General features: G+C 42.8%; 2 long non-coding RNA genes across 2 annotated transcripts; one reads left to right on the forward strand and one right to left on the reverse strand.

Moving 5' to 3' along the window:
• Positions 1-8,678: 8,678 nt before the first annotated feature.
• Positions 8,679-15,159, reverse strand: LOC121674488. Its single transcript, XR_006019634.1, has 3 exons — positions 14,995-15,159; positions 13,116-13,364; positions 8,679-8,731 (listed from the first exon to the last, which is right to left on the reverse strand). It is a non-coding gene; the product is annotated as an uncharacterized LOC121674488 (long non-coding RNA).
• Positions 15,160-22,944: 7,785 nt separating this feature from the next.
• LOC121674487 lies at positions 22,945-34,256 on the forward strand. Its single transcript, XR_006019633.1, has 3 exons — positions 22,945-22,957; positions 32,495-32,497; positions 33,688-34,256. It is a non-coding gene; the product is annotated as an uncharacterized LOC121674487 (long non-coding RNA).
• Positions 34,257-72,089: the final 37,833 nt, after the last annotated feature.

The raw sequence follows: 72,089 nt of genomic DNA on the forward strand, positions 1-72,089 counted from the left end.
AGAGAATCTCTGCAGCAAACTTCCAAGATATTCCTCAGAATGTGTTTCTGTAAATAAAATGAGAATTACTTATAAGTGTGAATTACCAAGACCTGAGTCCTGAGGTGGTCTTAAAAAAAAAAATAAAAAGAAAAGGAAATTTTATTACTAAAGAATTTATTAGACACAGTTTCAGCTTTCAGCTGACTTTAGTTAATATCCTTTATTATCCTTGAACCTCTAGATTTCAGTGGCCCCTGTTTATCTAAATTTCTAATTGCTACAGGAATGGAGCCTAGATCAAATGTGAGAACATGCTAACTCAGTGATATTCTTTTTTGCTGGCTTAAGCCTGACCTGGGACATCGCTATATCATAGTTTGCCTTTCCTATCTTGTGAGCTTTCTCCATGCTGAAGTTTTCTGGGGCACATTCCTTAGAAATAGAGAGATTGAGAGACAAAGAGCTCTCTGCTGGGCATATCTGAAACTGCTAGGCCAAGAAATAAAGTAAGTGGGACTTCTTATGCATTGGGTTTTTTGGCAACTGCGTGCTAGAAGTTGTCATGTTGTTTAAACAAAAAGACACAACTTGTCCCAGGCCTGGAAGACTGGGTTTCTGCTGAGGTCTACATATTTTGGTTGTTTAAGTAGGATCCCAAATATCTGATTTTGATAAATTAGAAAATATTAAATCTCAACTATGGGAAGCTGTGTCTCTAATATCTGGTGTTTTAAGCACCTAAAATTACATGCTAGCAGGTCCCATGCTCTTGGTAACACTCTTGCTTGTTACTCTTCTGATGTGTCTAAACTCCAAGATAAAATTATAAATTCAGCAACTGGCATTTGGAAAAGCCTAAATTTCTTAACTCATTATGCAGGGAAGATTATCTCAGAATGGCATGTAATCTCAAAACTGGATTTTTATATAGCTTGAAAATTAAAACTGTATTAGACTTGATTATATCACATTTGGCCAGCACATTGTCACAGAATCTATTTTAAACATTCAAAAGTGTCATTATCACTATTATTAGTGCTCATTACCTAGATTGATAGGAGCCCCAAGCTCCTGCCAAGGTTCTAGAGCCAGTACAAAAGGAATTTTCTGGTTAACGTTTTCCTATACAGTTCAAAACCTGCAAAACCTTTTCAAAACCATCTTTAAAAGAAGACAGACCACCTTTTTCAAATTCTGCTCAGAGGGATTTTTGCTTTGTCTGAAAAGAAGTAAGAACCATATTTTAGATTTGCAATCAGACCGAGACTGAAAACAAATGCAGCCATATAACCTGCTGCGAGACAGAAAGTATAAGAAATTATTTTCTGAACAGTGTTGCAGCAGAAAGCAATTTTCAATCAGATAAAGAGGAACCTTATCATTAAATAACAGGACTAGAGCAAAGTCTGAACCACCAGGGCTTGACTGCCTTTCTTAAATTTTATACACTTTGTCTCATCATTAGTCTTGGCAAAACACCTATATCAGTGTGGAGTTGTTATCTTTCAGGCAGCCAATAGCTACAAGACTTGGGAATGTGGGCATAGGTGTGACAAAATTAAATATGACACACTTCTGGGTGTTATAGACTGCTAGGCAAACGGACCCAGCATCAGTGAGTAAATGTTGGATGAATGCACCCCCCCTGAGCTGCAGATTTGATTGGCTGTGAAGTGACTCTCAAATAGATGGCAATGTCTAAAGGGAAAATGTAATAACCGGCTTGGTGCTGGCAAAACACATCCACCTCCTCCGCTGCCATGACCTACAGGAGGGTGCACATCTGCCTGTCAGGTGCAGTGTTACCAGGAGCAGTCCCCTGGGGGCTTCACAACCCTCCTGTGAAGCCATCAGTCTAGCTAAGACTGGGACACGAGCTTCAGTCACACACTTCCCATGTCTGAGGAGACTGCTTAACAGTTCTGTGTGCTGAATTTAAGAGCCCTCTGCTATCGGCCTTCTCCTCAAATAATTGTCGAGGGAACATGTTCAAAACCTGCTTTTGGATAACTGAAATCTTGGAGGGGGATGTCTTTTACATTCATATTGTCCTCTTTTTTGGTTTGTTTTTAAAATTTCTTCGCATCTTTTTGTTGTTCTTTCAACATCAAAGGCACTGGAACTAGAAACAATTGCCAGGAGCGTCTTTTAGTGTTTTCGTGTTCTCTGTTTGCCATTAGCTTTTGAGGACCTTCCTTTCCCTTGGCCGTCCTCCACAACATCTCATACATTTCAAGTGGGAGTGCCTAAAGAATGGGCAGTTTTCAAGCCTAACTGATGGCTGAATGTGAGGCAACATGGCAAATATTAATTGGGACTCTATTCTTGATGCTACAAGACAGCAGGGAATAAAGAACAAAGTCATAATGAGCAAATTGCCTGGAAGAAAAAGATGCTGCCACTGACAACAGCAAGTCACCTACTGTGTTAACAAGCTGGACCTTCATTAGTTTTTTAGGGTTTAGCATGAATTTCCTCCACATATAAAAATATTTTTAGTCATGTAAGGAAGAAGAGGCCAACTTCATCCACTTTTTTTCAGGGCAACACAGATGCCCACCTAATGTGGATAGAGCCCAGCTCACTAAACAACAACAGAGCAGAGACTGGGCAGTATGACTGGGCACAGTCACTGCAATCCCTTTATCAGGGTCCTGAAATGCTCAGCTTCCTCTTTCAAGTAATGATGAAATTTAAACAATGTGAGATGAAACATCTGTGAGCATGGAAAGGTTTAGCTGGGGACATGAACTACTTCTGTCAGAGCAAGATGCACAACCTGAGTTACGCAGAAATATGGCAAGGAAGGCACGAGGCTCCTGGAGCAGCAGGGTCATAGTGGTTACGCAGAAAAATCCCAACAGTGTACAAATTAAATGGTGAGGGGTTCTTTCCCTTTTTTTTTTTTTTTAATTAACCACCTTGTTTCCAACTACACCATCTGTGGTATCATGTTTGTTCTTCATAAGATACTCTTAAAAGAAGGATAATTATGAATTTAGTAACAAGATAGTACTTTTAATATTTCCTGTAATATGTTTCTAAAGTCTTATCCATATGTTTTCAGAAGACCGTATCATAGACAATCAGTGGGAAGCCAGGAACATGGTAATAAATGCCTGTGGTAGAAAAGCTAAGAAAGAAAATAATGGTGTTCTCTCCCAGACCTATTTCCTGCACTCTCTCTAAGACAATAGGTGGTAACATGTTTTCATGTCCAAGCATCTGGTCACTGGAGCAAAAAAGGCAGTCTCCACCATGAGGAAAATGGGCAAAATAGAAGCATATGAGCATGAAACAACATCAAAGAAGAGAATAAACAATTTTCCTTCTTAAAATCATCGTTTTAGGGTAGCAGCAGCTTCAAATGAGAAATAGGTTGTGTGAGCTGCCTGACACACTACATTACATTACATTACTCTGAGCACAACATGATGACCCACTCTAAAAGCTGCAGAGTTGAGTTTGAGAACTGGTACCACAATGACAGGAAAGAAATCTGCCCTAAATCTGGTAAGAGTTTTTGACAATTATCAATTCAGAAATACTCCAAGCACAACAAGTACAGCATCCAAATCACAGCTTGTAAACTGCCATTATTTATTAAAGTGAGAGCATTTTGAGACCTGGGAGGTATAAAACTGAGCCTGTGGGAAAAAGAAACTACCAAGAAATGAAAGAGTCAGAGAGCACTGCTGTAAAAGGTAAACTGTTTCAAAAAAGTTAAAGATGGAAAAGTCCTGCTAGGTCATGTGAGTCAGTGCCCTTACAAGCGCATGAGAGAGAGACAGCAACAAAAGTGCTCTGGGCTTAAACGTCACACACTGGCTGAGGTTGCAGTGACAAATTACAGAAAAAATGGCCAGCCACCTCCAGGGAGGGTCTCTGCTGTGACCTCAGGGGAACCAGAAACACAGGGCTTGCTTAATTTTGGCACCTGCCTATTACATCTCTGTTGGGAAAAGAGAAGTATCTTGGAAAGACAGTCACAAATATCCCCCTAAAGCTATTCGTTTTCCATTGCTGATAAATAAAAGACAGTGAAAAAGTCCAGGTATGAGAGGACACCAGGTCAGTGAGGGAGAAATGGGAGAGAATTTGGTAATGGATTGGATCCTTCTGGCCCAGCTATGTTTCCAATTATTTGTTGGAATAGGTCAGTGACAGCAGTGCAAGCTGCTTTGCTCAGAGGAAACAGAATCCAGAAATGAGAAACAGCAAATAGAAAAGAAATTGGAGAAAAAGGAGGAAAGAGAAATGACAAGGACAGGATGAAACCTAGCTGAATTTATGCTAACCCAAGCAGTACTGGGGAATAAGAATGGCTTTCAAAAATGTCCTGTAGGGGAAAGGAAAGCCAGCCAGAAAGTAGTTTCATTAATAAGTGAGAGGAAGATGAAAAAAACAGTATTTCTTCCAAGGCCAAATCACCCCCTATTTTTTCCCAAATAAAATTAAAAAAAAGGGTGTAACAATTGGCAAATAATGAAAATCCTATCCAAATAGCCATTATTGTAGTGCAGGTTACAGGAAGAGCTGGAAAATTTGAATATCCACCATACAGATCAGCTGGTCTGGTTGCACTCATCCTCAGGTGATGAGGGAATTAGCCCGTTAATTTACTGAACCATTGGCAATTATTTTTGAAAGTCATAGAGAACTATGGAGGTCCCAAAGGCTGGAAATAAAGCAAATATAGTATTGATTTACACAGAAGGAAGAATGATCTTGGCAATTACTGCCCAGCACTTTTATCTTCAATCTCCAGTAAAATAATCGACCCAGCAGTACAAAAAGAGCTATTAGAAAACTTCAAGAGGGCATTGGAAACATGAGCAACAAGTGACGTGGGATAAAGAAAGAATCCATTCTAGAAGGAGTTATTGATGTTTTATACATAGAAGACTAGAATCAAAAGGTAAGGGATAAAGGTAATTAAATCAGAACAGAAGCCTCCCTTCAACAACACTTAAGCGCATGCTTAAATCTTTCCAAGTCAGGTTTGAGCAACCACTGCATGAAAGGACAGGCTTGTTTGCATTCACGAAGTTCACCAACAAGCATAAACAATTTGCTTAATAAAGACCTACAGGAAGAGCAACAGCAGAAGGGAGAGTGATAAGGAGCCCTGCACAAAACCGCAGCAGAGAGACTGATGAGGTAGCAGGAGCAAGATGTTCACAGGGTTCCTTTCAGTTTTGACTCTGAGTCATACCTTCATTAGAAATGCAAAAGATGTTGCAAAGTGCACACTCAGGAACAGAAGAGAAAGGGCAGAAATACAGCAATACATATGTATCTAGAGAATTAAAGTGAGAAGTAACAAAAGGAAATTCAATGTAAAACAAAACCTGCACTAACCCCTACTAACACAATCCAAAGCAAAGTGTTTCAAGAAAGAGAAACCCCAAATAAACAATGTCAGGCACTCAGGAAGAACAAAACTGGACAGCAAATTGTTCACTGCTTGTAAATTATGGATAAAGCCAGTAGATCATAGTGAAGAGGGGTGATGGACTTTCTCACTTGCTCCATGCTGAAGCAGGGGAACTCACACTGAGAACCCTCATTAGGTACCAGACAACCCAATTAAAAATACTGGAGAGGGTCCAAAGAAAGAAAGGCAAAAATGATTAAGGTATCAAGGTATGGCATTTGAGGAGAGACTATGGCATTAAAGTTTCATTTTACAGCTTTGCTGTGTTATAAGACTTCAATCATGCCATCCACTCCATGTCCTCCATGGAGAAAATTGCAGAATGGTGTCTGGGAGCTGGTCATATGCAATCACTTTTCCTGATGCCTGTAGCTCCATTTCTGGCATGGAGACAAAAATTATGAGTTTACTACAGCCCAAATACCTCCACACAAAATGGAAAGGGCAAGAGTAAGGTTTTGTTGCGCTCCTTGCCAAAGCAAAGATCAGACTTCACAGCTTAGAGAAAAGAGGAGTGACACAGATAGAAGCCATGCATTCCTGCTTCTAAACCTGAATGACTCCAACATTTTATATACATAAGACAAAGCTACCTTTGAGATTGCCCTATGGATGATATAATCTCCACAGCCTTACTCGAGATAGATGTTAACTGCACGTCAGACATATCCCTGGTATCAGGGTTCAGGGTTGGGGTCCCTCAAGAATACTAAGTTCAGCTTCTGCAATTATTTTCTCACTTTACTTTTTCTTACTGATGGTAATAGAATTTTTCCCTTTAAATGATTTCCTTTATTTCTTGCCATCTCTCACTCAGGTCATTACAATTATTTATCATTGTTCCTTGCTATTTTTAATGCTTAGCATCTGTGTGAAGAATGCATACTCAAGGCTTGAAAAAGAACGACATAGTAATTTTGCCAGTTTATTGAAGAAAATTATACGTAGACAATGATGAGAAAATAGTGTCAGGTTAATATTGGGATCCCTCCCCCTGCCACGTATCCCTGGGAGAGGGGCCCTGGGGGGAGGCACAGGGTTTCCCTGCCCCTGGTCAGCCTCGTTCCCCTTTGGTTGTTTTGTGTTCCCCTGTGTGGGCAAGGACCCTCGGGTCCTGTGATTGAGCAGTTCCTCGGCAGATCCCGACCATGTGGCTGGAGAAATAAACATCTCTGAAACAGCTATCAAGAATCAGTCCATAGATATTTCTTTTCCACGGGCCTCGTTGTCTGATACACGTGTTACAGTATCCCCACTGTAACAGAATAACACAGAAATGAGGGAACACATATGGCTGGAAAAATCTGACATATTAAATACTGATATAACTGCTTGGCAGAAGGTCATGTAGGTGCTCAGCTATCATTTCTAAACCCCTGATTTAAATCAGACACAGGCCAGAGTTGACAAAAAACTTAATAACCATTAATGACCTTGTGCTGTCAGCTCAGGTCTGATTATTAGCAGGTAACTGCCCGACAGAGGTGTGGGCTCACATACACATGCACAGAGCAGCAGGCTGTCTGATTACCTACAGCTAAACAGGTCAAGACAGGTATAAAATATCCTTCTGATGGCTAAACATCAGCTTAGAATTCAGGACTGAGAGCTGTGCCTGAATGATGTCGAGAAAGAGCACTCTAGCTGCATTCACTCTCTGACATTTCCCTTTGGAAGAGGATTTACCAGGGATGCTACAAAAGACACATAAGCACCTCCTTTTGCTTGCCTGCTGCTGCATGGCTGTATCCTGACATAGAGGTGAAAAAGCAGCTGTGCTTCTTCAGGGTCCCCTGTCCTTATCACAACTACCAGCCCCACTTCAGTCTTCCAGTAATAATAGCAATCCCCCAGCTTTTCTAGATATAATTAAAACCACCATAGCCATGGCCAGTTATGGCTGCTGTAGGATTTTGTTTCTGAGATCCTATTTTCATTTTCACAGAAGTATCTGTATCTTGAGCCAAAATTTCCTAAGACTGCTCTATGCCTGAGGGAAAATTTTGTTTTGTCTTTTTGAAGGCTTGATCAAATGCTGTACAGCCAAGGCTTTAGAACAAGGAGACAAAAGGAAAAGGATGTGGCTTTTTTAATAGCAAAAATAGTTGCGACTTTATTTGAGCTTTCTTTATGGTTTCAGCCACAGAGAGATCAACTGCAAAAATGTTTGACAGGATGGTAGCTTTTACAGAAGATATTATGAGGTCTTGAAAGTCATATTTAGTGACGCAGGGAATTTTGTGCACAGGCTCTCCTCTCTCAGCTCCAGCACCTCTAATAATACCACTTCCAAACAGCATTCCCTGAGAGGGCTGCTTGCTGTTCTCAGTCTTTCTGACTTTGCCTTTTTTAAATTTTGAAATGCTTCACTTTAGATTCAGAAAGCTTTTGTGAGTTAAAACAATGCTCATATAACCTCTCTGCATTCAAAACAAAGCAAAGAGAATGGGAAGAAATAAAAAAAAATGCCATCTCACAAAATATATTCAAATCCTTCAACAGTATTAAGGTAATATTATCCCTGTGGGTTACTTATTTACTTTTGACACTTTTTTGGCTTAATCTCTGTGTAGATGAAACACTAGCTTGTGACCAGTTATAGTTCTGGCCTCTTAGGGAAAAAATAATCAGGCAATGGTTAATAAAAGCAAGCAATAGGTTACTTTCCATCAACTCAGCTGCAGAATTTCTTCAACCAAAATACCTGACACAGCAGCCATCACATTTCTGAGGACTCTCCAAAGATTTACAGCAATTTATTCTCAAAAAAATTAAAATGAAATCTGATTTTAGGAGCAAAGAGATGGGGGAATTATTGCCTGGAGGATTAAAAGAAAAAAAACTCGCTGAAAATCTGGGTAATAAAGTCAGAGTCTTTCAGCTTTGGCCATTCACCAGTGGCGTTTTTCAAATACATTAATATTTCTACTGGTCTGTGAGGTATTACTGACTGCCACAGTCTGTCATTCCTAAGGAAGCAGTCTCAGGTGCCAGTGACAGGCTTCAGCAGCTACACAAAGAAGACTTCCAACTCACCAAGGTGAATTAGCAGCCTAGCAGCACTGTGTTTAATATCCCCCTCGGAAAGGTACAATTCTGTTAGCAATATAGCACTCAGGAACACCTTCAGAGTCCCAGTCTGGAAATCCCTAGGCCATCCTATTTCTTCATGCCTTTCTGAACTGGCTGCTCCCTTCCCTCAGATGTCCTGAGGCAAGAATGCCTGCTCCCCAAAATAGCTCAGAGCTGACATCTTTACCTGTGATGCTTGCTCAGCCCCATGGTCTCTGATGCACAAATGAACCAGCAGTGCTGAAATGAAAGATAAGAATTTTTTAATTGCAGTCGATGAACTACTATGGTTTTGAATCCTTTTTACATCTTCAGCAATTTTTTATTAGCATTGCTTTGAGGAACATTTAAAAAAAAAAAAAGTAGTTCATGGATTCTTTTGGGCTTCACTCTGATTTTAGGGTTGAGCTAAATGTTAAATCACAAAGGACTAAAAATATTTCCTACTAGATTCTCTTTAAATTTAGAATGGTGAATAACAGTTCAGTTTCATTCCCCTTTATTTGGCACTGGTCAGGCTACATGGCAATTATTCTGTCCAGTTTTGTGTTCCCAGATACAGGGATGTTGACCAACAGAGTGAACTAAGCAGGGGACCACCACAATGTTTCTTGCTATGTGAGATAAGGCTGAGGAAACAAGGCTCGTTCACCCCAAAGGAAAAAGCAACCTACCAGCAGCCTGCCAAAGAGGTCATTGAGAAGATGGAAGCAGGCTCTTCACTGAGATGTGTGATCATAGAACAGGACAGTGGCCAAAAAAGGAATAAGGGCATCTCCAGACAGGATATAAGGAGAAACCTTTCCGCTACAGAGACAGGCGGACTTTGATGCAGATTATCCAAAAAGGTTGTGCAGGCTCCATCCTTGAAGGTTTCCAGTGCCTGACTGGATAAGGCCCAGAGAAGCCAGGTCTGACTTCAGCAGGCTCTGCTCGGAGGTAAGCTCTCCCTAAAGCCCTTCCCTCTGGACTGTGTGATTCTGCAGCTCCCCCAGACACTGTACACTACTAATTGATCAACATTGTGGCCACAGCCTGTGGTGACTATATACAGTGATTGTCTTGGTGGAGCTCAAGGACTTGGGGGAGGCATTGAAGGCCTCCTCTTTAGCTGCACACCTGCAGGTTTCAAGAAACACTGCCTTCAAGCTCTAGAACCTTCCTATAGCCCACAGAGTTAATTCCCTAGTGCTCTAACACTGCATTCAAGGCCATCCTTCAGATATCTTGGATGAGTCTGAATTACTTTGATTCTCACCTTCTGTTTTGTAAAGCAGAAACATCCACAGAAAGAAACAGGAAACTTGCAAAAAATTAAGTTTTTAATCCAGTGCCTCACTACAGAAGGCTGCTTTGTCCTGATTTCCATTTGCACAGCTCCTGGAGGCACAGTGGCCACGGGGATATGCAGCTGGGGCATTAGCTGGGGCTCATAAATACGGCTGTTTCCCTAAGTATTTGTTGATGTGCTTTATTGCTCTGTTTGGAATCACTGGCCATTTAAAAATACTGTTATCAGCTGCTTATGCAGTTGCAGTGATCCAGTTCTGCAAAAGGGGCTTCTCCAGCCATAACAACTCTGTATTGAAATGTCTAATCATTTGCAGAAAACCATTTTTGTGGTTACGAAGCAGACACATGCAGCCCCACACCTGTCAGAAACAACATGCTGAGAAGCCAGAGATTTCCCCTCAGTTGACTTGTTCCTCTTGCGCCTACTTTCTGAGAGTAAGGGGACACACCAGAGACTTCTCTGTCTAAATTGGGAAAGTTATTTTCAGCATGACTACTCTCTGCCGTACTAGGCAGTGGAGGTGGAGGTGTTCAGGGCTTAGGGACTGAGCTCTTCCATATTCCCACTGCTGGATGGGACTCAAATGTTTTATCATCCTGGCCTCCTTTCCCATCCAAGTTTCTCCACATAGCAACACACAGCCCTCTGCTAGAAAATGAATGTAAGTCCCAGAGCTGTGGAGACAGTTCTGAGGACTTCAAAAATTGCCCCAGATTGTAAGCAGACCCATGCATATACCAGCATGTTTTAAACGAGTGCTCTCCCCATCCAAGCTCATGCTCCTAATTTATCTGTGCATGCAGTCACAGGCTGCCTGCCCAGACAGCCCAGGACAGCGAGCTGGGAAGTACACCATACTCCTCCAACCAAACCCATCCACAGGAAATGGGGCAAGAGCAAGGGAGGCTCCAGTGCCAGCTCTGGCACAAATTCATGGCATTTTCTGTGGTAGCTGTCTCCCTGCCAGAACCTGGTAGAGTGCTTGGTTTGGACTGCCTTACTGCAAAGTTTCAGAGCAAAAGGAACCATGACATTGTTTAATGGAACCTCTCATATCAAAATTACACCTTTTGTACAAAATACAGAGTAGACCTGGATTTGATTAAAGACACCTGCTAGACAGGCATTTGTGGCACAGAAACCTCTGTCTGGAGCACAGACTTTGGCATCAGGAGCTGCACTGCTGTTTGCCTGGGACAGAAAACCATCTGCAGTATCTGAAGGAGGAGAGAATAATAGCAGCCTTTTCTTTCCCTCTGCTGGCAGAAAGGAGAGGAGCACTGTAGCTTTGTGCTCATCCCAAGCCTGCAGAGCTGGGTGTCTCACACTACCTTCAGTAAAGGACATGTAACTAAAAACAGCCGTATGGATTTTTCTCTTCCTTTTGTTTCTTTCCCTTTCTTAAATCTTACCTTCTTTATCAGACTCTTTTTGCGCAATTTTTTTAGATTAGAACAAGTGTTTACAGCCTGGTAATATACTCTTGACAAAAGTATTTTATAATGAATAGATTTCACAGCCCTCTAACTATTGACTCTCACACTAAAAAAATTGATTGAGATTTCCAGCAGAATAATTATAGACATGTAAAATCAGTGATTAATGAGCTTTTTAAGGAGAGCTAAAACCATTGAATCATAACATGCAACTTTCATATCAAGGGCAACAATCACAGCGTCAGGAATTTGTAGTCTTGTGTAAAAACAAAAGCCCAAAATCTGTAGTCTTTTTACAATCCATGCAAGCCAGAAATTTCTCTGAAGTGGCATGGGATGTATGTCAAGGGAAATTTATCCTGCACAGTTTCACATTAGTTTTTATCCTGATATCAACTCTGCATTGTGAGGCTTCCAGCTGATCTGCTGGCCCCCATAAAAATCAGCCTGCTCACATGAAATAATTATTCACCTCTGCATACTTCCTCTCCCAACCTCCAAAAACATTCTTGTAAAGCTTAAAAAGGGCACTTTGGTTGGCTGGGCATTTTGTTGTTAGCAGGCTGGGCCCTTAAGCCTGTTGATGACAAAGGACAGAGGACAGGGAAACAGGGAGCCTGCCCCCACACACCAAAACCCATTGTGTGCTTCTGCCAGTTCTCATTTGCTGTGGACAGGAAGACAAAATATGGAAACAGTGCAGGAAAGGTCACTCTCAAGTTACTTCAAAACCAGCTGAAGCTCTGATCTGCCAGATGTCTTACAAGAAAGTTGAGGTTTTTCATGAAATTCTGTATCAATTTCCACACCAAAGAGGTTCAGATAAGCTTACACCTCTGTCTGAACCTCCAAACCTTTTGAAGTTTGCCATCACTTCCATTTTTCTCCCATACTGCTATTTTCCCTCACTCTGACTGAGCTCTTACAGAACTACCCAGCCCTGATAACCGTGGAGAAAATGATAGGAAAGGGGACTTTAAAATAGAAGCAAAAGTAGTGTTTTCAGAAATTACAGGCTGGCACATAGAGAATTATGGCCAGTGATCCAGGGAAATCCTAACACAGGATATCTGGTAAGTATGACTTTGAGCAAACATCAGTATACCTAACACAGACATTTGCTTGTGTTGTTTTATACCTCTGCTCACGCTGGCCTGTCGTGCTCAACCATTTAATCTGAGAAGACAGAACAAAGTGCAGAAAGCTGTGGACCTGGAGGTCAGGAGGTGGCTTTCAATTTCTGGCCCTGATGCCCCCTGCCCTGAGCAGACCACCTCACCTCTTGCTGTCCTGACTGTATACAGAGGAGTAAGAGGATCTCTCTCCTTCCTAGGTCATGGTGAGGCTTCACTCATCTTGCACTGAAGATGATCTTTGTGTAAACAGTTAGCATGTTTGACTAACATGAAGGTGGGCTAAATTTTGGTGCTCTTATTCATGTAGAAACATGTGAAGTCTCATTGTACCCCCTGAAAAGCTGGGATCCTTAAATAAGTAGGATCAATCCCTTCTTCTTTGGGACTGTAGATGGCAGAGAAAACTGACTGGGCATGGGTGAAATTTTGAATATTGAAAATAAATTAGGAAATTGAACTATTGCCTGCAAACCAGAGGCATAATTCCCTACAGTGCCTTTTCCTGGGGCCAGGAGCACAATGGCTATTTGTTATCAGCAGAGGTGTAGTGTTGCCACAGTAATTGAAACAGACTGCTCCCTCTGGCATACACCAAGCAGCAGTGGTTTACTGTGAGGGAGGGCTAGACAAGTAGGGGAACAGAGGAAAAAACATGTAAAATATGGATAAAATTGCCCATTAATAGCTAAAAAGCCTCATTGTGTTCGGCATGACACCAAGCCCAGCAATGCCACAGGTGGCAGCTCAGCAATGTTTACCTGCAAGTGAGCTGCAGCTTTCCTTCCAGGAGAGTAGTTCTTGCCTTTCACTCACAGAGCTCTCCCTCACGCTGACAAGTGGGCAATCACTGCTTGATCACTGGAATATTTTATGCAGTAGGAATCTCCTGCAGGGATTTGGCAATGCAGTCCTGGTGTCTCACTTGGCTTCTCCAGATGTTCCTTGCCCAGCCGTATCTTCGAGCATTGCAAAGTGTTAGCTGTGGATCATGATCAAAACATCTATGGCTGGAAGAAAAGAGACAGATTTGCTTTACTTCTCTATGGTTAGGACAAGGATGGACAGTATTTTGTTGGTAGTAGGGTATTGTTCTGTTTTATGCTCTTTTTATGTACTCCCCAGACTTATTCTCTGTAATTTCCCACTTTGTATAAAAAGAGCTGTGGGTTTCCTTTGGCTCTCTACAAATACCTACATTAAAACTCTGGATACACAAAAGATGTGGACAGGGCACCAAAATAAGCACTCTTGGCCCTTTCGTTTGTTGTTAGCAATTGGGAGCATTGTTACTGCTCAGAATCACAAAGGCATTCAAAATGCGCTGGATGCTGGCGGGCGAGACTCAAGAGCACAGCTCGAGCCCTGGGTGAGCATGGTCTGGGACACTGCAACAGCCAGTGAAGAGACTCAGGTCTGGGCTTTGATGAATGGTGTCTCTGGGTCCTACTCACTGAAGCCTAGAGTCAGATTTAGACCTCATGTCTCAAATTGTCCCTCTTAAAATAATATTCCTAGTGATGTTTGGACCAAAGAAACAGCAGTGAATAGCTACAGTTCTGCAATCCTTTTTCTTAATGCCCACAATATTTCATGAGATCTCAGAAGGGAACTTGGATGCTAAATTCCTGTTTCCTTTACAAAGGCTCTTGCAGGAGCTCATTGGTGGAGTGATGATGAAAGCCAGCAGTTCATTTTGCCATTTGGACTTCCAGAGTGGCAGTAACAAATATCTGGGCTTCTGTTTCATGGTGTTTCCAAGTGAACAGCACTTCTTTTGCAGCCACTAAGCTGGGGATTTGCTGCTTCATGCTGTTCTGGAAGCTCACCATGAGACTGAGAACCACTCTATATGTTTTCCTCCCCTCACATCTTTACTAGCAATATAAGTTTTACAGGCCAGATTCTGGAATAGAAACTTTCTTGCCAGCATTCCACCCGTTAGTCATGAGCAAGTCCACTTCTTCCATAACAGAATCATGGGATCTGTGATGTTAAGATGAACAGGAAGCAGCAAAAGCTGTTTTAATTACCAAAGATAGGACATGTTTGGAGGACAGATCTAAAATCTACTGATCTCAGTGGAAGCCTTTTTCCACTGAACTAAGCAGGCTTTTGATCAGATCCCCAGTTAAGGAAAATGGTGTTGCTGCTGCTTAGCTGTTTTTCACTGTAGGTTGATCAACCTTGGCCTTTCTTGCTCAGAGCAGGCCCTCTGACTGGCCTGGAGAAAAGCCCTGTCTCCTTGTCTTGACAGGTCATTCTGCCTTTTACTTCACCTCTCCATTTTCCCTGCTGCTCTTCCTGGTTGCTCTATGCTCTTTTTGCTGACTCCCAGGAGAAGAGACAAAGTTTTACAGAGGAGCAGTGAAGCTGAATGGCTGCTACTGAAAAAGCAATCCCTGGGTCTTCACAGCCCTGCAGAGCCACTGAAAAGTACAATAAAGATGAGAGTGGTGAGGAATGTGTAAGAATGGAAATTGCTTTAAAGGGCCCACGAGATTGATATTGCTCATGAACCATGAGACACCACCTCTCTGAGTGGTATGGACAGTTTCTCCTCTCTCTAAGAGATTCTTATCCTCCTCAGGACATCTGCAGGAGACCATTTCTGTAAATTGTGATTTGAAAGCCTCTCACCTGATGTGACTCCCGGGGGTAAAAGCAGCATCACTTCAGTGCAATCCCAGCATGAAAAAGTTAATAAGGTATATGTCACTGAGAAACCAATTGTACCTGCAGGGTAAGAAAAGGTCATGCATGAGTGCATGAAAACTGGACATGCTGCATAAACTGTTGATTGAAATCTCCTTTTCACTCATATATGAACACATTGAGTGCAAACAGGATCAGGACACAAAGAGAAATAAGACTGACAATATTTCACATTGATGAACTTTGGCTGGATTTTCTTTCATTTTCTTTTTCCCACGGTACACTGGCTACTTAGATGTTAGGTGAGCTGGACATACTTTCTCCTTCCTCTGGTAATTAAAACACTCAGACCAATCTCATGTACAGAAGAAAGAAAATAATGGGGGCAACTGGCTTCTTTAATGATGGGAAATTCTGGAAGAATTTGATGGCCCCTCTGAATTTCAAAACAGATGTTACTCGGTGCCAGCAGTTGGATCAGTCTGTGGTGTAAATGATCATGAGCACAGTGACAGAGCCGTTGATTTCATTAGGGCAGCTCCTATAACACTGTGTCATGTGCTTTATGGTCTTAAAAATAACAATTGCATAAGCACAGCCTGCAGTGCCAGCAGTTATATTATCTCCAGGACAAAGAGAGATGCATATGGACTTAATGAAGAGAAAGTGAAGCGTTTGTTAAGACTGTAAATGAAATAGGAAATTGTGTCATCTAGAGGAGCATATTGGGTGCCATTGCTTTGTTATCTGATTTCCTGTAGCACTGGTAGAGACAGCGTGTTTTAATTAAGGTTTTAGAAGGACTTCGTTGAGAAAAGATTTATGGAACCAGATTCTGTTCATGTGGTTCTATCAAAACCAAAGGGTTGTGTGGAATTGCCTAAAATTTGCCAGAATTTCCTTTTAAAAGCAAGCTGGGGAAAAGCTATGATGAAGATATGCAGACATAGCCTTTCCATATAGTCATATGACACTTCCGTCATTCTGTCATCCTGTTTTGAAATAATTTTTTGTCTTAACTTTTTAACGAATTTCATGTTGTATAATATAGAAGATTGCACATAGTCAGAATCATATTCATAGCACTCCAATTTGCCCTTTGTATATTTTGCACATTATACAGTGCAATGTAATGCAAAATGAGAAGTCAAATCCGTAAGGAAACAGATCTAAGAGCTTTAAAAGCACTTGTTTCTGTGGATAATTGAAACATCTTTAAACATAGATCTTATTCACAGGAGTGATGCTCTCCAGCAAGTAGATGTTCATCTTCCTTCATAGCTTAGATTCAAATCAGATGAAAAACAAAGAACGGGAAGTCAGGAAAGCCATTTAAGAAGACAGGGAAGATAGAAAAGCATTTTTACCTTGACACTAACAAAGCTAGAAAGGGACAGAAAAGGTTACTAGAGAGACAGTGTGCACATGAATACATGCACACACACACAAACCTGCGCAGTACAGTACAATCCTTGCTTGGTCTCCATATATTTGGTCCCTGGGTCCATTTTGGAAATTGATGAAATGACACATGCTGAGAGAAAGTGCCTTTTGTCCAAAGATTACAATTGCAGTACACAGGATATGAAATAAACTTCATCACCTGGTGGAAACCAGACCCAGAAAGACAAAGCCCACAAAGTCAGTGAAGTCCTTTTTAATCCCATGAGAGCTGTATGCCTAAATGTCTTTGAAGATTCGCCCCTAAACAACACCTCCAAGGACCCACAAAAAGCATATAGCTGAGGGACATACCTAAGCCAGATATTTTTAATGTCCTAATTGAATGCTTTCCCCACAAAAATCACTGTTTTCTCCCTGCCTGCATGAGACTGCTGCTCATGTGGCATTCACTGCCTTATGTTCTCCTGTGATAACGGGTTGTAACTGTATGCACAGTAGTCTAAGCTTCTCTCGAATAACAAAATTATTGAAAACCAGATAATGTTCACTACCACAGCTTGCTTCAACAGTCATAATTGTAGGAACAAAAGAAATCCTCTTTCATTTCTTATTAAATGCTTTGATGGTGTTAGAAGGAATGTCCTGGTTTTCTTTATTTCTTATGTTACATTAACAACCAAAAGAATTCTAGGGAACTGAAAAGCTTTGGAGAAATGCCTTTCAATCCCAAACTGGAAAAGATTATCAGGAGTAAGCCTAAACTCTTTACAAAAAAAATGTAATTTAAAATGACCAGAGTAGACTCAATGTCCACTGTTATGGGTTTCATCATTCATACAGCACAAGACAACTGCTGAATAACCCAGAGCTGTTAAGGGCCAGATTTTGCTCAGAGTAAGGTCCTTATCAGAACAGGCAGTAGAGAAATGTGCAAATGCCTGAAAAGCACATAGAGATGGTGCCATGATACCAATAGGCCCTGGAATATTTCTCCTTCTAAAGTACCTGCCATTTTATTTGAAGGTCAGACCACTTTCAGCTAACAGCAAAAGCTGCAGCTCCTGTAACAGAAGAATTAATTAAGATCCAAATGAGAGGTGAGTTTTTATTAATCACTCTGAAACTGCTAATTTTTCCTGAACCATCCTACTGGTATGTGAAAAGCCATTTCTTAAGTCAAAATTGCTTAAATTGCCTTCACATTGGCATTGACAACACCATCCTAAAGTCTCTTTTTACTAAAGCACACTGCTCTTTCTCACTGAATTAGTGCCAAGAGTGCATGGAGTCCTGCCTAGGAAAATTAAACAGGGAAAGAGGAGAAGCCTTGGCCCCTTCAAAATCAATTGAAGCACCTGCACAGGCATCAGTGTGTTCAGGATGGTCTTTTGCTCAAGAAAGCTACAGCTGGAAGCTATATTTATCGTCTCTCAAACATGATGGAAAAAAGAGAGCCTTTCCCAAGGCAAATATTTTGCCCTTAAAGGCATTATTAATACATAGCTGAGTTTCCCCAGGGCTTGAGCTCTGTGGGTCAGATGCAAAGCTGCTTCTTAGGCACAGTGTCATGAAGTTTTATTTTATGTTTGAAAATCTCAGCATTCCCGAGGAAGAAATGGTATTGCCGCAGCAGTTGCACAGGTGAGCACCTCATGCTTTGTAGTTAGGACGCTCTGTGAAGGCTTGTTCCTGGCCTTATGCTGGCTCTGGCCCTTGTCCCTGACCTGCCTGAGAGGAAGAGTCTTCTCTGGACACAATCCCATCACTGTTGTGGTTAAATTTTGACTGCAAGCTGAACAAGTTGTCTTAGTAGAGAAAACATTTTTGTTTCAGAGAGTGGAGTCAAGCTGCAACAGAGGGAGGATACCAAGCAATACAAAAGTATTCTAGGCATAGGAGGAGTGCAGTGACCCTCAGGGAGGACATTGCAGATTATCCCTGTTCACCAGTGAGTCATGCTACCATTTTCAGCTGTGTGGGAATAGGGTACAGCATTATACAGAGGAGTTTCTACTCAAATCAGTGAGGGAAAGATGGGGAAAGATGGGAGAAAAATTATTTTAGCTTCTAGAAAAGTTTCAATTAAAATTAGATTTTAAAGTAATGCTGGGTTATTAATTAATAAAAAATCTGTGTAGACAATAAAAATACAGTCTTGTTTCATGCAACCAAATGGAAGCAAGGAAGCACGATAAAACCTGAGAAACCTTCATGTTCGTCAGGTGCTGATGACCACCATGCAGAAAGCACATTCCTCACTGCTGCTGCCTTCACTGTCACCCTCCCACTGCCTGCTAACCCCCCACAAGCCCCAGCAAGCCAAGTGCCACACCACCAATTCACCACTGAAGCACAGAGGAAGCAAGTTTTCTTTCTTCTTCCTGCCTATATATATATATATATATATATATATATGTTTTAATTTACCATGCACCTCCCACCTCAGTGGAATATATCCCAGTAGTGCTGGGGGAACTGGAGAATGAAGACTGGGAATGTTCCTTACCATCATGGCTCATGGCACAGCCAGGCTCCCACTGCTGTGGGTGACTTCTCCACTGCTGTGAGGGACAAGTTTGAAGGAGGTTTTCCAGTGCAATGAAGGAAGTGAGTGGGGACATCTGTCCAAAGAACCACCCCATGCTTCAAAGCAAAACAGAGAGCCTAGTGACAGATGTGCAGGGACTGGCTTGGGTAAAGTCAGTTTAAACATTGAAAAATACTACTGTCTGTCTTCCCAGAAAAAATATCCTTGACTCATTTAGCAATTACGACTAGAAAAATGAAATAGGAAATCTTTCCAGACCTGAGATGTTAAAAAAAACCCCACCCTTTCTCCATCCATATTTACTGACAGCAAAAACACCTGTGAGTGGCTTTAGGGCAGAAACCTTCCTTGAAACATTGTAAGATGTTCTTGGACACTGGGATTTAAAATGTAATTTAGTAGTCACATAAGAAAATAGTCTGGAAGGTTGAGATCATCCAATCAGAGAATAAACAGGGGCTATGTATCTTATAAATGCAAATTCAAAAAAATTTGAATATCAAATGCATCCCATGACTTGTTTTTGAACACCCACCGACAGCTTGAGACTCTCTTACATATTATTTTTCTTATACATAAAAATAGAAATGAAACCAGGAAATGTCAAAATAGAAATTATTTCAAGCACCTGTGGGTTTCAGATAATATTCTCCTTTTTGCAATAAGCAGTCCAAGAATATCTACATCCTATGGTACTATAAAATTCCCTTTCAAATTCTCTATTTATAATAACACATTCTGTTAAGTTTAATATTTTTTTTTCCTGATCAGATAATTTAAAGAAATTATTGGTAAAATATTTCAAAGAACAACTAAATTAGCTACAATGTATTAATAGACAAACAGGTAAAGAGAAAACAGAAGAGAAATTAATTGAATAAATTATTCATTACAATTTATTCAGTCAGCTTTGATTTAAATGCTTGTTAATCTTTTGAGGGTTAATGTAGTACAGTGTTACAGTAGCTCTGGTCAGGAATTCCAATAGATGAAGTGTGATATTTTTCTTTTCAAAAGCTGCACTCTCAGATTTTCCATGCAATGGCAAAACTGAATAAAAAATTATTTTGGAGCTCTCAGAACATTTTGTTTCGCTAGTTGTTTTCTCCAGCAAGAAAATAATAATTTGCTTTAATAATGTCAAAACATTAAAGTATAAAGCACAAATATAAAACAATAATATAATGCAGTATCATAAACCCCAGAAGTGTAATAAATGTGCCATAGATTTCAAAAAACAGATTTTTCCCAATTTAAAAAATTATCAAAAGTGATAGCTGTTCTGTGAAAGATTTGGACAGACTGAACTCTCTCCTAACCTTTCTGAACTGTTCCAAAAGTTCATGCTCTCTTTCCATGTCCATGCTCTATGGCAAGAAACCCCTACTCAATGTGAATCATAATTCACAAGTTATAATTTCTAAATTTAATTATGAAGCTTTATCAAGAAACCTCCTCACAGGCACAGTGTTCAACACCCTAGAATATGGTGTTGTCTTGGCTGGATAGGCATAGGAACAGTCAAATGTCTTGTTTCTGTAAGGGCTACCTGACATCTAGACATGGAGCTCTTAGTTGCGGGTCCATTACCATGACACTATCTTATAGCGACAAATCAAGTGTTCAAGTAGAAATAAGGAAAGATTCACATTACACAGATTTAAATACTGATCACACATTTTAAAGACCAAAATCAGGTGTCAGAAAGAGCACAGACCCAAGTTTACAAATCCACCTGGGCTTTTAATGAGCCACAAAAGGGCTCACACTCTCTGTGTTTCCTGCTGTTAACAAGCTGCCTGAACACCTGTAAAGCCTCACTGCAAGGATTCAGCTCCTAAGCACAGTGACCTTTCCTGAGGATGCTCCTGATGTGGAAATATATGGTGGCTGTGCACATAAACGTTTCCTCGGCTGCAGTCAATCAAACCTCCTGTCTCTGACTTTCTCCAGCCTATAACTTGAGCAAGACATAAGCTTTAAGTCTCCTTCCAGAGGCTTATTGACTGCCCTCACCTAAAAATGAGCAATGTCCTCTCCTCTGGGGTCTGTGCATGTGGAATCACCTCCTGTCAAAATGATGAAGGGCTGAACTAACTGCAGGCACACCAGTGGCTTGCCAGGAGGTTAAACACTGCCCCTGACCCGTGGAGGCCCAGCTCAGCTCCTTCAAAGCAGCACATCATGTAGACATGGAGAAATGAGGTTTGCAGGAGCCCCTAAAGGGCAGTAATGGGTGATGCCCACAACCAGACTCTGGATGCTGAACACAGTGTGGGCAAACACCTGAAGTGGATGTGTGACACAGCTCCAGGTGGGAGGTTGAGGGGACTCCAGCAGAAAATTGTCCCATTCTCTCCAGAAGAAGAACAAGGTCTCTCAGCAACTTGAACCGTATAGAGAGGGCTAGCAGACAAACCTCAGGGGTGGACAGGATTTCTCTACAAATCTGTACAGGCTGGAAAATAACACTGCTTTGAATGAAAATGACATTTCCCTCTCCTTCTCCTCCCCTCCTGGTCCTGCCCATGGGGTCCTGTGAGGATGGTGCAGAATGGCAATAAAAGACAGATAGCGTGTGCAAGCTCTCACGTGCGTGCATAACCTGGCACCAGCTGGGATTGGGGCACAAAGTGCTGCCTGCTGGGCTGAAATCAGGGTGGAAGCAGTGCCCAGTCCCCAGCACAGACGGGCAGAGGTGCTTAAGGCCTGGTGTGTGTGCAGTGTATAATTAGGGCATAACAAAGTCTGGTGTTTGAAAGCTTGCTCATGCTGTTCAGTTAATTATAATACGTAATTTATATATTTTATTGTTCTGTGAACTTGAAACTTCTATTTCAGTAAGACCCCAGTGACAGCTGATGTAAAATGTGCTCTTGTAAATAAACATGGGTTGCAGCAACTGGAGGGAGGACGTTCTACAGCAACAGTCATTCTCAGTTAGAATATCGGGGGGAAAATTGCAGCGCATTAAGAAAGCAATAACACTCAACAGGGTGTGCATTCATCAGGCAATGTATATGCACAGGGAGCATGCAGGAGCACGGAGAGCAGCCAGCCATACAGGCTTAGGTAACAATTACTCTGGTGAGGTGAGTCGGGCTCTGGTGATCGATGCACAAACTGGCGCCGAGAAGAAACAAACACCAGCTCAGCTTTCGCAGGCTCCAAGTGCCACTAAGGATTTGCCGCACCAACCTGGGCAAATCACACTCCGCCTCTGGAGTCCCATTTTCCTTAAGGATGAAATTGATTAGACTGACTGACTTTCCCAGGGGAGTCACTTGTTCTGTACCAGGAAAGAGTGGCAGTACTGCTGCTGCTGCTGCTGACCGTAAAATGAGGATAATGTGTCTCGGCAGAGGATGGTGGGGAAACTCCTTGCTAGCACAAGTGAGTGACTCACTGTGCAGGGTTGGTAAGAAGGGGGAGCAAGAGTGGTGTTAATTCCCAGAAGGGTCTTTGCAAAGACTGGAAGACAGAGCAAGTCATCAATATCTACTCAAGACTTCTGCTGGGTCTGACCTCTCCTGTAGTTGCCCAGGACCATGCCTCTCCTGGTCATGTACAGAGGTTGGCTCCACAACCACATGGCACCCTGGGATGAGCTATTCTGCAGCTGTAAGGAAGACCTTTGAGACACAGACAGTCCTCTCCACATTCAAAAACAGTATCAGAATTGGAAACAATTAATTTTGAGGTTCGTTCCCCCTCCTCCCCGCATTACATTTGCATCTGTGCTTTTTTAGAAAAAATGCATTTCCTATGTGCTGGGTTTTCTTTTTTTTTTTTGAGCAACTAAAACAAATAAAAAAAGAAAATTATTCTTTTTAAAAGAAGAACAGAATTAGCAAGGCACACCTCTGGGAATTGGACAGGCAACCCACAAAACAGCCTTCAAATGCTCCAGCTGATTGTTTCTCACACTCATGATGTATGTGCACATGATATACATAAATCCACTTGCCTCACACAGAGCAAACAGAAAGGGAGAGAGTTCATGGACTGCTTTTCATTCAGTCACCATACACATGTTTCATTGCTGAGCATATGTATGCATGGCACATACACAAAGAGCAGCAACAGTTACATATGGTGCCTACTGCTGTTAAGAGCCTGTCACAATGCACTTCCCAGTGTCTGAACCAGGGTAGGCTCATTTGAAAGGATTTTGCAAACCACTCAGACTTACATTTTGGAGGAGATGGATAGGAGAGGGTTATAGGACAGCTTTAATATTATTTTTATGCACAATCATGAAGCTAAATTCCCTTCCTTTCTCTCTCTCCCCTCTAGCTGACATCTCAGCATCTACTTGAGAGCACAAATTGACCAGGAATCTGCATCTGCCAAATAAATCTCCTTCTTAAGCTGTATTAGCCATCCATCTCTTTTCCTTCTCTACCTCTGCCCTTCAGGAATTAATTCAGTGTATTCCTTACAATATATTCCTTTCCACAAACCACATTTCTTTAATCTAAAAGTAAGCCAATATCTTGAACCAGGGAAAAGAAATTCCTCCTTCAACTGTCCTACCAACATCCAGGCACAAGTAGCCCGAATACACAGTGCTGTGTGTGAATAGAGATCCAAGTACCCTAACTAGTGGAGTGCCAGGTCAGAATTTTAGAGTGCAGTCTTCTCTATTCCTTCTTCTTCCAACATAGCTTGTCAGTCCATTTTGACCCTTTTTTTTTCCACTGGCCAATTTTCCATCTCTTGTTTTGTGGTGTTGGACATGACCCGAGCTCATGACAAGGTGAATTTACCTGTGATACAGCAAGGTTCTACACGCATTACTAAAGGGCTAACCCAATAGAGAGTGAGCTGGTTGCTCCTCAACCCTTGTGTATCCCCACAGAAAGAGCACCAATGCACGACAGCAGGCATCAGGATTGGCCCTGAATTTCCTGTCTGATTCTCAATTCCAAATGACACACAGGCAAATTCCCACCAATGCTATTTGTGCATCAGAAATATGACACAAAATTGGAGGGATGGAATACCTCTTTTATGAAGAAAGTCTGAGAGGGTTGGGTTTATCCAGTCCGGAGAAGCGAAGGCTCTGGGGAGACCACAGAGCAGCCTCCCAGAATCAAAAGGGGGCCTGCAAGAAAGATGGGACCAAACTTATGATAGGACAAGGAGTAATGGTTTTAAACTAAAAGAGGGTTGATTTAGATTACAGAAGTGAGGGTTGTGAGACACTGGTACAGGTACCTCAGAGAGATGGTAGATGCCCCATCCTTGGAAACATTCAAGGTCAGGTTGGATGGGGCTCTGAGCAACCAGTTCTAGTTGAAGATTTCGCTGCTCATTGCAGGGAGGTTGTACTAGATGACTTTTAAAAGCCCCTTCCAACACAAAAGATTCTATGACTACAACAAATTTTTATTAATTTGTAAACAGATGTAGCTTCTGCCTTTTATTAAAATAAATAAATGCAAGTAGTGACTCTGCAGAGTCAGCACATATGGAAGGAATCTAATATCACCACAGTTATGTATAAAATATCCTGTCATTATAAGCCTAATCTTGTCTCCCTTTCACTATTTAGCTTTCCAGAAGTTAAACCTGTCTTCTTGAATTTTCACAGGCTAGCTTTGATGTGCAATATTGGTGGAAAGTTTGGAGGTAAAGGGGATAAGATATTTATGTGAGGCAGCACTTGCACTACTTCCTCTCTTTTCCTTGTCCATCTTCAGATGCATTAGCATGCTGTGAAAAACCACCATTTCCCTTTTTCCTGGAACACCTAGTACCTGTCCCAAGGAAACAAAAAGAAGCTGGTCCCATGCTCTGCAAAGAGCTTATTACTTGGCCCATCCTTAGCAGCTTCTGTTTGGGACAAGCACCAGATGAAACAGAAACATTATTTTGATGCAGGGACAGGCATTCATTAATCAAGAGGTCAGCAGCCTCTCCAAATCTCAACAACCCAAATCCACACACAGCTTCAGAGGATGAGGTTGGTGTGGGTTGAACAGGAGAGGGACAGCCACATGCAGAGGGGAAGCAGACCCATGGAGGGGTGCTACTCAGTTCCCTCTCCTGTGTGTACAGAGCAACAGGATCTCTTTCAGCTTTGGATAAGCCTGAGCTCAGATTTCTATTGCTGCAGGTCTTGTCCTTGTTTTCTGCTTCTGAATGCAATAAAGCACAATGTTCTATGACTCTCTAAGCATTTTAAATTACTTCACATATGGTTTTGAATGTTTGACAGATTTATATTAAATATAAATGATTTTTATGAAATAACTGTATGAAAGTGTTTCTTTGCAAATCACTGTGTCGGCTGTGAGCAGAACTTAAACCCAGGGCTTAAATGTACCAATCATAGCTTCAATTTTGTGTTAGGCTGTCTGAAAAGCCTCTGGGAAATAAAAAACAAACTCGCAAACCTTTCAGCTTATGGTCCACCAAGGGGTTAAGCTGAAGGACAAGAACAGAAATATAATTTTAATTGTGCATATTTTTCCTAGTTATTCCAGTAGCTTCTGCCTCATAAATTCTCATGACAATTGCATAATGCTGAACTTATCTGCTGGGAATTCCAAAGGAAAGGCTTAACCCTTTTATTTTCTTGAAGTTTGCTAATTAATTCTATGTCTTTCAGCAAGAGGAGGCAGCTTACCCAAATGACCAGTCCCGAAACAAACACTGACGTATGTACTGTACTGTACTGTACGTGCTCTGTACTTTCAATTTGCCTGCCTGGGCCACCGAGGAATAGGCAAACTCATTCGGGTAAAATTAGAATTGACACACACCTTGCTATTTAAATAGGTTTTTGAAACATGGGGGCCTATTAACCATTGCTTTGTAGGATGGATCCAGGGGCTTGCGTTTAAGCTAATGTCCCACTGAAGTCACTATGGGAAGGGTGGAATTAGGCCCTGGGTAGTTTGTTTTCCCCAGCAGTGGCTGCCTGCTAATTGCAACTGTTGAATGTATGCATATTCATTACACCACGGAGCTCAGGAAGCTGCAGCTAATGTGCTGAATCAGGTAGTAAATCAGACTGATTAAGATACACTTTGGTTTAAAAGACACACTAATCACACAGCCTTATCTTTGGAGCTGACTTTCAAATCACAACACAAGGGATGCTGTAGAGAAGACAGGGACCTGAACAGGTGTCTAATGTCAACCTCCAGGAGCTGGGGGGGCACCCAGGTGTCTCCCACAGGACTGACAACTAGCACAGCCACTGCAGTGGGAAGACTGACAGTGCTTCTCCCTGAGCCCCAGCGATATCAGATTTCCCACTGCTCCTCCTGGCTTCTACCACACTCCAACAATGGCACAGTTCCCCCCATCCCAAAAGCAGAAAATCTTGGGAGACTCCAGCAGAACCACCAAGTGCAATCTTTGCAACCTAGGAGCTAACCCAGCCCAGTGTTTGCCATTCCTGTTATTTTTAACATTACTCACCAGGGTTCTGGATGCAATACAGCCTTGCTTTGTGGTAAGCTGGAGAGGGTCAGCTGGAAAACGCTTAACCCAATTACAGAATGACTACCTCAGAATATATACAAGTAGATGAATCTGCAAGCCATGCCTCATGCTTGGAAGCCCTGGGGACCTTATGGTATGAGATTTTGGGAAGTGTGTGCAGGCACAGGTGTGCTGGGACCCGTTTCTGCTCGTCTCATCCTTGTTCTGTGTTGCAGAAGACAACATGCATGGAGATGCCCCGCTGTACACACAGTGGGGCTCCTTTTCACCTTAATACACCTTTCTTTACTTAGCTCTCAGATACACTGTGGGAGTAAAGGCACTCTCAAGAGATGACTGTGGAGAATAATTGTGGATTCATTATAGAGCACCTCCGCAATAATATCTGCTTTCAGTGTTAGCCATTTCATGTCCCTCTGTCCTGTAGGAAAGGAGTTCTTCCTTACACAAGCAGTTCTGCATCTGCCTGGAAGCCAAGCGTGGGAGAAGAACAAGACCTCCATAAATGTGCTCAGTGAGTTAAGTTGTTTGTTTTGTGATAAATAGCATGCTATGCTGATACCTTCAAGTCTTTAACATTCATGACTCACAATTTAAAGCCTGGAGCACGTAGTGGTGTTTGCTTCCAGATTTAACCTTCTGAAGCCCCCTTTGCTTGTGCTCCAGACTTGTTTAGTTTGACAGTTATGTGAATTCCAGCCATTGGACTGAAATTTCCATCCTGGTTTGAATGAGCAATGCCTCCCCTTCACACAACAAGCATGTCTGAAAAGGTGCATGCACATAAAAAAAGGCACTCTCTGGTTTCAAAGTCTGCCAAGTGTTTGCAAACACATCTCATTTTTGTCTGGTTCTCTCTCGGCCTTCTCTGTACAGAAGTGAAAGTAGTGGGAGGAAACCTTCCTCCCCACTTCATCTCTCTATCTATGCCACTCTCAGCAGCAACATACACAAAGGCACTGCAGTCTGTAAGGTGTGATTTGAAGGATGTGTTGGACTTGCCTATTCTGCCACAAATTTTGCCAGATCTGACAGTTCTGTTACCTTCCTCTGGCTCCCCGTAACACAGATATCCAACACAGGAGCACTTCTGCTGTTTGTGCAAAAGACACACACACCAGTGCAAATGGTGGCAAAGGTCATTGCCAGGAGAGATCTCTAAAGTATCACCAACGCCCCAACAACTACTATGAATTAAACCCTAGATCAAAGTTGTCTGCATCTGGGGTGAACTTGTCTCTCATTCTGAGCATTAAGCATCTTCTTCATCCTGGTTGTCTGACGCAACTCAACCCTTAGCCATCCTTAAAGCCTGCAAGTGTTCAGAGTTGTACTTTAGGACATCAGTCCTGTGTTTAGCAAGTACTAATGCTTCTGGAGTACACCATCTTCCATCTCCAAGTAGCCACCATGCTCACTGCCTCTGCATTACTCACCTCTACTTGAATTACTTATAGAGTGAGGCTGGGAAGACAGCAGAGATGGAAGAAACAGATGCAATATATTAGTCACCCTAATAATAATAACCAAAGGAAGAAGTAGCGAATTAGGAAGCAGAAGAGAGGAAATATTTCAGCTGAGGTTTGAATGCACATGACACAGGTTGGCATAGATTTGAGAGAAGACAATTCTCTCACCAGCCAAATTTAGCTGTATGGCAGGTCAGAAGCAGAGCAAGACAGACAAGTTAGCCTGGAGCAACCCACAGAGAATTTTGAAAAGGAGAGTAACTTATAAATAAAACACAGCCTGAGTGGGCAGCGCTGTTGTGGTCAATTCCAAATTAGCAGGGAACTCAGCATGGAAAAGTGTGATCATGCCTTGAAATAAAATGGGCAAAAATGGCAAAAAATGGCAAACAGCAGCATTTGGCACATATTTCAGTATCTGCAGAGCAGGCTGCAGGGACAGTCAGAGAAGAATAACTCTTGGAAATAATTCCTATGAGATGGAGTGGCAGAGTTGCATCCAGAAAAGGAAAGAAATCTGTAACTGATTTTCGGTGCCTGTGCCACTAAGCAAGCAAAAACCCATGATAGGGTGGGGATAACAATGGTGTGTAAGCACAAAGGATGACTGACTGTTTTGGCTACCTCTTGACCACTGTGGTGCTACAGAGACTCTCTGTACTGACTCAAGGTACTGACCCAGTGGCCCAAGCTGCCATCTCCACCACCTACCTACTGCCAGAGAGGATCACCCTCTTTTTCAGCAACAAGGTATTTTCCTGTGCCCACACTTCCAGCAACTGTTTCTTCTTTAAAAGGCACCTTGAGTCTAATGTCCTGAACAGCCCCTCTTCCGCAGGTCTCACACTGTGAACTGCAGTCAGAGCAGCAGGGACAAAAAGCACTACAAGAGGAGCAGTCAAGAGAGGCAAAACAGATAAAGGACATCCTTTGTGCTCTTAAAGCCTCTCCTATCACGTTCTGCAGGTTTCTAACAGTCACTGCCAGAAAAATTCACATGGCAGAGAAACTCTCCCCATCTCTTGCTTAGCAGCAGGCTCTGCCTCCAAAGCAGATTCTTGCACTTGCTTGTCTGTCTCCTCTTTACAAACTGATGTTGCTGCACAATGGATCACATTTAGGATACTATTATATTAAATCATGTAACTTCACCGCCTTGTGCAAAGCATGTTTGGCATCTGTAGGAGGAAAATATATCTCTTTAAGGAATCTAAAGAACACGGTATCAAATTGGCAAATGCCACTTCTTTTTTAAGATGAAAACAAACAAGTGCTTCAGAGGAAATGGCTTTCAATATATAATTTTCAAAAGCAGATTTTATTGGCTGATGTAGCTAGACCATGTTAGTAAGAAGATATCATCTTAAGCCCGGGGCAAGGGAAGAGGAAGCAGCAGCAGCATGCTGCATAGGCAGACCTTTTGCCAACAGCAGAGATTAACTAGCATGCAGATAAACTTTATAAGGGTCCAAATGGATGTTGAGCCACGAAGAGAGACTACAGTTAAGTGGAAATAAGCTTTGCTGAATACATGAAATGCCAAAGGATCTGCAGAGGAACTCTTAGCAGAAAGAGCCATTAATCACTGTAGCCAGCTGCATCCCATATACAGCGCTCACCTTGTGAACCTGAAAAATATTACTGTAATAAGAAAAAAGACGTCCTTCAAAAGCTTCTTCAGGTGCCCTATGCAGAGACTGCAGTAACTCTTTGGGACAGATTATTTTCTGGCTGTATTTCTTAGTAGGCGGATTCCTCAGCTCCATTTCCAACAGCAACTGACATAACTAACATCACTTTCATCTGTCGCAGTCACCTTCCCCTATCTTTTCCCTACAAAAAGAGCTCAGACAAGTGTGGGAATGGCAAGGGGGGAGCTGAGGGGGAAAGAAATGAATTGGCTCATCCAGTTGTAAACTTTACCACCTCCCCCCCGCCATAGGTAGAACTAAAATTCCCAAAGGCCTTTCACGAAGGGCAAATACCATGCCTTCTTTTTTCTCCAATTCTTTTGATGTGGCTGTGATCCTAATCAAACAATGAAAAATAAAACCCCATGCATAGAAACAAGATCACCTCTGGCTTCATTCTGGCTTACATTTCCATCCCCTGGAGTTGAGTCAGCATCAGGCGTTCCAGCTGCCTAAAGAAGAAAAAGGTGAGCTGCAAATATTACTCACAGGCGGAGGCAGCAGCAGACAGGGACAAGTGAGTCAATTCCCAGTTGGCTCCAAGAGTTCCCATCATCCCCTCTACATCAGCACATTCTAAAGTAGGTTCAAAATGACCTTGTAAATTCCCCCCTACGTCACGACAGGGGCCTTGAGGACCTCCTCCTTCTTTATAATTCAGCTTTCATCTCTCTCCCTTTCTCATGCATATTGCATTTTATAAGTCACTTGCCCTAAAAAAGGTACAAAAAGTTGCCTGTGTATGTCAAGTTGTCTACAGAGAAGGGACTTTTCTAAGCAAGGGCTCTCCAGCTGGGACTATTCACATTAAATTGGAAGCTAACTCCTGAGGATACCAGGACTGCTGCCTGGAGCACACACTTAATTTTCTAAAAATAAATTGCTGTTATTCATAGAAAACCAGGTTGAAAGGGGACCTCAAGGATTATCTGGTCCAACCTTTCTTGGCAAAATGACGGTAGCAGCATGATCTAGATAAGATAGGTCAGCATCCTATCCAGCCAAATCTTAAAAGTGTCCAATGCTGGGGAATCCACCACTTCCCCGAGGAGGTTATTCCACTGGCTGATTGTTTTCATTGTGAAAAATATTCCTCGTGTGTCTAATCAGAACATCCCCAGAAGTTACTTATATCCATTATCCCTCATCTTTTCGGTATGACCCTTGTGAAAAGAGATTCTCTATCTTCTTTGTAGCCTTTATATGCTGAAACATGGTGACAAAGATCTCCCTAAGCCTTCCTTTCTCAAGGCTGAACAAACCCAGTTCTCTCAACCTTTCCCCGTATGTCAGGCTCTCCTTTATTTGGATCATGTTTGTGGCCTTTCTTCTTACACCCCCTCTAGGGAAGCCAGTTGCTTGATCACAGCTCTGAAGTGCCTGTACACAAACACACACAGCATGAAGAATAAACAGAACTAAAAATCTGTGTGTGGTCGCAGGGCCATGATCTAATTGCAATTACAGAGACCTGGTGGGACAGCTCACGTTACTGAATGCTGTCATGGATGGCAATGTATTTTGTAGAAAGGACAGGTCAGTGAAGGGAGGAGGTGGAGTTGCTCTTTATGTGAGAGAGCAACAGGAATGTATTGAGCTCTACCCAGGGCCAGACAAATGAGCTGAGAGTTTATAGGTAAGAATTAAGAGACAGGCTAGTATGGGTGATGCTGCTGTAGATGTTTACTGTAGGTCATCTGATCGGGAGAAAGAAGCTGATAAGGCTTTCTATGGACAGCTGGAAGTATCCTCAGGGTCACAGGCCCTGGTTCTCCTGGGGGACTTCAACCGCCCTGATACTCACTGGGAGACAAAATGGCCCAGCACAAACAGTCCAGGAAGTTCCTGCAGGTCACTGATGAAAACTTTTGATGCAAGTGGTGGAGGAGACGATGAAGAAAGGTGTGTTGTTGGACCTTGTACTACAAAACCAGGAGGAACTGGGTGAAGATGTGAAGGTTGGGAGCAGCCTTGGCTGTAGTGACTGTGAGGTGATGGAACTCAGCATCCTGCATGGAGGAAGCCAAGAAGTAAGCAGAACTAGAACCCTGAACTTTCAGACAGCCAACTTTGATGTTTTCAAAGAACTGCTTATAGGAATCCCATGGGTTAGGGCTCTAGAAAAGAGGGTCCAAGAGATATGGTCAATATTCAAGCATTACTTTCTCTGAGTTCAAGACCAGTGTATCCCCATGATTAAGAAACCAAGCAAAGGGGGCAGGAGATGAATAGGGAGCTTCAAGTAAATCTCAAACAGAAGAAATAAGTTTATGGAATGTGGAAAAAGGGACAACCCACATGGGAGGACTATAGGAACATCACTGGTGTATGCAGGGATGGGAGGAGGAAGGCCAAAGTCCACTTGGAATTGGGCTTGGCAAGGGATATCAAAGACAACAAGAAGGGCTTTTACAAGTGTATGAAAAGCAAGAGGAAGAAGAAAATATTTTTAGGGAAAATATGGGGCCGGTGATGGATCAAATGGGCATCCTGGTGGTGGAAGACACAGAGAAGGCAGAATTACCTAATGCCTTCTTTTCATCATCTTTTACTAATGGTGTTGGCTGTCAAGAAACCCAGACCTTTGGAGGAAAAGATGATGGGAGAAAGGAAGACTTCTCCTTGGTTGCAGAGGGTTAGAGATTGGCTAGACAGAGTTAACACTCATAAGTCCATGGGCCCTGATGGGATACACCCATGGATGCTGAGGGAGATGTTGTTGCTAAGCCACTCTCCATCATCTTTGAAAAATCATGGAGAATAGGAGGAAAACTGGTGTTACTCACATCTTAAAAAAGGGTGAGAAGGATGACCCGGGAAACTGCTGGCCAGGCAGACTCACCTCCACCCCTAGAAAGGTGATGGAACACATCATTCTGGAGGTTGTCCCATGACATCCCATGAGCACGTAAAAGAAGGTCTTCAGAAGTGGTCATCATGGATTCAACACAGGTGAATCATGCTTGAACAGTCTGATAGCCCTCTATCAGATTGGAAGGGCAGGAAGGGTTGATGAGGGGAGAGCAGAGGATATTATCTACCTCAGCTTCATCAAGGCTTTTGACACTGTCTCCTATAACATCCCTGTAGGTAAGCTCCAGAAATGTCTGTTACATGAATGGACAGTGGGGTGGATCAAGAATGGCTGAATGGCAGAGGTCAGAGGGTCATGATCAGCAAAGCAGAATCCATTTGGAGGCCTGAAGTCAGTGGCATTCTCCAGGGATCAATCCTGGGGCCAGCCTTATTCGTTGTTTTTATCAACCACCTGGACAAAGGGATAGAATGTACCCTGAGCACATTTGCTGATAATACAAAACTGCGGGGAGTGGCTGGTACACTTGAAGGCTGTGCTGCCATTTTTAGGCTGGAGAGCTGGGCAGAGAGAAAACCAATGAGGTTCTGCAAGGGCCAGTGCAGGGTCCTGCACCTGGGGAGGAATAACCCCGAGTACCAGCACAGGCTGGGGCCTGACCTACTGGAGAGCAGCTCTGCAGAGAAGCACCTGGGGGTCTTGGTGGATGACAGGCTGACAATGAGCCAGCAGGGCCCTTGTGGCCAGGGGGGCCAGTGGGATGCTGGAGTGCACCGGGAACAGTGTGACCAGTGGGATGCTGGGGTGCACTGGGAACAGTGTGACCAGAAGGTGGAGAGAGATGATCCTTCCCCTCTACTATTCCTAGTGAGGCCACATCTGGAGAGCTGCATCCAGTTCTGGGATCCTCAGTACAAGGAAGATGAGGAGCTACTGGAGAGAGTCCTGTGGAGGCCACAAAGATGATGAGAGGTGTGAAGCATCTCTTTAATGAAGTGAGTCTGCAAGAGCTGGGGATGTTTAGTCTAGGAAAGAGAAGACTGAGAGGGGATTTCATCAATGCATATTACATCTCAAAGGTGGGTGTCAAGAGGATGGTGCCAGACTCTTTTCAGTGGCACCCAGTGACAGGATGAAGAGCAGTGGCCATAAACTAAAACTTTACATTCGGGGTGGCAGAGAACTGGAACAGGCTGCCCAAGGCGGTTGTGGAATCTTCCTCTCTGGAGCCATTCCAAACCCACCTGGACACATTCCTGTGTAACCTGCTCTGGGTGACCCTGCCACGGTGAGGGGGTGTCAGAGACTGAAGTATTATATTTTATGACTTAAACATTTTCATGAAGGACTTTTAAAACTTTATTACAAAAGCTGCAGAGAAGACTAACACACCTGAATGGGGCCCTGAGGCCTGACACTGCTCGCTGATGAAGATAAGATAAAGTAACAACCCAGGGCTGGCGACATTCACAAAGCACAGGCTTAACCTTCCAAGATGAGGACCACAGTCCCAGGGCTATCAGCTGCCAGGCTCCCACAGACCCTTGCACCAAAGGGCAGGGGGAAGAGAGGCTCTGGGTATCTTGGAAAAGCCTCTGGTCAGAGGTGCCGTGACTGCCCATCCTCCACTGTGCAGAGGAGCCCAGCTGAGGGGTCCTTGCCGGGGGGGGGCTTATCCACAGCAGAAGGGGGTGACATGGCCCATCACAGGGGCCCCCAGACCCTGCACCAGAGCCCCTGAGGTGATGCAACAGACCCTCGGGTTGAAAGGCACAGTGTGTCAAGCCAGCCCCTGCAAGAGAGGCACATGGGCATTCCCACCTGGCCCAAAGTGTATATTAATCCATGGGATTCTGCACTCTGTGGTGTGTGGTGTGGTGGCATGACATGGTGTGTGGCAGCGTGTGGCAGTGCGGCCACAGCAACGGGGGACCCTCACCACCAGCAGACCGGATGGAGGGGAGCAACGAGACGTCGTTGGGACCCTCGGATGGGTGATGTGCTTTCACCTAACCCCTGTCACCTCTCCCTGTTCCCCCACCCCCCACGCACACTTCTTTTTTTCCATTTCTTTCTCTCTTTCTTTTCTCTTCCCTTCTCTTTGCCTCTCTACTATTAAATAAAATACATCCATTTTTTGGCAACGACATCTAACCTCATTTGGTTTTAATCTCGTTTCTGGGAATATTTTGAACCTTCTAAGTTCTTTTCAGTTTATGCTCAGAGACTTAGCTTGCTTTGCTTTTCTGGCTTTAAACCAGATCATAACAGGGGGTTGGACCAGATGACGTCCAGAGGTCCCTTCCAACCCTAAGGATTCTGTGACTTTGTGAGTCATTCCATAACTTTCCCAGGGACTTAAGTAAGACTGATGGACCTATAAATGCCTGGATCCTCCTTTACAACTGTCTTGTAGTTGGGGGTGATATCAGCCTTCTTCCAGTCTTCTGGGATATCCCCCAGTCTCCAGATTTCTCAGTGATTATGGAGACTGGCCACACAATGATGTCAAGCAGCTCTCTGGATGGATAACACTCTTGGATGGATAACGTCAGGGCCCATCAAGCTCCTGTTCACACACCAACTCTTTCACTGATGGTACATCTGTATTTGCATCAACCTGGATTTTTCTTATCAAAACAATAGTGCTGGTAAAGCCAGAGATAGAGGATGTGTTGAGAACCTACCTTTTCAGCATTGTTGGGAACTAATTGACCTCTCTTGTTTGACAGCAGGCCAATATTTTTCTTCTGCTTCTCCTTATTGTTTACGTACCTTAAGAACTCATTCTTGTAGGTTTTAACACCTCTGGCCAATTTCAAGTGAAGAAGAGCTTTTGCTTTTCTAACTGCATCTCTGTATGTCTTGGCAATGTCCTTATGATTCTCAACTACAACTACTTTGCGACTGGCTTTCATGTGAAGTGTGTCTGGTACACTGGTTCAGACAGACCGCACAGGGCAGGGCTCACCGGGTTGCACTATTGCCTTGGGATAATCTCATTTACCAAGATGTCTCTTGTAAAATGCCCAGGGCATTAGAGAAGTGGAAAAGCTGGAACACCTCATCCAGCTCACCTTCAGACTTACCAAAACAGGTGTGGGTCAGGGTCACCAATGCTTCGGTGTATTCCACAAAGTCACAGCCCTTGCAGGAAGAGGTGGAGACTGCTGACAGTTTTTATTCTTGCCCGGAGAGGTACTCTGAGGTTGTCTTCTTACTTAAAACACAGTTCCTCAGCTGTTGTAAATTGCTTGAGACCCTCTGGCTTTCACAGAACAGCTCCAGTTTATAGCAAGTGAAAACTGAGATGAGTTTCCATGCTTTTCACAAAAGGAAAAGAAAATAGAGATCAATAGCTTGCCAAGTGGCAGACACTTAAAAATGATAATGTTTAGGATGTCTCTCTGTAAATGTATTTATCCATTTATTTTTATGGCTTATGTAATACCTCTCAGACTATGTATCTAGCATTGTCCTCTGTCTAAGGCAGTCCTTGAAATGTCTTGTCTCCCTCTTGCAGAGGTATTTTGCTCTAAATGTGCTCTACAGCTGTACAAGCCCCGTAACACAAGACAACAGACTCTATCTTACTCACACAGGTACTGGTAAAATTGTTCATACTTTCAGAAATGGAATCATATAGTGGATGTAGACACCTAGATCTTGTTTCCCTTATTGACAGGTACCCTGTCAGTTCATTAATCAGTTGCTAATTTCCCTTCCTCCTGTATATAGTGCCAATCCTTAAGGGCATATGTTCTATCATGTTGAGAGTTTCTTAGCCCTCCTTCACCTCTTTATAACAAGGAGCAACACATCAGAAAGATTACCTTGTGTCCATGGAGTTTATGGTGATGACTTTGGTAGTAGCACCCAAAGGCAAGTAATGAATGTTTTATACACAAGAATTATTCCCCACCTACCAGTGACGGATTTGCATGCCCTCATTGCTGTACAATTCCCTCAGCTGAGTCGTCCCCAGTGAATTAATAACCAAAGTGATTGCCTCAAGCAATTAAAAACCCCAGGATCTGTTCCAAACTCATTTCATCACCAAGTTAACAATACAGTAGCGAAGGTAATTTAGAAGCATTAAGTGTTCCTGCCATTTTCCTCTCTGGTTCCATATCACTCTGAGGATACCGTGTCCTGAAATGGGAGCTAAGGTAACAAGCTGAAGGAAGGTGTAGAAGAGCTCTTCCCTCATGGAGCCACCGAGGGGCAAATGCAGGTGGGACACAGCTACGTGCTTCCCTTTGGCACAGCTGTTGCCTTCCATCCTTCACATCTTTCTGCCCTTTAGGGGTGTAATTTTCAGACTTCACATTGCAAGACTAGAACGAACACAGCCTGAACGAGACTCTGACATTCAACTGGTATTTTTCTCTCACACTTAGACATACACAGACTTTTTAGGGAAAAAAAGCCCTGAGTATCTAATGTGTTTCATAGCGCTAAAGAAGAGAAATCTTCTCCCTCAGGGGGAAAAAGTCCCTGTTGTGCAAATCTGCTGACCAACACACAGAACCATGGCTTCTGAGATGTTTTCCTACAGCCTTTGAAGTAAAGCTGACTTGCAAATAAAAACCATGCTTTTGTACAGAAAAATTCAAAATGAACTTTTGAAATGGGGTGCAGACAGGATGGTTTTTGTTGAAATTTGCAATTTTTGAGGGGAGGTTAATAAAAAACTGGGGAAAGTTTCAGTCTTGAGAAATTTCCATCTTGTTTTGAAAGAAAACGTATCTAGGAAAAGTTTAAAAAACAATTCAAGCAGGCCTACATTTAACTACTTGAAAAAAGTCATTTTAGTCAGGCAAGTTAACATGGAGATCTGGAAGCTGATTATGAATGTAAGAATTAGAAGTATTCAGACTTATAATTTTCAATTAAATTTCCACATCACATAGACAAAAGGAGGACATTAATTCTCTAAATAAGCACACCACCTTCAACCAGGTATGGAAGAGGCTGAAAAATTCTCAAGCTTGTATAAAAATGTTATACAAAAGATCATATTTAATAAGGAAAAGGGATGCACTCTTTTGTAACTCCAAGCTGTGTAAGCTTTGTTGAGAAAAAAAAAATCATGTTCTGAAAGACCAAATACACAGCTTTGTCAAATCAGAGGGGAAAACATTATCTGAAATAGCTGCCACATCTTTAAGTTAATTACATTTTTAACACTACATGGCCTCCAGCCCTCATCCTTTTTTCATCCATCTCACCTCCACCAGGTTTTTAAAGGTGGTAAACATCTAGTTGGCCTTATTTAAGCTCAGTATTGTGGCAAAGTATTTCCAGATAAAAATAATGACATCGCTAGATAGCTCTTCTCATGTTTGTAAAGCACTTTGATATTTCTTTTAGGGCAGTAGAAACACAAAGGGGACATGGGAAACATATAAATGCAGACACAAGTTCACTTGTTTGTCTGTATTTATCCCCCACTCTGTTTCATTTACTTTTTAAGCCACTCCATGGCTTTGTTTAAGTTGTTTGAATCAGAGCAAACAAGCACATATATTTTCCATCAGTGAGATGAGATATTTGGACCATGCTGTAGGAAGATAGGGAATAGGGTATTAATTGCCATCCCCAACTCCCCTTCCAGCCATTTCAAAAAAACCACAAGCTGTCTATTGCCCTGCTGTAATTGAGATGAGCCTTTACCGAATGTTTCATGCACCAATCTAACACACCACAGCGTAATAGTCTTTGACATCTTCTTGCTTCATGGCTTTATGAAGGCTAGATTTACACTAATTTGCAATTAAAGGAAGGATGACTTTATGCCAAATACACACTTTTGAACCCCAGTCATGTCAGTACTACAGCTGTTCAAATAAAGTTAAATATCCCTAATAATTGAAAAAAGTGTTTTTAGAAATATTCTAATGGCAAAATGTCTTCACTGTAGGCTTGGGACTACTTGGACTGTAAATGAGTTAATTAGTAAAAAAAATCCCCCTAACTGTGCAGTTGATCATGTAGATCATACACGTGGATCAAAACATGAAGAGCATCAACAAGCTGAGTACCCCAAGGGAGAAGCCATTGCTAGTGTAATACCTGGATTCCCACGAGCTCAGCCAGCCCTCCATTTTCCAGAAAACAGGGAAAATAGCCTGGTGAAGGGGTATCTACAACAGAGGAATGATTTCTGTTTCCTGAATGGATAAACAAACTCTGTCCAAAGCAAATGTAAATGCAAATGTATGTTGTATACTAAAAGGGGGGGGGGGAAGGAGACAAATTCTTCTGCCAGTCGGCCGCTCTCCCTGTTTGTAGTGGTGTCCAGTGACAGTCAGGTGCTTTATTACTCATAATGTGGCTCTCACAGAAAGAAGTTCTGGAGCACTTCTGACACAGACACCATCTTCTGGCTAGAGGAACTGGGGTCATGATCTGCAAGAGGGGCTTGCTCTGGAGGGAGAGATAAAATTTGCTGTCCCTTCTCAGATTTTCCAAAAGTAAGTCAATGTTTAATAGAACCATAAAATGGTTTGGGTTGGAAGGGATCTTAAAGATCATCTAGCTCCAACCCCCCCACTATGAGCAGGGACAACATTCACTAGACCAGGTTACTCAAAGCCCCATCCAACCTGACCTTGAATAGTTCCAGGGATGGGATATCCACAACTTCTCTGGGCAATCTGTTTCAGTGTTTTACCACCCTCACAGTAAGGAGTTTCTTCCTAATATCAAGTCCAAACCTTCCCTTTTTCAATTTAAAACCATTCCCCCCATCCTATCACTACATGCCCTTGAGAAAAGTCCCTCTCCAGATTTCTTGCAGGCCTCCTTTAGGTACTGGAAGGCTGCTGTAAAGTCTCTCCAGAGGCAGTCTGCTCTTCCCCAGGCTGAAAAAGCCCAACTCTTCCAGTTCAGCTTCATAAGAGAGATGCTCCATCCCTCTGATAGTCTTTGTGGCCTCATTTGGACTTGCTGCAACAGGTCCATGTCCTTCCTGAGCTGGGGACCCCAGAGCTGGATGCAGAGCTCCAGTGGGGTCTCACCAGAGCAGAGCAGAGGAGGAGAATCCCCTCCCTTGCCCTGCTGGCCACACTGCTTTGGATGCAGCTCAGGACCTGTTTGTCTTTCTGGGCTGTGAATGCAAATTGTCAGGTGCTCTACAGAGCTCATCTACTGACACCTCCAAGTCTTTCTCCTCAGGCCTGGTCTCAGTCCATTCTCTGCCCAGCCTGAATTTTTTACCTGGTATTGCCCTGACCCAGGTGCAGGACCTAGACAGAGTCCAGCTGAGGCACCCATTTTTCACAGAGTCTCCTAATTTGTAGTACAGCTGTTCTTTGCCTTAAATATCTAAAAGATAACTTTTTGGAGTATAGATGTTCAATATTTTTCTGCAGGTGCCCGTGCGAAAAATTATTAGACATGTTTTAATATCAGGCTATACATATTGACTCTCTCAGACCAAAAACTGAAGTGTTCAGAAAATTTTGTCTCCATGTAAACATGGAGTAGTATGTGGCCATGCACCTATAAACTCACAGATGAGAATGTGGATGGAGGGCAGTTTCCCTCAGCGGCCAGAGAACAGAAATTAGACCGAGTTATTCAGCACCTTGGAGCAATAAATGGCCTTGTTCCAGTGTCCTATATGTGTGTTAGGAAAACATCAACCAGAATTTAACTTGTGATGCCTTAGATGTAGAAAGCCATTGCACAAGCACACTGGGAGGAGAAAAAAATGTAAGAAAAGGAAAAAAAGAAAAAGCCTGCAGCAGTCCTCTCAGTGCTCCTTTCCTGATGGTTGAGTTTGTGCCACAGCTGCTCCTTATGGGTGTTCATCTTTCTGCCAAATGTTTCTGAAAAACCTTAAGGCTGCAGGTCATGAATAACTAGTCTTTCAGCAAGGAAGGCATGAAAACACTGCTGGCAGCAGAGGGAGGTAGGCAAGGACTAAAGGAAAAAAGTTTACAGGCTTTCCAATCAGTCCCTCATACTTCATCAATCATCTGCTGAGAAGGCATTTGAGAGAGAGAGTCTTTATGTGCCCTGTGCCCTCTAATCCACTGCTCAAATCCACTATTGACATGAGCTGCTACCAAGGTAAGCGTGCACAATAGTTCATTTAAGAAGAAATCAACCTGAATGGCTCTCTCCTGGCACCAGCCTCAGCTGCACAGGAACGGCTGCAAGGCACCTTCCGTGAGCTAGAAAGATGCAAATGGCAAATAACCCTGGCTTCAGGCAAATGCTATGGAGACCCACACAGTGAGCACTGTGGGACAGTTCTGCACAGTGCAGAGCCAAGGCCCTGGGTGTGAGCACCATCCCTTCCCACCGCAGCAAGGGCAACACGCAACAACAGCAGAGCACAGCTGAGATATTTGCTCCATCACTGAAGCACATCTGGAGTAAACTCTTGCTCCATCACTTACAGAAAGGAATATAATCCATCATACTCATTTCCAGCTCAACTGTACTGACACCAGTCAGTACACCAGGATAAGCTATCAAGGAATGTTTCTACGTTCCTGAAAACCTGTCTTCAACTAAGTTCCAGAAGAATCATTTACCATATTTTGGGCATTGCCATTTTGTTTAAGAATAGAGGTTTTTGAAACTGGTTACATGACAGAAAACAGGTTTCATGCACCTTAGTATGAGTTCTTCAGGTTTTCCAGCTCAAACAGCCTTAGCCACACTTATAAGCAAGAAGAGAAGGAAAGTGGGGCAAGACTCTTCAGGAGCAGATCAGCAGTGAGTCCTGCAGCACCACCCTGAGGTTCAGCCTGTTCCTCTCTCACTTACATGGTGCACAAATGCAGCAGAAGAAAGTGCTCAAGCCTCAAAGGGAGGAATCCAATCAGTGCTGGGAACCACTGAGGCTAAAAACCATCTCAGTGAACATCTCAGCAGGGAACATCTCATACTCAGGTGTTTTACCATGCTAATACAGCTTCCCTAGAGGAGGGAAAGGCCTCAACACCCTCACTCCCTCCCTAACCCTATTGCCCATCTCTACCCAGCAGGGCTGCATCCGCCCCAGTGCAATGGCCCATCTGCTCAACATGACTCACATGACCTAGCCATGTCTTAAGAGTAAAAGCAGCTGTAGTAGGTGGCATCAGAAGTCCATTTAGCCTAGTACTTTATCTCCAACTCTGGCCAAAGTTTTCATCTAGAGAAGAGTTTAGGAACTGGGCCCAAAACTTTCCCTGAGCACTCTCCCATGCACTATACTTGGTTCAGGAATTTCCTGAGCCAGGCACATTTCTAGGTTTTTAGATGTTTGTTGCATCTTACCAATATCTCTGTGTCTTTTTGGCATTCCTCACTCTTCTCTAAAGAAAAGAGAAGTCCTTTCCTGAGGCATGTTAGCACAGCTGTGCTGACTGACTTCATTCATCATCCAGAGGCTGAAATGAGAAAGAATAAGTGCCTTGCTTACCTGATACTGCTCTGGGTTTGTTCATGTTCCAAAGAAGAGTTTCCAGGAGTCTCTAAAATGAGGGGAAACCTCCTCTGCTTCAAAACAACTCAAGAAGAATAAGGAGTTCCTAAGTGAAAAGGCTTGTCCGGAAAGGTAGATGTGCTGTCAGGTAAGACCAAGACAACCATCTTCAGGTGGTGTTGTGGGAAGGGAACCAGTGGTGCGAGTGGGAATGGCTGTTATCCATCAGATGGAAGCAGTTCTGGGAAGAAATGGGTTTGAAGTTCAGCTCTTCCCTGCTTACCCCAGGAAGTACTGAAAGACCATGTTGTGATGAGATAGAGGAGAGGACATGGTACATGAAGTACAGCACTTCAACTTGGAAGTTGAAGTTCAACTAGCTCAGGGTCTTAACAAGCAGTCTGGAGAAGGTGAACAAGGGACTGTTATTCAATTTCATAATATAACACCATGGAAGGAGTAGGAGGGAACTGGAGAAATTATCAGGTGGCAGGTTTAAAAAGAGACACAAGGAATTGCTCTTTCACACATGTATACATAAGTGTGAAACTCACTGATCTGAGACATTGCTGACACCAAAAATAAAACTAGGTTAAAAATAAAATGGTTAGACAAATAAAAAAATAGGTTCAACACGGGCTCTTAAATATGTGATGAAAATACATGAAGTCCATGAACCACAGACTGCTAGAAGATAGGACAAGACCAAGGAAAAATCACCCTGTGCTCCCTCATTTCTCTTGTTTTCCTTAAATCTCTGCCACTAGCCATTTTAGAGAGAAAATCCTGAGGGGGATGAACTTTTAGACTGACCCTGAATTGCTGTTCTTATTCCCAAAATTCAATAGAGTTTTTCAGCAACTACTTGTAAAAGCATTTGCTTCTGCTGTCACTGTTCTAATGGAGTGTGCCAAGATGTATGGAAATTAATTATCCTTTTTTATTTCTGGAATGTAGGCTGTGGGGATCTGACATTTAATGCATCAAATGCTCTGCATACATTCTATATCTGGTAAGTACACTTCTCACAACTTCATCAACAAGTTATGGTTCACAGTCCTGATATGATTATAACATTAATTCCTACTGTCAGAGTGTGTTTACTGCACCAGCTTCATGAAGATGGCTCAGAGCCACTAAGTGCAGAGAAGTTCTGTTTCCTCTAATCAGTGACGAACCACAATCTAAACTCGGAAGAGAAAGTCCTACTTTTTCACTATCTCACACGTCAAGAGAAAAAAATAACACATTCGTCTGAAACGACTGCATTTAAGAAACCCTCCATCAGGATTTAATAATGGAAGATGATATCATCTTTATCTTGCTGCTGTGTTCCGGTCCCAAATCATTGGACAAATGTTATCTGGCAGGCTGGTAGGCTGGGGGAAAGCCATACTTTTCTCTAGGCCAAGCTCTTTGCAAAACAAAGTACATTAGTTCTCCTTAGGGCACATTTTTTGTCTGTCCTCATTCCCTGCCACTTCAGAACCTCTCAACCACTCCCCACTATGATCCCCAGGCTTTGCATCACATGTCCCTTTCTGCTCTCAACCTCACCTCTTCTCTTACTCTCTGCCCATGAACATGGCAGTACCTCCTCCCCCAGCACACTGCCGCTGGCTGGGTCCTCTTCCCCTCTGTCCCATGCAAGCATAGTTGGGCCACCTCTTCCACACAAGGCCAGCAGGAGAACTGGGACAGGGTAGAGGTCAGGATGTTCACACCAGAAGGCCCAGGACATCATCCAGCACTAGCTACTGCCTCGTTGATTTAACTGTAGTGTTACTTGGGTTTGAGTTCCAGAGAGAACCGGGCACACTGCAAGGCATCTGTCCCTCTGTCCCTGCTAGCTGTGGAAAAATTCCTGCCGTAAGCAATGTGCCCTCAGTGTGTCTCTGAGCCTAGGCTGGACACCGGAATTCAGTCACATATCAGAGGTTTTCTAGTCTCCCTCCTTCCTTCCTATTCTGTGAGCTTTGCATACCATTTTCCTGCCTCGTCTCCCACTTTCCCTTAGCAAAAATATTTTCTTTTACCCACTGAGATGGCATGTTATGTTATATATTGTTCAAAAGATGTTAAATAAGATAGGAGTAGCAGTTTGAGAGTGTTAACTAGAGTAGCTTCGCACCTCCCGCCTTGTTTTTTAAACTCTGGAAGATACTCAAGAGGCTTGAAACAATGTACTGAGTGTACTGAGGTTTAGTCTCTTTCCTTTTTTTCCACTTGGTGGCTTATCACCCCCAAACATTCTAGTTCTGCCCCTAAGCACCCAGGTTGTCCATGGAAATCCTGGAATTAGTCAGGCACAACATTTAAAGGATATCACCACCAGCATGCTTTGCCACTTCGCTCTAATGAGCCCTCACTGGAGTGCTCCTAGAAGCAAGGTGCAATGAAGATAAGTTCAATGGAAATAATTCAGTGTTCTATGGGGACCCTCTTCAAAGATGAGGCCTAAACTGTCTTTTCTTCCAGGGCTGTGTTCAGCTAATGCCACCTGCTCCATCTATTTTCAAAAGCTGAGCCATTTTGCTGATGAAATAGCTACAGACATTTTGTGCGCATTTCATATTTATCATCAGGTTGCTAACAATGCAGAAACGAGCAGAACAGCAATTTGTAGCTGTGCTGTAATACAGCAGCCCTCCTCCTTTTGATTTATGATCTTTTTTTCTGTATGGATCTGTCTTAATGACACTCATTTATTGACAAAATTCTGTCTTTTATAGACTTGGAATTATTTAGAGGTCAAAAGAATAATTCTTTTAATAATACAGTTTCTGCTTCCTCAGCAATAGTATTTATGAAACCATCTTTCTTTTGCTAGGTTATTTCCCTATCTTTAGAATAGCCCATTTCCCTTTTGCTCTGTTAGGCATATTTTAGTAGAAGCAAATGGATTATTCTCTCATCACACTTCATCGTTCCTCTTGACCTCATCTCTGAAAATAACGAAGTGATGAGCGAGAAGCCACTGAGAGTTTAGCTGATAATCCTTGATAGAATGTCATTCTTACCTACTCAGGGCTTGGATAGTTTAGTTAAACCCTCCACAAGCCCTTGAAGAAATATGGACTGTTCCCATACAGCAGTGAAGTGTTCCTGTCTCAGCACAGAGGCCTGGGCTGGCTGTCCCCAGAGCCCAGCCCATCCTTTATGTGTTCACACTTGCAGGAGCTGAGCTGGGAGACATCAGACTCCTAAGTCTTATAGCAGCCAATGCCATGCAAATAACATTGCCATACAAAGGATAATATGGCTATCTAATAAAAAAAACACTACATCACACTAAAGATAATGTACCTATTGCTAACAGAAATAAAAGGAAGAAAGATTCCAAATAAAATGAAAGTCTGAAAAAATTCCAATAGACTCCATAAAGTCTAATAAGCCAAAAAGACAGAACTAGACATCAAGCATACAGCAAACAAACCACCCTTGAAAAAAGCATTTTTATTCCCAGCTTTGGACTAACAAAAACTGTTTCAAGCTGCAGGCTAGAATAGCTAAACTCTTCATATTTTCTAAGACCCTCATGACTTCTACACATACATCTTTATATCATCTCTAAGATTTTAATTTATCAAATGGTAATATGACTTTCCATCCCTACTTCAAGCCTATCATACCAGAAAATAGGCTTATACCAGCAGACTCCATCTTTCAATAAAGAAGCTGATAAAAATTAAAGCTTTTGCCAAATGTAAATTTGAAAGCAATATATATTCTTTTCTGGGCAGATATAGGGTTTGGCTGTTTTTCAGATTTTTTTTTTTTCTTTAGAAAAGATACAGCAAAACAATAGTAGTAGTTATGCTCTCCCTTTCTTTTCCCAACCCAAACCAGTTTCCTTTTCACCTTTTCATCATAATTCCCCCTTTCTTTGTGTTGTTTGTTTCTTTGATGGTTTTTCCTTTTTCTTTTTTGTATTTTTTTTTGGGGGGGGGTGTTTTCTCTTTTTTTTTTTCCCAAAGGAAATGAAACAAAGAATAAGAAAATCAGGGAAAAGTTGTTGAAGATTTACCTTGAAAACTTGTGATAAAAATACTTGTGAAACAGTGATACAAGATCTGGTCCAGGTCCAACTAGGAGCAGCAGGGCTGGAGGTAGGGCTGGAGTTGGACCCTACAGCACTGTGTCCAAGATCCATCCAGGAGAAAAGGTCCTAGACCAGGTTGGAGACAAGCTGCCCACAGAGAGAGTCTGATGTAGGGCAGTTTCGGATGGGATGCCCTGACCTGGAGTCCCCAGGGTGCTGGAGGTGTCCCCTCACAGCAAGGCTGCCTGTGGCCACCAATGAACTACATAGTGCCCCCACCTGAGATGGTGAAATGATGTTGTCACCCAGCTAATTACTGTAACTCATCATGTTCCCTTTGGCTGTTTTTGCTGGAGGAAACTGGGGGGAAAAATCCAAACGGTTTCTTCTCTGGCCATGAAATGCAAAGTTTGGAAATGCAAAGTTTGGGCATGGAGCAAGATCTGGACTCCCCAGGGTTTCAGTTAATTAAGACCAGGATCTAGGTTTAGGCCTATTTCTCTCTTATCTATTGACTTTTCTTCGAGTGCTATCCTGAGTCAGGGAAGAAAAAAACCGGAACACCCAAGAAACATTGTGAAGTTACCTAACCTTGATCTGAATTCAGCTCCAGTCATGCAGCTCTGTAATTTTTCTTCTCCATTCTCTGAAAACCCCTTCCTTCCCTCTTAACATGAAACAGTCTAATAAACGCATTGTTCGTGGAGTCTTTTCTGGTTTTTTTTCCTGTTAAACTCCACCACTTCACACCTGACACCTTCTGACTGAATGGCCCTTCTTAGCCTACAAGTTAGAAAAGGAATCAGAGAAAGAAAAGGATGAGGTGGGGGTGGATCTCAAGCACTGCATTTATGCTAATGCCACATGAAGCCACAATCAGGAGCTGCCAGGGAAAGGATGATTAATAATGAGAGGAATATAAGACTTAATTTTGCAAACGCACATTATTTCTCACACAGATTTAAAATTTAGGGCTCAGGGCTGGAGAGCAGCAGTTAAGGGAACAGAACAATCTGTACAGCAGGCAGAGGTTATAGCTAGGTATTGACAGCACAATCATCATATACCATTATAAAGCCACTGAACACAGTCATAAAAACTCCTCTACCATGTACCCAAGGCCACAGGCTCTGTGTTAGGATTATATTGAAGGTGAGACATAATGATGCCACAGTGTTTCCAATTTTTATTGCCATCCTGGCCTTGAGAATTAGGAGGTGTCAGAATGCATCTGTGTATTCAGAGGAAGACAATGGTAACCACTGCTCTATCTCAGTTATACCTAACAGTGTACTTGGACTGCGGTGCAGGTGAAAATGAGAAAAAGCAAAGGAATGCCATATCAGAGTAGTGGCAGCCCAAATAAGACCAGGCAGTCCAGAGTCATCTGCCAGAGCATGGACAGGAAAACCAATTTTTAAGTACATTACAGTACAGTACAAGCTCAATACACAGTAGCAGGTGCTGCACATGGGCATAACACGAGCTGACTTTGACACAGAGAGTTTGAAATACAAAGATTAGAGGTGAACAAACAACAGGTGAACATAAAAAAGAAGTTATTTAGGTCGAGATGGTATATGTCTGCTAAAAATCATTATCTCCAAGTATTGCTGAATGCATTTGATTTTTAGTATTTTTCAATTTTAGGCTCCCTCAGAAACTGTTTGCAATACTCAAAGGCTCATCTTCTGCTGTCTTTCACTAGTGTACCCCTCCAATAAGGGAGGGAGATCAGAGCCCACTACCCATTCACTCCAGAAACCACAACTGCTACATGCCCTTCTCAAAGACGTCAAAATACAGATTTAAATCACTTCCCCACAGCTATTATCAGGACCAAGCTCTGATCTAGGAGTCCTGCCCACCAGTTCAGAGTTAAATCATTAGACCACATTGTCCCGTGGAGGCTGTAGCTAGCTAATTACTTCCTGCTTGTAATTACTTCAGGCCTCATGCTTCTTTACACGTTACCATAGCCCATGTGGGCAGAGTGAGTTGTGACACTTTTCTTTGGGCTCTCATTGCTGAACAGACTTGGGTAACAAGCCTCATAAGATTTTGTCTGATGTCAGAGCTGATGAATGCCTTTTTCCCCTGGAAAATTGTAATGAGCAGAGAAAGCACAACAACATAAATCTGCGGCAGTGACAGTGACTGTGGCCAGAATCAGGAACAGCTCGCGCATAACCAAAGTCTGAGCGAGCACGTGGGATTGTTCCTCTGAAACTCACTGTCTGGTGCTGATGGGGACCTGTGCACTTCCCAGCTTCCATCACCATCCTCTGGTTATCCAACAAGATGAAAAATAACCTTATTGACTCCAATGACCTCCTAGTGTCAGAAAAGGAAAAAAAAAAATAGCAGCAAGTTTAACTGTGCATTGGGACATTAATTTTAAAAAGACTACTTCAAAGGCATGCAAGCACACTGCATGACCCAGAGCAGTCAGTTTTCTTCTGTTCTTTGAGGAAATTGCTAACCCAATTTCAATCCTACAGATAAAAGTATTTTATGGTTCCAAAAGTCTCTCTTTCAAGTGGGGTTTAAGCACAATCTTTGGAAAGGCTGCATCATATGTTTGTGACCACTGAATTCATTCAGTGCCTCTTTTATCTTTGAGTTTGGGGAGTAAAAAAAACTGGAGGAAAATGATTTAATTGTGTCATTAACTTTCTTGTTAATCTCAAAATGGAGGCTGAATCAAGTTAAACCCCAGTGAAAGAAGTGCCTGAGATTTGGGTGGGAAAGTCTAACACAGGACAAGGAAGGAGCTGTTTCTGGCTAGAAAGCTGACTGCTGTGGTAATATTTCTGCAACTCTGCTTATACAAAGCAGCCTTCCCATAGTAATTGTCTAGTGTGCAGTACATGAAACGCTGTGTTACGCATTGGCAGTTTTTGAGGCCAAGTTGCTGCTGTAAGAAATCCACAGGAGGCTCTGGGGTGGAATAGAGACTAAAAATTCAATTTTTGTTCCGTGAGATATTTGGAGTATTGCCCAGCCCCTGTGCTGGGATAGGGTTTGTCACACTGCAGGGGCACGGGTACACATCCTCCTTCTCCTTGGAGCTGCCCGGAGGGAAGGTCAGTTTTAGGGCCTCAGGGACGAGCACATTCTCGCATAGATGATTGCCCACAACTTTTGTGGTCCAGAGCTGGCCTCAACCTCTCAGCAGAATGGTTTGTGAGCTGGGGCGTATCCTGTGAATTGTGAAAGGGCAGAGTTGCTGGGAAAATCGCAATGCAGAGCAGCCCCAGAAGCAACAAGGGGTTATTAGAGCCTTGGGCCATGCTCCTAGCCCAGATTATTTTCCCCTCTGCTCTTGCATAAAGGAAAGCCAAAACTATTCATCTTATTGTGGAAAAGAAGCCCCTAAGAAAAGCTGTGGAGCAGAGAACAGTGCTGCACAAGCTGCCTTAGCAATGTCATGAAATGCTTGTGTTTGCCATTTCCTTGAGGCAAGAAGGGGAATCCTTTGTAGCCATCAGTCTCTTAGAAAAACCACAAAGTGCCCATCAAGTCACTAGGGATTCTGGTTACTTGCAAAATGGTGTGTAGGGTTTTACCTATTCACTGGGCATCCTGGCAGGTGATATGGGGTCAGAGCAGATACTTATAGAAAAAGTGAAAGCCAAGCAGCTGTCCTTGCTGCCAACACATCAGTATTTTTACAACATCTAAGTAGAGGATTCAGAAGGACCCACTTTGCCTTTAAAACCTTTCCCTTCAAACAAGTGCCAGCTCCATTTCCAAAATTACATGCTGCTGTCTAAAGCAGTCCATACAGTTCTGCCACAGTCCTGTTATTAACTGGTGTCTCATTAGCCACTGTTGATTCACAGCTTTGTGCTGATAAAATAAAATGATTGCTGCAATGTTGATCGCCATATCTGGAATTTTGCTGAGACGGCCACATTGGAGATATTGGTTCCCATCAATACCTTCCTTTGCCTCTAATTTTCAATAGCACAGACTGCAAAGCAGCTCTCTGAAAACAGACTGTTGTCACTATGGATTACTATCTGAAATTAATACTGGCTTTTGCCTACAAACTCACAATGTTTCCCAGGAACCCTCATGCACACATTTGTATATCTGGTAATTACACCAACCATAGGGTTTTTAACATTTTTCTGAAAATTTGGGAGCAAATCAGCCCATGCCAACTTGAAGTTCGTCTTGCGAATTGTCTCACCTCTGAAATGGCTGAGACACCTTTTAGAGCCAAAGGAACGGCACTGCTGTCTCCAGCCTACTCAGAGAAAACAGCTGAGATGCTCTTTTTTGAATATACAGTTTAGAGCTCATCTGCACCTATTAAGGGGTTTTGCGTTTTCAATTTACCTTTTACAACAGGCTGTTTGCCAAATGAGGAGTTTTGTTTTCCATGGGAAACTCGCAGGCAAACCATCCAGGTTTACTTTGCTCCTTTTAAGCTACCAGGTGCCTCCAGGGCTACTGGTGAGCAGCAATCACCTCCACAGTACCCAACCAGAGCAGCCTGGCAAGGGAGGACAGGCCTCCCTCCCTGAGCTCCTCCAAATGGCCAAGTGGCAGGGGAGGCCCAGCCTGAGCTCTGCTAACTCTCTTCTGATGCTTTTCCTCCTTTGTGGACTCCCATTGAAAATATGCCAAGATAAATGTATCTGTAGCCCTGCTTTTCATATCGCACTTCCAGAGCAGCCAGCACAAAACAAACGTGAAAAATTCTAGTCCCTTCTAGACCCTTCTGGACCCTTGGGGTGGTTCCACTGCACACCACACAACTTATTCGTCAGCCAGGTGTTTTGGTTCTCTCAAAACAGGTCTGTTCACCAGACTCCCTCTCTGCAAAATGATCCCCTGCCCTGTTTTCCTGCCCCCACAACAGCACAACTGCTGGCACCATTGAGCCCCTGCTGGCACCCCAGGGCTGTCTGTCTGTCTGTCCGCATCCTGCATCCCTCACAAATGTAGCAGAGTGCCACAACTTGCAGGCGAGAGCAGTTATTCACTTCACTTCACTTCACTTCCCCCCATTTACCTCAATTCCCCCATCTGTAAAACATAGATAGCATTTCTCTAGCTCGCAGGAGATGATGATCACATTATTTATATCCAGACTCATGTTCAGACTACGCAGCTGTAAACACTCAGTGATATTACATAAATGTCATTAGTGTAACCACTCACAAGAACGTGGGAGGATTTGTGTAAAAGCACAAACGGGATTTTAGCAGAGGAGGAACACGTTTCTATTCTGCATGAATCTGAACACAAATATATATGACAAAAATTAATACAATTCTGTCTTTTTTAGGTCCCTCCTGGCAACTATTGCAAGAAATTGTTTTTGTTGGAAAGTTTAACATTTGCATTAGTCTTTGATTTAAATGAAAGACAGAAAAAAGGCAGTGAGGAAGGCAAACGCTTCTCTAGTATTTGCGATTTCTTGTTCCTAAAGTCTGCTCGTGCTTACAACAGGAAAATAAGCACATTTTTTTCCCTCCTTCCAAAACTCCCTTCAATCCCTGTGAAACTGTAGTGGTGACTGGTGAACACTTGAGTCATGGACTGATGCTTGTCCCAAATCTCTGGGCTTTTGAAGCTGCTCAGCCGTAGCCAGGTCAATAGACACGCTGGGCTGTGTCAAATTGACTCCGAAGGCTTTCTGCACAGACTCCAGAAAGACTGGAGTTGCTCTATTGGATCAAACTAAAGGGGCATGCAGTCCAGGATCCTGTTTCCAATGCTGGACAATACCAGATGCTTCAGAGGTTAGATGCCGTTTAAGCCCCAGCGACTTCTTTGTACAATAAATTTGAACAGTGTGGAGTTATATTGCAACCTGCTGAGAAGAAAATTGAAGATATGGAAATTGCATTTTGTGGCTGAAATGCAATTCAGACCAAAGATATTGTGAACTAGAGGGCTGAGAGAAATGGTTTGAAGGTCTGTAAAAGCAGAGCTGTGAAATCCTGTGCGGTAGTGTAGCCATCTAGTGATCATTTCAAGAAGACTCACTTTTTCTTGGGGAAATGTGATGCGGCACATTGAGAGACAGGGACGATGATGCTGTTTGAAATGAAGAAGTAAGGGCAAAGATCTGAGAGTAACAAGATGCTGTATGTATTGGGGGTAACATTTACAAAGCTGGAAAACACGATTACAAGAGGTTGGTGATTCTGAAGGATCAAAAGTTTTATCTGCAGCATGCCTGCCACCTGCGAGAACATTTGCACAATACAAGAATTCAAAAAAACCTCATCCAGAGAAGAGAGAGCTCACATGCCAGAAGATATTCAGAAGTGCTTACAAATTGCAAGTGAGCACCTGAAGAGTAAGAATTGCACAGCAGGACCAAAATTCTCTGCCTGGTTGCTCACAGGATGCCTATTCAATTTCAGCCGAAAAAGAGAAACCCAACTAGAAAGAAACACCTTTTTCATAGACCTCAGGTGGAAGATTTTATTTTCTTTTCAGATAGAAAAAAATGAGAGATTCCCCCAAGTGCAAACTCTCTCAGGGTATCAGGAAAAGGGCTTGTATGCTTGACTGATGCAGCAGGGATAATTACTATATTGATGCTTTTATGTCTAGGCAAAACATAGTGTCAGTCAGCAACATGCTGCTGAAATCAAAAGCCCTGTGCCACTTTACACCACATGAGGAATCAAAAATCAGCAAGGCAAGTCCAAAACTAAGAACTGAAGTCACTAAATCAGAATCAAGATGAAATGGTTCCATACCTTGGCTCTATCCATGGCCCGTGTGTTATCCCACCACAGTTTTCCTGAGTGCAATGTTCTGTCCCGCACCTGGTAGCAGGAGGCTTAAGAGATCTGTCCACCCTTCAGTGTTTGTAACAATGGTCATTATGATTGCTCTGGGTGTTCTTGATAGGCAGACATAAGGATATCAAGAGAATGTGGCACAAATCACAGTAATTAGCATAATAATTCAAACTAAAGGCTTAATAAAGTATTTCAGTATTCATACTATGACAATCTGCTCTATATTTCAGTCATAAGCAGGCAGAGAAAGTATTTCTTTTTTTCAGTACTGAATTCCACTTCCTTAGTCTTATCATTCTCACTTCATGAAACAGGGAAAATAGAAGCGCTATCCTGTCTTGTATCTGGGCTATTCTTCATTATATAATTTTTATTCTTCATTACTCTTAATGAAAACCATTTTTATTATCTTCTTTCTCAGGGACATAGAGATGCTGTCCCATTTGTGCCACTTCCTGCATGCCTTTAAATGACCAGAGCAGCCGTTCCTCCTCTTGCTCCGGACTTGAACATAACATACGGACCAAACTCCTCTGGGACTTGGCGTTCCAGCTATACTGGTGCTATCCTGGGTGCACTGCTGGTGTACCAGACCTCTCCTCATCCAGACAGCACCAAAAGTCACCAGTGGGTTATAAGGGCACTCAGGTCTAGCTGCACTTCTGATTTTTCTTGCTTATTCCTAGACTACTCTGGGTTCAGGCCATATATAACAAAAGCCCTGAAGTGACAATAATTGTGTAGTTTCCGCTGCGCTGTCACAACGTTCAGAAGGTAGCTACACCTGTGGAGGTCTCTGCAACTCAGCTGGATGTTGCATCCTTTCTCTTTTTGTCCTGTCTCTAGTTCTTATGATCCAGCAGAGACTTTGTGAAGCAAAATTCCTCAGCAGGTTATGACAGGCGTCAAAACTCCTGCTGGTTAGTTCGGAGGGTTGGGACTTTCAGCTACTCTATAGCAGACAGAGGTATCAGGGCCCAGTCTTAGAAAAGAGGGGAAAGTAGGTATTACAGAGGAAGGCTGGAGATAAAAAGAATAATTGTGTGTACAGTCATGGAGGCTTACTTAGAATTAGATATAGGAATTGTATTTATCCATTGCTGAACAACAAAGAGGCTAGCAATGTTAAACCTGAGATTAATTTCCTCCTCTCCTCTGCCCAACAGCTACATTAAATAAGGAGAGAAAAAACATGAACTAACAAAATAAAAAGAATAACTGAGTATAATGCAAGTTTTAAGCCAGTCCTTGTACTTTTATTTATAAATCACTCCTGCTTCACCAGAATTTTCCAGGAATTGTTCACAGAGTTCCACCAACTGTCTTTCTGGTCCTGCACATGACGCTATAAACAGGGAATAAGTCTCTTAATTTTCTCAGTCAAAGCAGCTTTCAGCAAGAGGATCCCAACAGGTGCTGGTGGGTTATCTACCATGTGTCTTCTTCACACTTGCTATCTATAAGGAAGCAGCCCCTAATCCTGTCAGCATAATCTAAATGCTCCAGTTCTGGATGCATGACCTTGAATCTGGATGTATTGAAAAGGATTTAGCTCAGCAAAGTCCAGCCTTATCAAGTAATTCAGTTCAGTCCATAGAACTAGACTGGCCTTATTTTTCACTTTTATGTCATCCACAAACTTTATTAGCAATTCTTACAAATAGCTGGGGGAATACAAAAGGAACTGAGCCAAAAAGTGACCCCTGGGGAACACTTGGGGATTAATACTTGAGATGTATTGGTGAGATGGCTTTATCCATTTAAAATGCACTACTTTTAGTTTATCCACTGCTAACCTTTAATTAGACTCTTCTGTGACACTAATTCTGATGCCCGACGCATGATGAGGAGCACATCATGTGGGCATCATCCATGAAGTTATAGTCACATCAAAAAGCTAAGTTCCACAAGACACGTTTTCCACAAAAACAGTATTGAAAGGTATCAGTTGTCTTCCTCTTTCTCTTCTCCTCTAATTCTATCCTTTTCTTTTTAGACCATATTTATTGCTAGGCAAATCAAACTTTATTCACCTGTGGTTTCAAAGTATCTTTTTAAAAAATTGGTACAATATTATGCAGTCAAGTTCATGTCAGAGCACACCCTTCTCTGATGTGCTCTTCACAGTTTGCTCACAAACAATGTGTGATCTTCTTGAATAAATGTTTTCTGAACTCCTGGGTGAAATTTATTTGGTCATGTAAATTTTAAGATGCTCACTGTTAGCAATGTCTCTCTAGCATTTTCATTAGCTACTTTCAAAACAGAATTTCATTCTCGCTGTGACTCCTAAATGTATGACAAAGCACCTTCTCTTATCCATAATGAATATTCATTTAACAGTTCATTTTCTTTTCTGCAGTAGTGCCAGTTGTACCAAGTAATGAACCTGTGTTTTCTTAAGGGATGGCTTTCATTTCAGAATCTGAATTCTTATTGTCCTCAACCTCCTGGGCATATATACATAGAAATGTTAATTACTCTGCACCAGTTTTGAGAGAGGTGGCTGTATATAATCCAGACAATTCCAAAACTGAAATAGAATTCAAAGTCAAAAGGCACATTTCTTTTCAGCCTTCACAGTAGTTTTTTTCATTGCACTCAAAATACCTTGTATTCTACTTATTTTCATTTCAAAGTACTGTGTGCACTAGAAATATTTTGCTAGCATCTCCACAGAAATGATGCCATCCTAGCAGGAAAATTAAGTGTACCTTTGCTATTTTATGGCGAGCAGCAAATTTATTTATTTGATTTGACTCACTCATGGGAAATATTTTTCATTGAGAATATCCCCTAAGCAATAATTCTACTAAAATAACCATAAAGAACATCTAACACATGGCCCTATAAATAGTTGAAAGTAAATATTCATAGGATCATGTCATTACTCTAGCTAACCTGACACCCATGCTTGCTGCCATGCCACCCCCAGACATTTCCCTTCCAGCACCCTGAAATCCCACCTTCACTCTCCAGCACACCTGCCTTAGAGCCAGCAGCACACCTGAGCTCTCAAGAACAGAGCTGGCCTTAGCTATAGGTCCCACATGTGCCACTTTGCCTCCGGGCTGGCAGGGCTGGAGGCATGAACTTCCTCAGCAGCAAGCCCTCTGCTTGCTGTTACATTCCTTCCACCTTTCCCACTTCTACCCCTTTGCATCATCATTTTACTGCTCACAAAATCTGGCAAGGATGGCTTATCCCCAGAGTGGTCTCAGCTCACACGCTTCATGGTGGCAGACGACACTATAAAGGTTGACCCCAAACACTGGCATGCATAACCCCAAGTTATAAAGATGATGAATATGGATAGCAAACACCCCAGAGCAGAGAAGTGAAAACACAAATAGATACAGGAGTGCAATGCAAGCTGAAGCCACCAAAATCGCAATGAACCAACATGGCACAGCTCCAGTGTAACTGACAATGCACTGAGACTACTTTTTGGATGAGCACTTTGGCTATGGACAGCACTTTTGTCTCTCAGGGTGGACTTGGGAATGATAAGGCAACAAAGATTGCATAGGAGTCACATCATTGCCAGCAGCAAACTCAGAGAGAATTATTAGATGCAGAAGTTTGCCAAATACTGACAATAAATAACCACTTCCACTGAAGATCACTTCTTTTCCACTACTTTCTGCACCCTCTAAGGGACATTTTACAGTCTGCAGAATGGAAGGTTAGGTTTCTATGTTTCCTGACCCGCTAGTAGATCCTACTGTCTTGAAAGTTAACTAAGGCAAATCCACTTAAACTCCTTGCTGCCAGTCTCCCAGCTAAGCCACGCTTCCCCAGAGAGAAGTGACACTTTGTGGTCCACAAACCCATTTGTCAATGGTGAGTGACTCAAGGTAATGTTTGTCATGGGCCCAACTCTCCCTTTTCATCTCCAGCTTCTGGGCAGAAATATTAATCTCTTCTCTCTTCCCTTGACTGCTTAAAACCCTTTTCTCTGCTCTTCACCTTTAATATCTCTGTCTTGGCAGAGCAGGGCATGAAAACCAAAGCGGTGCTGAACAGAAAATGTTACTTCTATACTCCCACTGCAATGATAGCTGCAAAAACAATCAGTTCTGTTACATTGGCCATGATCATATCAATCACTGAATATATCAAGTTATGATATTCCTTGTCTTGAGCTGTGATATATACAGTCCTGGGAAGCTAGTATTCAATTTTTTATTCCTGTATTGGGTAGTAGAAATGGTCCTGAATGGCAAATTCGGATGCAGACCCTCAGCTGCCCTGCAATTTAAAGTGTTTGGTTTCCAAGTTCTGGTTCAGGTGCCTCTTCTGTACAGTGGATACTAAACCCAGCAGGTTCTTAACAGGCACTCTGCTTTCTATATAATACACAGAAATCTTTCCCATTGCCCCCTCTGGCCACCCCCCACCAAAAAAAAAAAAAGTGAGAAAGAAAAATCAATGTGATAATTTATCTACACTGCCTGAAAACTCACTACAAACACACACCACAAATAACCAAGTGAAACAGAGAGAAGGAACTTAATAGTGACAAAGAAACTCATGTGCAATTTAGTACAGTCTGCGCTCCTGTTTCCCTCTGCAGCACAAAGCAACATGCCACCTCAGTCTGGCCATATTTCTTCATGAAAAATGCTCTATTTAAAAAAAAAACCCCAACCTTTCTCCACTATTCCTTCTCTCTCTGCTGCATTTGCCTTTCTCTTGATTTTCTGTGTGCTCATCTGCATTCATTTCTCTCCCTGATTTGCCTTTTTTTAAAAAAAAGTGAACCTCTGAGCCAAGGCATATCGGTTAATCTAACCCATCTATCAATAGTTCCTGAGCCACCTCTTCAACCTATGCAGCCAGGGACTTTAGCCAGGCTTTTATCATTTTTATGTGCACTGCTGCCACCCGCTGTCACAAGGTCACCCTTGGAAATGATGCTATGCCTCAGTGGGTACTTTTTAACCTAATAAAATATACAGCTCACTGTATATCAATCAGATAATCTCGGGACCAAATACTGAACAGTCAAAGGGGGGTAAATGCTTCCCTCTGGATCAATTTTTGACTGCATAGCAAAGGTAACCTCTTTGCCAACGAGAGAGACAGAAAGTCCAGCATTAGACTGTGGGGAGCCTCTTCAGTAATTTTAGAAGCACAGTCTCTCTTTGCTCTCACACATTCAAGGGTTTGAACTCAAAGAGGTTAGGAACAAGGGTTGTGACAGACCCAACTGTCCCAGCAGATTTCACACCCAGCACTCAGGCACTGTTTGGTCCATCAGCCCCCCTCGCACATGGGGCAGCTTTTGGACTGACCTCTGCAGGGTTTGGAGCTGATGTATCCTGAAATCAGGAGTGAAAACTCACTGAATGGCACATACCTGGGGAGAGAGCCCACTCCAAGAAAATGCATTTTGGAGCTCTTGTTGCACAGTTCTGAGTTGGTTGCTGGTTTTACAAGCAAAGAAACAGCAATTAAGGGTGAATTTGCTTTAGCCATTCTGTTTGTTGCAGAGATTCCCTGGACATAGAAAAGGCACCTGGTAGACCTACTGTCAGGTTTCTGGTGATCTCTTTTTCCTGTGAATTAATGTCTGTCTCTCCTTTCCTTTCTTTTTGTCTGTAATGTAGCTCTAAAAGCCCTAAAGACAGAAAAGAAAGAGCACCAGGAAGATATACCTCCCAATTTATATAAATCACAGCCATATAAAATCTTTCAGAGTGAAAGAATTTACAAAGAAAGTCAGTGTCTTTACAGAAGTTTTGGTTTGAACTCAAGTCAAGGGCCACCATACCAGAAGGAGAATGGAACTTTTGCTGCTGCTGCTCATAGCACCGTGTCTCAGCTCACACCAGCATCAGGACCAGCAAGCCTGGTAACACAGTGCATCTGGTGAGCAGGCACAAGGCCAGCCCAGGGTCCCACAGAGCTCACCCACACCTGGACTACTATTTCTGCTAACTGGGCAGACACTGGACTCCAGCTGTCTTTGGAGCATCAGCTTTGGACACGTAGCCCAAATGCTGGCTGTAGGTGGTGGTGGCTCTGAATTCCTGTTTGTGCCCAGCCCCAGCCCCAACCCCAACCCTCCCATCCCTGCATCCACACAGCTAACCCAAGAGGATCTAGGAGTCCCTATACAAGACTTTTGTCTCTGTCTGCCTGTCAACTCACCTCCCCTGTTACTTCCCTATTTCAGATAGGCAATGAGCTCCCTGCCTCCCAGAGCCAGCAGAATTAATCCCTTCCCAGCAGGACCAGTGCCTGCTAACAGCACGAGATATTTCCCACAAGCATTGCTAGCCAGTTCCATGCTGTTTTAAATGAAACACTTCCATTAATGCTACAGGTAGGCTCCAAATACAAAGCTGGCTGCTGGATCAGAATGTGACCCAAATTTGGGAGCAGCTTGTTATAAAGGTGGGCCCAAGAAAGTATGCCTTTCCCCTAAGTAGACACAAATCCCTTCCTCTCTATTTAAGGGGCAGGAAAGGCCTTTGTGAGCAGGGAAGCCAAGTCCAGGTTCATTACAGCATGACTGCTCTGCAGTCAGATCTGGGGGCCTTGCTCGGTCTCTGAACAGTACAGGGAGACCTTTCCTCGGCATCATCCAAGCAGGAGGGAGCCTAGGGCAACAGGCTTACAAAGGCAGAAAAAAAATACTGCTTAAAATTCAGTCACAGATACAGATCTTTGTTTTTCTGTGTCCTTGAGGATGGCAAAATTGAGTCCTGTAGAATACATCTGCTAGGTCCTCTCCTCCCTGCTTGGCCCCAGCAAAGGTTTGTCATGGTGCTTAACCACAACTTTCACCCCAGCACTGCTGGCAAGCAGGGAGGAGAGAAGATGGTCAGCCCTTTCTTACAGCTGGGAGGCAAGGACACACAGCAGAACAGCAGGTAGGAGGGGCAGGAATGAGAGTTGGAGACTGGATAAGCTCCTATGTGTCAAATTTCCCATCCAGCAGCTTTTGCGTCCCAGGGAATGCACATGCAGGACTGCCACAGGGAAAAGTTGAGGCCCACCTCTCATCCCTGATCTTCACTGCACCACCTTCAAATCCACAGGCAGACAACATCCAGGGGCTGGGCACACAGAGATGTTGGAGATGTTCCTCTTAATCTGAGTCAGAACAAGAGGGATGTCCAAGTCCAAGAGGGAAACTGAGCAAGCAGCAGATGTTTCTCTCAGATGAGGTTCTAACAAGAAGCATGCAGACAAGAAAAGGCATTTCTATGAGCAGCAAAGAAATTAATTCCTTGCCATACTGGTCAGAGAAGGGGTCAATTCTCAGCAACAGCGCAGTTTCTGGCACAAAAAAAAATCAAGACAAAGGTAAGAAAGCAAACAAAAAAGTCAGCTTTTTAGACACACAAGCAAATAAGCATAATGCTTCAAATTCACCTACAGATGTAGCTGTAAAATCACTTCTAAGGACAGGGTTAGATGATTCCCATCTCACCACTGTTCCACTCCAAATAATTAATTGAGTTTATTCAATGGATTTTCTATGAAAGACTTAAAGGGTAAGGAACACAGCTAAGTTTGCAAAGCACTGTGTAAATCCACAGTACTATAATAAGCTTTTATTAACACAAATAAATAATTTTTTCCTCTATTACAGATCTCCTAAGACACAAACTAAAGAAATGGCGCAGGACAATGCAGGTCAGCTCTCTGGAATTTTATCAGTGTGTGCTGACCACCACTGTCTGATCTATTCAGACCCTTATGCCAGTCATTAGCCATCAGTCTCACTCCAGTGAGCAACTCCCCTCCAGCACCAGCACCATGACTCCTCATCCCTGGGATGTAGCTCTCCTCTCCACTTTCTCTTCCTGTGACTCAGAATGAGAGGGGCTGGGACATTAAATCAGCACCTCGCTGTTTTTCTCTCTGGCACCAAACCTTATTTTATCATCCTCTTCATCCTGTCACATAAAGAGACTGCAGAGATTGGCTTATCCAGCCATCAGCCTATGCAGAAATGTAGAAGGAAAGGGTCTAGGACTGGCACACCATGGTGGGAGTTGCACTGTGTCTCTGCCTCCAAGAGAAGGAGAAACCACTCTGGACTGCATGTAGACCAAATACTTGGCAGCATTGCAATATTTTAAATCTCCTGCTTCTCTCTTAAAAACATCGGAGAGTCCTTTTCATCCCTCCCATGAATCCTAAAAAGTGAAATTGAATAACTGGATAACCCCAAACATGGCTTCAGGTCTTCCAGAGTAGAGGAGGAGACCTGGACCAGAGTTTTTCAGGAGAGCAACATTACCAGCACAGCTCTGGGCACTAAGGGGTAAATTTTCTTCATTTTGTGCTCCTGCTGGAATTGATATAATTTCCACAAAGACTAAAACATTAAATGAGCCAGATCAGTTGTCATCTGGTGAGGGCACTCGGCTCAGAGGAGAAACCCTTATGTTCCAGACTTTGTTCCAATAAACATTAAACTGCTTTACAGATACTGGAAACCATTTATCTGGAGAGATAGCCTTTCTCCATCCCAGGATACTGACTTATTCATGGTGTTTGCTAGGGGAGTCTCCAGGGACCTGCATGTGCAAATTCTCCCATGAAAGATGAAGTTAAACTCATGAGGGATTCTCCATGTGCTCCAAGCAGCAGAAGAGGTGACTTCTCATTAAACTGTATGGGTGAAGAGCCAACCATAACTCACAACAACCTGCAAGATGTGTCTAAACCCAACATTTGCTGCATTTGTCTTGTTTTTCCAAGGGAAGCTCAGAATAGAAATAAAATTAAATTATTTGAAAGAGCACTTCTTTTGTTCCAAGCTGCAATCAATGGTTCTCACTTCATCAGGGGTAAAATAGAACATTGTCATTCTGGACTGGATCAAACTGGTTTTTATTTTCTCCCCATTCCAAAGGAAAAAGTTTCCCTACGCACTTTTTAATGGAAGAAGGGAATGATTTCTACAGAGGCAGCATCCTCACCAGTTTTTGCAAAGATGCAACATAAAATACACAGCGTACTATGGATTCTTAAGCAAACCAGACAAGAGTTTCAAAAAAGTAGACAGATTCTTTTATTTTTTTTAATGAAGATATTTTCACAGGAACATTACCTTCAAATAAGTTTGAGAAAGACGAAACTTGGATGGGGGCTGGGGTGCAGTTTCAAGTGCCACAGTTTGTTTTTGTAATATTTAAATATATAATTTTGGATTCATCAGATTATTGGGTTACATTCTGCCTGCTGTCATATTTTAAAATTGTGCATACCCATTTTATAAAATGTTATGTCATTTAGTATTTGGACATGAGCAAAAATGGAAAAAAAAAAGAAAAACATGATATTATCAAAACTCGTGGGTATTTCCAAACCGCTTTTTCTTTAATTTTCATGCTGCAGAAATAGTCACAATTTTCTACTTTTCAGTCCATTTTGAAAGAAAATAAATTTGGAACTATTTCCTAAGGGATAGGATTGTTATAATCCATAATGCTGCAGTAGAAATGCGGCAGTAATGCTTCTCATCTTGTGGATTATGACACATTCTAACTGCTGGAGCTGTAGGGAATGCTCTTGGGGCAGACTGATGGCCAGAAATGAAGTTTGTGGGCACGGCAGAGCACCGTGCAGGCGCAGATCTGTGGCCGTGCCAAGGAGGATGCGCCTGCGGGCAGACACAAAGCACACCTGGGAGTTGCCGTGCTGCCTGCTGTCCCGGGGCTCGGGCAGCTTCCTGCGCCCACAGGAGCCACGCCTGCGAGCGGCAATCCCCACTGCTGACCCTCCCAAGCAAGTGGAAACCCACATCGCTCATGGGGAAGAGGAAGCCTCACTCTCAGGCTTATTTTAAAAAGGAGCCGTATGACAGGGTGATCTTTTGGGTGCTATTTCACCATCCCCCAACAAATTGCAGTAAGTTCACAACAGCAGCCTCGGCTCTAGACACCTTTACCAAGCTTTTCTGTGCAGTTATACTTTCTCCTTGCACAAAAAGCTTGGACCTCGTGCTATGACAACACTGAATGCAATCTAAATGCTTTTCAAGGGCTTGCTTTTTAAAGCACATAAACTGCTTGCCCAGTCCTTGGCTTCCAGCAGAGGTTCCTCTTGAAGGCTAGCCTGAGATCTTCTGGAGTCTGTCTTCAGTCACCGGGAGTTCCCTGACACCATTTTCAGTTAAAAAACAAAACTCCACTACTATGTTGACATGTGGCAGAAACATGTCCAATTTGACATGATTTTCATCTAGAGCTCAGGCAGTCTTCCCACCCCAAACAAGAGGCAGTGGATTTGTGCAGGGGAGGGAAACCCAGTTAGCTCCCAGAGGGGACCTGCAGTTTACAGACAGGCTCTGCGGAGACTCCACAGAGGCTTTCAGCACCCAGCAGCACTTCAGCCACAGCACAGCCCCTCCTTGATTTCAAGGCAGTCATTATTTCAACATAAAATCCACCACAACAGATTTTGTGTCAGGACTGGAGGTATAGCTGGAGGGTGGATTGTTCTGCTTTGTTGGTTCTTTATTCCCTGAAGACAGCTTCATTCTCTAAAATAATCTGCAAATGGCAATGATTATAGCAATGTACATAGGAAATAATAATACATACCATTTTCTATGGCCAGTGATGGGACATGAACTGAGAATACAGCTGCATTGGCCTCAAATTTATTTTATCTTCTGTTTCCCTCTTGGCTGCTACTCTGATACTGCTTGTGAAAACACAAATCCAAGCATGAGTTGATGCCCAAAAGGTTGGGATACAATCTGGGAAAGGGGATAGTGTGCAGCTGAGAGATCTGGCAGTGTAAGAAGCATTCTAAATAGGAAAAAAAAATTTAAAAAAAAAAGGAAAAGGAAAAAGGTAATCACTAGGAAGAAAACCTCTTCGTTTTAAGTAGCCAGCAAACAAAACAAGGGGAAAACAAACAATCAAATATGACAGGGGAAGTCTTGAGGGTTGAAAATTTTAAAATATTCACCAAGAAGAAAATTAATTTTATAAGGTGAAGCAGGGATTGTTCTCTACCTAAACTAGATATGGGGCATACAAAGGGCTTCCAGTTTTGTCTAAAAATGAATCTTATGCCTCATTTACATTTTCATCATTTATGGAGTTTTTCTGATAATCCCTCCTGCTGGGAAGGAGATGACCGCAGTCCCGCATCTGTTTACCTTTGTTTACAGCTGGGAACACAGCCATGGATTTGTTCTGCTTCAGCGAGAAGGCGGACTGATTTGATGATTGCTTTCTAACAAACCAAAAGGTTGTTGCTAAGAGTCTCACTTAGGAGAGAAATTACAGAAAGCTGGTTTTAGCAAGTTATGGGAAACCTAAGTGTTAAGATGGCTCTTTCACCCTTTGGTCCCCAGGTGCCACCACTGGGCTTGGTCAGACAAGGTGAGACCAGGGCTGACCTAATTGCTCTGAACAAGACTCCAGGTTCCAAAGGTTTTCTCTGATCTCAGCACAGCTGAAACCTGCACTCACCACTCACCTCTCCCTGAGGTGTCGTGCTGCTTGTGGGGATGACCCAGAGGTACGGAGGCAGGTAAAGCTCTTGGTTGATGTACCCAAAGAAGCTATGGGCAAGACTCTCCAATGGAGAGAATCCCCTTCAGAGCTGCACAGGCAGGTGTAGGCAACCTCCAAATGGAGGCCTTTCAGCTTGTCCTTGTCCTTAAATAGATGACTCCTCTCTAAATTATTCTGTCTCCATCAGTTCTTTTTCTGTCATCTCTATTCATGTGGGGTTTCTGAAGAAAACCCAGTGGCTCACTCAGGAGTGACCCCAAATTGGAGCTGAGGAATTACACTGGGATTTCTTTCGCCTTAAGAAAAGAATACGGTCTTTCCAGATGCATCTGGGAAACGATTCAGCTTTTCCAGTGAAGGCCTCTTTGAATAATCGAGAGAGAGGAAAGAAATTTTAAGCACTCCCAGTTCAGCTATCATCTGCTACCCACTTACATTGCCAGGACAAGCTGTAGATCAAAACCTGCTGAAGGGTTTCTGACAAACTGACAGGACTTTTCATAAAAGCTCCTGATTACCCTGAGAAGCAGAGGCACTGATCCACATCCTACAGCTGGAGCTGATTCTGTTCTGCTCCCCCTCCTCCTTTCCCTGCCCGCGTTGCACCCAGCCGTGTCTCCTCTGCAGACCCCTGTGAAGGTCACACGTGTAACAGCAGCTTGCCCGAGGACGGAACGCTGTACCAGGAAAGGGCAGCTATCAGCAGACCGCAGCGATTCGGAAACATCACCAAGGCTCAGGTCGTCTGTAATGGCGGTTTCTCTGATGCTGATTTGCTCTACTTCTGTTTACCTTGGCATGATACAAGAGCAATTTTAGGTAGATCACAGCAACAAGAAGTTTTTCTATAAAGAATGAGTTATTTACTCTAAGTAAAGATGCACTAGCGAGGACAGAGGCCTTGAGAGGGGTAGACACTGTGGGGGGTATAGAGGAGTGCTGGCATGGGGTGATGACACAAGGGACACAGCCTGGGCCTGGAGATCCCACAGCTATAAACAACTCACCAATAGCCGGTTAAAGAAGTGAAGACCTGGAGCAAACTCATTCTAGATGTAAGGAAGAGAACAAGACACGGTGTCTAACGTATATAAAAGGCAACATATATAGAAAATTTTAACTCAACATGGAGCTGCAGACAATGAGAAACGAGCAAAGTCTAAAAGAGTGTTAGAGTCAAAATGACAAATCAAATGTGGTAAGGGGAGAAAAAAGGAAGGAAAAAGGAGTGAGAAAGAAACTGTCAGCACCACTTTTCACCCCACAAAGGGCACTGGGCAAACAAAGCTTTTCTTTCTTTTATGATTTACAGCATGAAAACTTGGTGTCCAAATACTATGTAAGCTAAAAACATTGAAATTTTCCTGAAAAAAACACAAATATAAACACCTTTAGACTCTTGAAAATTCTCAAATTTGCCAAATGACCTGAAATCACAAAGCAGCTTTGGCTGAACTGAGATAGAAAGTTGAAAATAAATACTCAGTGAAAAAACCCTCAAATTTTAGTCAAATCCAGGGATAAGACAACAGGAGGGATATTAGGCAAGAGTTAAAAAGTCTACAGGACTTTGTCTGGTGATTTGGTATTGGGAGGGGAGCTGATGAAGGTTTTTCCTTTGTTTTGAGAAGGTAGAGCCTTTTTTTTTTAGCTAGCTGAGGAAGCTTATGGTTCTTCTAGAGCATTTACTATCCTAGAACCTTACAGAGACTGCTCTGAACACTAAATGTCTGCAGGAATTCAAGGGAAGAATGGATGAAAAAAAATCACTGATAAATACACAGATTAATTACCTGGTCTAATAAATACTCTCCAAATATTTATTTTGTATAGTCAGCTATGTTTTCTATGTGTTTCATACTGTGTTTGTGGTAAATAACACACACACTTGTCCTTCACCATTTCCTAGTCATCCCCCAGAAGCTATTGCCAGAGGTCATCACAAGCAGTGGGTCTCTGGGCACCTTTGCCCAGCCAAGGACATCCATCCCTACATTGGATGTGACATCTTGGGCAGATTGAAAAGAAATGTTTCCCTGCTTCACTGAGATGGGGTGTGAGAAATAAGGCCACACAGGAGGTCTGTGGTAATCTGGGATTACGAATGCCCTGTCAAAAGTCCATCCAAGGACCTAGAATCTTATCTTTCTTCTCTTAATGGAGCACACAAAATGGATTTCAGGCAAGGAGAGTCTCCAGAAAGACACAGCCTCGGAGGCACTGAAATCCTTAATGGAGTGAACCAAGCATCCCTCTTGGAGCAATCCCACTGCAGTTTGTTTACTCAGAGGTATTTACCGCCAGCCCCAGGTCTCTGCACACCAGTTGCTGCTGCTCCTTCAGGCAGTTAGTCACTTGCCTGCTCTCCAAATACTATTTATTACCAGCTCGTTCCCAAGGTGATTCAATTAAGAAGTCAGAGAAACAGCCATATTGCTCACAAAGCAGTAAAGAATTTCTTTTACGGTATAGTTTGTCATGTGTTCTTCTCTCCTGTATGTAAAGGGAATAATAGGATGCAATAAACCGCACTAGGCAATAAACATCTGTTACAATTATTTAAATGCCTCAGACCGGCATCATTGTTTAATTGCCTGCAAAGAAAGCAATTTAATGCCCTTATATATTTTTTCCCCTGCCAGAAACACTGTCCTTTAAACATAAGATAAAACACTTTAAAATGCAAACATTTCTTACGATCCTGCATTTTAAGTGCCATGCTGTAAACATATCCTGGCTTCAGGTTTCCTGCATTTAGCGCCACTCCCTTCTGCAGGTGCACACAACTCCGTGGCCTCGAAAAGTACAATAGTGGGGTGGTGGTGAGTGGCCAGCATTGTTTCCTCATCACCTCTTATTCCCTGCAAGGGAAATAAAGAGAAATTGCGTATCACTGTAACAAACCACAGCTGCACAAAGGCAATGCATGCCAAGAAAACGACACAAAATAAACACAAACTCTGATCAAGTGGGATTAGATGGGAGAATTCAGGAGCACTTGATGCAAAGTGAAAACAATAAAATAATCAATGCCATTACTCAGTACTGACTTGATGAATTTCAAGTTCAACAAAGATATGCCAGTGCAACCCTTGGATACTATGGAGGCTTCAAAATCTGGGAGAGAGCAGGGCTGGCAACTGAAGCACCAGCTCTGAAACTGCCAGCTGACATTTGTTTGTGAGAGGCTGTTCAAGTCAGAAGGCAGTGAGGGGAGCCTCAAGTGGCAGCTGGATAAACTGGTGTTGGATGAACCTGCAGCAAACCTATGACGCTGGCTCTCGTGTCCTGTCCCAGAGAGCACAGGGGTGACAACCAGAGAGATGGATGTAGAAAGGAGATGAGGGTCAGAAAGAGAAGCGGATTATTTTATTCACTGAGCTGCATAAAGTAAGATGTGTGCTTTTAATGCGATGTAAAGCTTATGTTATGGAAGTTATTGCCATGCCATTGCAAACACAACTACATCTGAAAAGCCACCTATTAAAGCAGAAACTCAGTGACTAAGAAATATCAGAGCTAAAACCACCCACGCAGCTTCCTTACTTCAGCTTCGAGTTAAAATACAGCCTTTAATTATGTGATTGTAGACCATATTTTTATACAAAGCCCCTGTCTTCCTCAGTGAGTGGCTAAATATTTCTATTTATTTCTACTCTGCTACTATAATACACATCCCTTATCTTTATTTACTTTACATCATCTAAATCCTGCCTCAGAAAAAGATTTGTGCTTTCCTTCTGATTATTTCCACTGCAGCATCTTGTCTTCCACAAATACTAAGAATTCCTTGTAGTTTGTTTAGGATATCTAAGAATTACTTTCCTCGGTTTACCAACAGGGGACTAAGAGATGGCAAAATTTGAGTATAGGCCAAACAAAAGCAGCTGCAAATTTTGAATAATGAGGCCAAGATTCCCATTTTCCAGAGTACTGAGCTTTCTTATAGCTCTGAATCCAGACAAAGCTCCCACCAACTGCCTCTGCAGTTACCTCTTCTTAAAAAACCCCAAAACTCCTATATGTCTCACCTTTGACATAGAGAAAATGACTATCATGCACTTTGTGGTCAATTTTCCTCTTTAAGGGAGAGAGAAAAAGTTTGTGGCTGAGCAAGCTGTAGAACCTAGTTCTCCACAAAGGCGTCGAGCATCCCCTCTGAGACCATTTTATGTTTCTCTGCCTCATTCATTATGCATTTGCAGCCTTCTCCAGCAAGCAAAGCCAGAGTTCTCCAGACAAAAAGTGCTTTCACTACACAGTCCTGCTCCGTTTCATTAGTTTCTTCTGCTCTTCTCTTGGGCACCTACTGAGGCAGCTGTCTGCAGAAAAAATAACAGAACGTGATAATTTAATTAAAGTCTAATTACGGCCTGTACAAAGGGCAAAGTTACAGTTAGGTTATATTTCTCTGACCTAACTCTCAGGAGTTAGCATTTGAGTCCAAAATATTCTTCCCATCTTCATTTTTGCACAGTTAAGAGGAGATCCTCGGGTTTTTAAAAAGAGTCACCAGGAATGTGGATATGAAGAAAAGAACTGGCACATGCTTGACCCCTCTGCCTGCACAAAGCTGCTCTGAACAGAAAGGGTTTTGTGCCAGAGCTACAGGGGCACTTCCCACACTCGACAGTGAGTACCTGGTGTTCCTGGTACCATCCAGATGTTGGCAGTGGATTTCAGATGCTTTTGCCATCAAGCACATGAGTCCAGGCAATAAGTGCCCCTGTGTTCAGAAAACAAGGCATATGTTCGCATACATGTGTAAATATATGCAAATATATGCAATGACGGTTTTCAAGTGCATTAAAAAACTGCAGTGTAGGCAGGATGGCTATGTCTGAAGCTACTAAATGAGCAATATATGGCTGTAGGACTGCTGTGACCTTCTCCCCAGGTTCAGCACTGTTGTAACTCTCACTGTTCACACACACGGCTCCGATCCCTGCAGAAAACCTGCTCTTCAGCCAGGAACCTCTTGGCTTGGTTTCTATATTGGGAACACTTTACAGGAGAAGGGTGCTTTCTGGAATATGCAGAGGGGAAAACTGCAGGGAAAAGTTCTGCTTTGCTTGACTTTTCTAACAACTGTTAACCTTAAATAAATTAAGCAGAAAACTAAAAAATGAACAGAACGATTCAGAATTTTTGCAAAAGAAAAAAGCAACCAAATACCCTAACTGTTCTGTGAACAGCAGAAATCGTGAAACTTTCTTTCCCATGGATTTGTGACATATCCCATAAAGTTTCTTTTCCTTCTATGAGCAGTAACTTCTTCTGCCTACTCTCATTTGCCTTTGATTGTGCCAAGAAAGGGAAACATCTGTGGCAGCCAATTTGAAAACACCTGTTGGCCAGCAATCACACACACTGAGGCACTGCTGATACCTTCTTGACTCTTTTCTTGGCTGGTGCCAGACCATCAGCAGGGACTCTGCTGTCTGGGGACTTTGAAGTCCCTTTCAAATGAGGTTGAAACAAGCCAACAGAAAGGACAGACGCTCAGGGATGTGTATCACACAAAGTTTGGGACAACTGGTGGGATGGGTTCCCAAAACCATTCCTTTGGTTCAACACTCCTTGTGGGTGGCGTGTTGAACTACATGGTATAGTTGGGGAGATGCTGATATTGCAACTTGATATTGCATCATTAATGTAATACAAAATTAGTAAGCCCAGGCTGTTTCCCCTCTCTTCTCCCCCATAAGCTTAGCTCAACACAACATGCTTGAAAAAGAAGACCCATAATGCTGGATCTGTGCTGCAATTAGAACTCATATTTAAGTCAACAGATCTCTTTCAGTAAGGCCGTCCTCAAACATTTCAAATGGACTTGGCACAAGCCCTTTTATGGTGCCACACTTAAATATGCACAAAAGACATAGCATTGTTGTCTAGCCTGACTGCCTTTGCATCTCTCCTAGGCATCACAATCTGCTTCTCTGCTTAATGGACCTCCTGTTTTTATTCCATCCTTAGGAAGTCTTGAGCTTTCAAGGGGAACAGACTAAATCAGTATCCCTGCTCATTGCAGGACCTTGGCAGCCATGCAACAGCCATAATCAGAGCTTGTCTGTTCGTGTAGTCAATACCCCAACAGAACACATTAAAGAGAGATTCAGATCAGAGGGAAAATAACTTGTCAACCAAAGCAAACTCTGTGAAAGATACTGCTTTCAAAAACACAGAGGAATTACTGCTGTGCTCCCCATCTGGTAGAAACGATGAATCAATAGATATTCAATTTTCCCTAAAAAAGGGAAGAGAGAGGTTTCCAGCATGGACATGTCATTAATTCATCAGCTATTCTGTTTGCACATTGCAGACAGAAATTTGGCCAGAGAAGTCGGGGAGCTCTGGGTACTGTCAGTTTTGCAAGAGTGCATTTAGGCAAAAACCAAAAATCAACAAGAAAAAAATCAACAAAGCAACAATAACAAAAAACCACTGACAAAGCACGATCCTAGTCAGCTAATTAAATCAAGTTGCCATGTTTAGAATAGCTGCAGCCCCCAAAATGAGCAAAACCTCACTCAGACAGACAGAGGCTCTAGACCAAATGTTGTTTTTCTCTCCCATCTGTTAAAAATAAAACCTGCAGAATGGTATGCCAGTTTATCAAAATCCATCCCACTGGAATATTAATCAGTGAATTGTATTTGATATTTATGTGCCTATAAACATTCTTTAATATTTTTCTTGCCTTTTTGCATTTTCTGCTGTTGGAAGTACTCTTATTCTGCAGTCTCATCACCTACTTGCAAAAATTATCTTTGCTATGCCAAGTAAACACAGAGCTTTATAGCTTTAAGCAATATGGTCTCTGCTCCTAGACAGAATAAAGTTGAAGTTTCATTGATGTGGTTTAACTGACCATGAAGAGAGGGAAGCAAGGGTGAAAGAAAAAGAGAGCATACCACATCATACTACATAGAGAGCAAAGCAGCACTGTATAGATATTCACTGGGAGAATAGGGGAATAAAAACAGAGTAGGGTGCATTCTGCTGGAAGACAAATGAAACAGGAATGTGGAGAAGGAAAAAAGTGGAGCATTTAGGAAAATGGTATTTACTCAAGAAGCAGCAGGAAAAGAAAGATGAGGAGAAAAATTAGGGTCAGTGCAGTGGCAGCACCCAGAGGTGGAGGTGAGCTTGAGGTTTTGGTAGCAGAAGGGGTCTTTGAAGGTGCCAGAGGGGAACAAAGCACTGAGCAAAACCAGCTGCCAGCTAAGCAAAAAACACAGAGGTTGGATCAATCCAAGCTGGAACAACTGGTGGTGTAAGCAGCACAAGGGATAGAGAGCAAGTGACAAACAGTAGAAACTTGGTAGAAAAAGCAAAATATCTCAGCGCAGTTCAGCAATGGGTGCAAAATGAGGAATCATTTATTTTCAACATGACTGAAAGCTCAGCAACAAAGAGACCAGCAGATTTAGCAGCAGCCACAAGTGGAGGTGTCAGAGAAATATGGAGACGTCAGGTTAGGCCATGTTCAGCCTGCCCCGTGAAGCCCCGATGGGGAAGAAAACAAACAGTGGGAGAGAACAGAGTAGAGAGGAATCCAGGCTGGAAAGATGTCAGTACTAGGGCAGCACAGCCAAGACGGGATTTGTGCAGGATCCCTGCCGGGTCAGCACTAACCCACAGGAAGCTGCTTTGCTTCAAAACACAGCACCCTCCACCTGAGGAGTCTGGCTTTATTGCCAGTTTCCCCACCACATGATCTCCTCCTCTAATGTTCTTTTAATTAACGTGCTAACCATTGTGTCAAGAAGCAACCACAGTTACAGTAAGGACCAGATAGCGCACAAATGACACACAGCTGGGACCATGCCAGCTCCTCACTGCCCTGGATGTTCACCTTCCTCCCACATGGCTGTGCTACCATTGTTGGCACAGTGTGCTACCAACAGAAAACCCTGATGCACTGACCTGAAGAGGGTGACCCATCT

The sequence above is a fragment of the Corvus kubaryi genome, unplaced genomic scaffold (assembly GCF_017639235.1).
Source record: "Corvus kubaryi isolate FWS band 111438036 unplaced genomic scaffold, C.kubaryi_AGA036_p1.0 68, whole genome shotgun sequence".
Lineage (NCBI taxonomy): Eukaryota > Metazoa > Chordata > Aves > Passeriformes > Corvidae > Corvus > Corvus kubaryi.